Source organism: Centroberyx affinis, unplaced genomic scaffold (assembly GCF_046629955.1).
Source record: "Centroberyx affinis isolate AG114_WGS23_722 - 3 ecotype Tasmania unplaced genomic scaffold, CSIRO-AGI_Caff_v1 ptg004766l_1, whole genome shotgun sequence".
In the NCBI taxonomy this organism is placed as follows: Eukaryota; Metazoa; Chordata; class Actinopteri; order Beryciformes; family Berycidae; genus Centroberyx; species Centroberyx affinis.
In genome coordinates this window covers 1-50,548 of record NW_027282311.1, presented here as the reverse complement: position 1 = coordinate 50,548, position 50,548 = coordinate 1, and the positions used below count along the sequence as shown (strand labels likewise).

The 50,548-nt window shown below is 42.7% G+C and overlaps 3 protein-coding genes across 3 annotated transcripts; 2 read left to right on the top strand and 1 right to left on the bottom strand.

The window, feature by feature from the left end:
* Positions 1-487: 487 nt before the first annotated feature.
* On the bottom strand, positions 488-22,134 carry LOC139666014 (ankyrin repeat and SOCS box protein 14-like; the record flags this gene model as incomplete). Its single annotated transcript, XM_071545082.1, has 9 exons — positions 21,998-22,134; positions 20,117-20,169; positions 16,557-16,694; positions 14,360-14,518; positions 12,951-13,196; positions 11,022-11,193; positions 9,812-9,917; positions 6,752-6,931; positions 488-616 (listed from the first exon to the last, which is right to left on the bottom strand). Coding segments are annotated over exons 1-9 (1,320 nt in total), but the record flags the coding sequence as incomplete, so codon positions are not given.
* Positions 22,135-29,257: 7,123 nt separating this feature from the next.
* On the top strand, positions 29,258-35,858 carry LOC139666016 (small ribosomal subunit protein uS12). The gene is made up of 4 exons (XM_071545083.1): positions 29,258-29,312; positions 31,473-31,632; positions 34,278-34,398; positions 35,665-35,858. Exons 1-4 carry the CDS (start codon positions 29,309-29,311, stop codon positions 35,809-35,811), a joined length of 432 nt encoding a protein of 143 aa, XP_071401184.1. The 5' UTR covers positions 29,258-29,308; the 3' UTR covers positions 35,812-35,858.
* A 7,322-nt stretch (positions 35,859-43,180) lies between these two features.
* Positions 43,181-44,578, top strand: LOC139666017 (nuclear factor 7, ovary-like). The gene has a single exon (XM_071545084.1). The coding sequence runs from the start codon at positions 43,181-43,183 to the stop codon at positions 44,576-44,578; it is 1,398 nt and encodes a 465-aa protein (XP_071401185.1).
* Positions 44,579-50,548: the final 5,970 nt, after the last annotated feature.

Sequence of the window (50,548 nt, the reverse complement as noted above, 5' to 3'; positions counted from 1 at the left end):
TCAACTAATAAATTATGATATATTCTATAGGTTAAGCTACCCAGCAGTATATAAAGTAATTAAAATTAGCTCCACCTTTACCAGCTGCAACATTAAAGTGATGAACACATTAATGCATCAATAATTATAGTCCAATAACATGATATATATGATTCTGAAATGGGCCATTCTGCATAATGACTTCTTTTACTTTTGCTACTTTAAGTATATTTTGATGCTAATACTTTTGTACTTTGACTTAAGTAATATTTTGAATGCAGGAACTTTACTTGTAACAAAGTATTTTTACACTGTGGTATTACTACTTTTACTTAAGTAAAATATTTTTTAGCTGGTTAAAGCTTGGAGCTGCTGTCACTTTTTTCTAAAAAAAAAAATGATTTTGAGTGCTTTGTTAACAAACCCTCTGTATACTACTACTATTACTACTACTTCTACTACATACTACTACTACTACTACTACTAATAATAATAAGTTACAGTTTACCTCGTCTTTGAGAGCGTACTGCAGGGCGGAGGGGAAGTGTGTTGTGTTCACTCTGGAGTAGTAGTTGACATTGGCTCCAAACCTCAATAACAGGTTGATCAACTCATAGTTGCCGAAACGCAGCGCCACCTACAGGTAGGACAGGGTCAGTAGATCAGCAACAGGGTCAACAGTCTGGGCTTCCTGGCCTGGGGAGGAGACTCAACAGCTTCTCTCTCTCCACTGTTTCTCACTTGGCCAGACCTTTCTCTTTTTTCCTCTTTTTCTCTGTGCCAGAGCAGGAGAAAGGTCTGGCAGAACAACGCTCTGGGTTGTTTGAATCTCTTAAACCGATCACACTCATCTGGGGCGGGGCTTAGGCCAAGGGGGTGTGACCATGCCCTTTCAAAATCATGCCTGGGGGAGGAACTGTATTGTTGGAGGAACATGCGTTAAAGACCCTGTAGACAACTTGTTTGCTTATCATTATGAAGTAAATGTTGATTGCACAGTGTAATGTCTATAGAATAATGACACCATCGGCGTTTAGATTGGTTCCTATAAGCCTCGCTTTCACTATGCAGCTCTGTCTGCCACCGGGTTCGATCTCCCGGGAGAATGAAGGCTCCGTTTACGGCACAAAGGAAGTGCGTCATCCATTGCGCAACCAAAAGAGGAATAGGATAGGTTTTCCCCGGTAGCTATCGGTAGCTACCGGGGAAAATACACAACCTGCCTACTTATTAATACTACCGGATGTTTTACTCTGGCTTTATCATAGCACTGAGATCGGGGTTTCTAGTTCAAATTGGGATTCTTACGGTTGTTTCTTGCTTTGGACAGTAGCCAGGCTGCTGGCTACTGCTGGCTTTCTAAAATGAGCAGTGGTGAAAGTTACTGTATTGTGTGATGATCAAGGAGTTGATAAGCAGACAGATGGTTTGTTCTGTTGCACGGAGCTAGATTCTAACGGAAAGCGGTTCGGTTGTCTTTGTGACAGCGGCTCAAACCACAATACCACTTGGAAACACTAGGGGGGGACAACGGGGGGAAAGTTGAAAAGTTGTCTGTATCCACTTTAAAGTCGAGATGAAATGAAAAATGCATTTTTAACCCTTTTAGATCACATCCCCGGTCATATTGTGCATCCATTTAACAATATATGCAAAAAAAAAAAAATACAAAAAATCAATTTCTTTGTATTCTTATATCAAAATCCAATCATGTTTTCTTCCTGTAAAACAAAATATGCCGTGTGCTTACGTAAGCATGAACCGACCAATTTCAACCAATAATATCATGACATCCACCCATCAATCATTCTTCAGCCTGGTGTGTGTGGAGCCAACAGTCCTCTGTAGCTCCGTTTCTCTCTGTAGCTCCGCATCGCGTTAAACTCTAAGCCCCGCCCACTGTTTAGCGGTCCAATCAAATGCGAAGGATTTGATTTAAATCCCTCTTGTAACTGTACACCGCTCAAATATTCTGTTTCACTGGGAAATACGTCACAGGACAGAAGCTGAAGACGCTCTAACTTCCGTTTCAGTGGGACTTTAAGTGAGAGGTGAGCAGACAAACCACCGTCAAATAACTGAAAGAAAGGTACAGATGTATGTCCTCTATGTGAGTTTTAATGATAAACTCAGCATGTGATCATTAAAGCCCAACTACACTTTGGCTGTAGAGACGCTCACTGGATCTGTTGGGACCAGAACACAGAACGTCAACCTGCTGTGTCAAAGTAAACTAAGTCAAATATCTAGTTTTATCATTTACTCATTATGTTCTGATTTACCTTTAACCTATATTGTGAAGTAAAGGGATCCCAGTAGAGACATTTAAGTGGAACCAGATGTTGAGGCTCTGTCCTGTAACATGACTGCATGTATGACACACACATGTGGTAGACGCGTGATCAGGGGGACGCCCTCTCTCATGGCTTTGTGCCAATTGGTTGAAAGTATTTAAGAAAATATTCATTGACCAACCACAGATCATTTCTTTGTCTCTTAGAAAAATATATAAGATCAAGTATTCTGTTTTTTAGCTGAGACAGACTGATGTAAGCTTTGGGTGTGATCTTATGTCTCCTTATTATTGACTCAGTAATAATCTCATTAATCTTCAGATCAGTAAGTGGCTTGTGTCTTTACTTTGTGTATGAGTCCAGTGTTTTTGACAGATTTCCACGACAGCAGAACTGACGTCCAGGTCACTGGAGCTGCTGCTGCCACAATTAAACAAGCAAACAGTAAGCATGTTGTCCCCAGTGGTGTAGTGCAGGTATACACAGGTATACCTACTTATCTTTCAGTCGGCATTGCGTATACCCACTTCTAAATCCCCTCTGACGCGCATCATTCAGTAGTGTGCTGCAAAGAGCGAGCGAGAGACAGAGAGAGAGACAGAGGGAGAGAGAGAGAGAGAGACAGAGAGAGAGAGAGAGACAGAGGGAGAGCGCAAGAGACAGAGAGAGAGACAGAGGGAGAGAGACAGAGAGAGAGACAGAGAGAGAGACAGAGACAGAGAGCGAGACAGAGAGAGACAGAGGGAGAGAGAGAGGAGACAGAGAGAGAGAGACAGAGAGAGAGAGACAGAGACAGAAAGCGAGACAGAGAGAGACAGAGGAGACAGAGAGAGAGAGACAGAGAGAGACAGAGGAGACAGAGAGAGAGAGACAGAGAGAGACAGAGGAGACAGAGAGAGAGAGACAGAGGGAGAGAGACAGAGAGAGAGAGACAGAGGGAGAGAGACAGAGGGAGAGAGACAGAGGGAGAGAGACAGACCACACAAACAGACTACTTCTGTGTGCATCTCTTCCCAACTCGTCTCTCCCTAACATTTTCGTCTCGTTTTTATTCGTTGTATTCATAGTTTTTGTCATCATAAATTATTTTTTATTTAGTTATCTCATTTTCATCAATGAAAAAATGTTGACGAAAACTATGACGAAAATTATTCGTCAACTAAATTAACATTTGCAAACTGCCCCTTGACAAATAATGTTAATTTTATAATGGTGGCCCACACTATCTGCTGCACATCAGCTGTTCCAAGAGACAGTTCACAAAAGAATCTACTGGCCCATAGACTACTTGCAAGGTGAGAGAATAGTTGTCCAATTTTCATGTGTGGATGGACTAAGGAATAAGGAATAGTTCACTCAAAATGCATAATTATGTAGTTGTCTCACCCTATAGTCTGTGGGCCAGTATTGATTGCAAAATCTGCACCTCTTCTGTGGCTAATGTTCATTTCATAATGATCCTTACTAACTGAAGTCAAGCAGCAGAACTTAAGTGACGATGTGCAAATACTACTGGCCCATTTTTGGGTGAACTAAATATGCAGAGTAGTCTTACATGTCACTGTTTATAACACAGGGCGTTTATCCTTTGCTGGACTAACAAACAAACAAACGGAGACCGATCCATAGTCCCCCCCTTTGGTGGGGGACAACTATGTGCTAACGCTAACACCCAGCTGGCTGTGGCTAGCTTGCTAAAGTGGCTTCAGACAGACAGGCATGAAAAGAGCAGCAGACTGGAAATGGAAGGAGAGGAGCATTCTGCCCACAACTGGTGGAAGCCTTATGCCACGTTCACATCATATGGGAGTTACTGTAATTACTAGCTTCCGGAAAAAAAAAAATGTTTACGAGTATGAGTAGGAAGTGTGGGAACTTTCTGAAGGCTCCGATATCTCCGACCTGACGGTAAAAAAGACGGAGGTGTGTCAAACACGGCTTGTCGGTCGGCCACAATACAATTTACAATATCAGTTTAAATTTAAAAATTACTGTTTTCGTTTCCTTTACTCCTCCCAGTCATTCAGAAGAAGGCAGTAGTACCAGTAAACAAAAAGAGTAGGAAACGCAACAAAGACGACCACTGGCTGCCCCCGAAGGGATCCGGCTGCAGACCTCCACTGTCAGGGCAGCTCCATACCCAGGACTTCTTCTTCTGTCATTTTATTGATGCAGCCCAACGTTCCTCAGTCGTGCAAAGGACAGGCACACTCGTGAATCATGGAAAACGGTTTCTTTAACTAGCCTTATCTACTATGATTTATCGAGAGCTAACTGAAGCTGTGATGCACTACAGGACGCCAACAGCCTTGACTACTACTACTTGTTTGCTGGCGCTATCTGCTTGTAATCAGACTTTATTCTTCTTCTTGGAAACTGCAAAATAACATAAAATCCCATCGACCGTGTCTTCAGGTTGCACTCTTATCTCTGAAAATGTGAGAAATGTCCTCAGCTACGACTGTTTACGCATTAAACTGCGGCCAATATTCCGTTTCCGGTCCTGGGAGTCGAAAATAACCGATGAAGAGTCCTGGCGTACGGACTTGGTCCTTCTTGGACTTCCTGAAGCTGAAGCTCTCAGTCTCTCAGTGAAAAGTTGCTCTGAGGCCTGAAGTCTTCTGATGCTCAAAGAAGTTTCCATCAAGCCTGTTGTCCTCAGCTCCTCGTGGAGAAGCTGTGTGACACATGAGTCAGTATATGTACTCTCATCATCATCATCATCATCATCAAAATCATCTAATTTTTCTTTTTTTTAACATCTCTGTCCAGTTTGGCTAAATGTAACGCCTTCCCATGTCTCATTTATGGGAACAAGGGCCCTTTTTTTCTGTCGTTCGGTCATTTCCACGCAAAGCTCGCCATTTCTCAGTTTGGACGTGAGCGGAGCTACGATCAAATCTCACGTCAAGTCTCAACTCCTGTAGCAGGTTCTGGACTCAGCTGGACTTGGTGCAGCAGAGTAAATCTGCTGAGTCGGAGAACTGTTAGGATTAGACCATATAGTATTCTGACTGGCATCTAAGCGTATGCAGCCACATATTCATCACTTAAAAATATGTAGCCTATGGCAAAATATTATATTTTGTAAAGGCCTACATCGACTATGTGTCATACAGCCTATCCCTAACATAAATATGTATTTTCAAATTGTTTGCAATTAACGGGGTTAACAGTTTTCTGATGTAAGATTCATTTCTCTTTCATTTTGAGATAGCCTACTTGTTTGAGGTCTGACCATTTTTTCTTCACCTAAATGTAAAGAATTGCGATGCAAGCTATTTTATTAGGCTACTATTATATATATTTAGGCTATACATATCACGGATTAAAATTAAATATTCAAACCTCAGCTGGAGTTCGATTGTTGATCTCTGTTGACCGCAGCAGTGATTTCTTTCCATGCTGCATTTTTCCGACTTCCTTTGATGACTTTTCAGGCCAAACAGAACTAACTGGTTCAGTTGGACTTCAGACGTTAGAGTTTCTATTTGGAGGTCGGAGGAGTTTCTCTTCTTGGACGTATTACGCCTCTCCGTGTCGTAAACTCTGGGGGCGTGGCCTCTGAACCGAGAATATTTAGGGGCGTGATATTTAAATGAGGATTGTTTTCAGCCTCCACATTTATCAACGCCCGATCATTCTTACGCTGGGATTGGAGAGATACGAACGTTTCATGAATCACACGTGAACCCTGTAAGATGATTTCTGCACTCGGATCTGAGCTGGTTTCTACGTTGGATTGATAAATGAGGGCCAAGGGGTCTCCCTGCTGCTAGCTGGCTGTACGTTGTGCTGATCTGATGTTTGAACCTTCCTCACCCTCTTCACTATTGTCACGGCTGTTAAAAGACATCGGATCCCCTTCTGAAACAAAAAAAACTGTCACAGCTTTACTTCAGTGAATTTCATTTTTTTGTTAGCATTGAAACAACATTCCTCTTTTATTAACTTGGGAACCAGAGAAACCTTATTAACCAGAGAAAACCTGGTGGAGGGCTGGGTGTCATTTCCAGGAGAGGGTGCACCCTTCCCCTTGTCCTTTAGGGCAGTGGTTCTCAATGTGGGGTCCGGGGACCAACAGGGGTCCTTGAAGGGGTTCCAGGGGGTCCCCAACAAATTGATGAATTGTTAAACTTCACCATTATTTCATTTACAAGAAGTTAACACCATTAGAGAATGTAGAAGAATGACTGTTTTGATCATAGTTTCTCTGTTATCTCTCTACAGATAGTCATGGAATTCTGGACAAAATCATCTCTAACAATAAAAATATTCTCAGATTTGGGTCCGAGAGACAAAATCTCATCAAATGTGGGTCTGTGGTTCTAATGTGGACTAAATTAGGGGTTCTCGATATAAAAAAGAATCACTGCTTTTGGGAACCTTCACCCAGAACCTGGTTTCAATCAGGGTAACAGTCTCAAATTCAACACACACACACACACACACACACACACACACACACACACACCTACCTGCAGACATTTGATCGGGTCTTGGTTGGCCATGGCTCCGGCCTCCAGCAGCAGTTTGACTGATGGGACGTCGTTATTGGACACGGCAAAGAACAGCGCAGACCTCCTCTCGTCGTCATAGCTACGGCGAACGCAGGGGTGGAGCATGTAGTTGGGGTCATAACCCGCATCCAGCAAGGCCTGATGGGAAGAAGGGCGTTGGCCGTGAGAGTGGGTGCATCCCAAGTCTCTTAAATTGCATCCACGTTTCCCTCACTTGCGTCTTTTCCTTGCGTCTTAGTCCCTCCCACCGAGGACGCATGGAGAGACGCAAGGAAACCGTGCGAGGAGAGAGGAAACAAGGAAACCATGCGAGGAGAGAGGAAACAAGGAAACCATGCGAGGAGAGAGGAAACAAGGAAACCATGCGAGGAGAGAGGAAACAAGGAAATATGTTTTTAGAGAAATGAGACGTTCTTTCCTCTGAAGCGTCATGTGAAGAGACGTCTGTCTCTGCAGACAAAACGGGTTGTGGATGAAATAAACATAATTTAGGTTCCCATGTTCTTTCATTAACATTATATATCAAAAAGCATAAAATAACATTTACACTTTGTTCTGTTTCTCTGCATCTCGTTCAAATTCACCAGATGTAGAGGAGGAGAACTGACGTCATGGAGTTCAGCTGAAAGTCTTCCGGGAAGGCTGCTCTGTGTCTCCTCGCTCAGCTCCTCAGAGATCCCTCCTCCCTCCTCCCTCTCTCCCTCCTCTCTCCTCCCTCCTCGCTCCTCGCTCCTCCCTCCTCGCTCTCTCCCTCCTCCCTCCTCACTCCTCGCTCCTCCCTCCTCCCTCTCTCCCTCCTCCCTCCTCGCTCCTCCCTCCTTCCTCCTCACTCTCTCCCTCCTCCCTCTCTCCCTCCTCCCTCCTCCCTCCTCGCTCCTCCCTCCTCGCTCTCTCCCTCCTCCCTCCTCCCTCTCTCCCTCCTCACTCCTCGCTCCTCCCTCCTCCCTCTCTCGCTCCTCCCTCCTCGCTCTCTCCCTCCTCCCTCTCTCCCTCCTCACTCCTCGCTCCTCGCTCTCTCCCTCCTCACTCCTCGCTCCTCGCTCTCTCCCTCCTCGCTCCTCCCTCCTCCCTCTCTCCCTCCTCCCTCCTCCCTCCTCCCTCTCTCCCTCCTCCCTCCTCGCTCTCTCCCTCCTCCCTCCTCCCTCTCTCCCTCCTCCCTCCTCACTCCTCGCTCCTCCCTCCTCGCTCTCTCCCTCCTCCCTCCTCCCTCTCTCCCTCCTCCCTCCTCACTCCTCGCTCCTCCCTCCTCGCTCTCTCCCTCCTCCCTCCTCCCTCTCTCCCTCCTCCCTCCTCACTCCTCGCTCCTCCCTCCTCGCTCTCTCCCTCCTCCCTCCTCGCTCCTCCCTCCTCCCTCTCTCCCTCCTCCCTCCTCACTCCTCGCTCTCTCCCTCCTCCCTCCTCCCTCTCTCCCTCCTCCCTCCTCACTCCTCGCTCCTCCCTCCTCGCTCTCTCCCTCCTCCCTCCTCGCTCCTCCCTCCTCCCTCTCTCCCTCCTCCCTCCTCGCTCCTCCCTCCTCGCTCTCTCCCTCCTCCCTCTCTCCCTCCTCCCTCCTCACTCCTCGCTCCTCCCTCCTCCCTCTCTCCCTCCTCCCTCCTCGCTCCTCCCTCCTCCCTCTCTCCCTCTCTCCCTCCTCCCTCCTCCCTCTCTCCCTCCTCACTCCTCCCTCCTCGCTCTCTCCCTCCTCCCTCCTCCCTCTCTCCCTCCTCCCTCCTCACTCCTCGCTCCTCCCTCCTCGCTCTCTCCCTCTCTCCCTCCTCCCTCTCTCCCTCCTCACTCCTCGCTCCTCCCTCCTCGCTCTCTCCCTCCTCCCTCTCTCCCTCCTCCCTCCTCGCTCCTCCCTCCTCCCTCTCTCCCTCCTCCCTCCTCGCTCCTCAGAGCAGAAATAAGAGCTTTTGGGACGACCTTCAAAATGGCGGACCCAGTGTGTCCTCCTGCTTAAACACTGAGCTCAGCTGGTAACAGAGCACCAAGTCTGACATGCAGATTGTGCTGTGGACGCAAATGATGTGAAAATGACATTCCTCCACCGTGAACTGGATTCTGTGACACAAACAGGACTTGGACGTTTTCAGCTAAAGGTCGGCGAACGGTTAAATTTAGGCAGCTAAAACGTCTCGGTTAAGGTTTGAAAGGCTTTGGTCGGTTAAATAAGAAAAACTTCAGCTAAAACTGAAAACTTAGACTCAGTGGAAATCTGTTTCGCAGAAGCTGGGGATCGGACTCGGGTCGTCGTCCACCCTGAGCCGGGTCAACGTCAGACTACTTCCTGTTTACAGTCACGCCTCCTTCACATAACCATTGCATGCTGGGAACAAGTATTTCTCTAACTTTTTGCGCACGAGGCACGTATTTGCATTTTAAAACTTATTTCACAGAATGTAATGAGATCAGGATGTAACGGAGAGAGCAAGAGTTCAAAGCACACAAGCAGCATTACATCAGTCTGGTTGCCATGCAACGGTCTAATTGGTGTTAGCTAGCTAACCTAAAGTAAGTTCATCGATTAGTTGTCAACTATTAAATTAATCGCCAACTATTTTGATAATCGATTAATCGGTTTGAGTAATTTTTTAAAGAAAAATAAGTCAAAATTCTCTGATTCCAGCTTCTTAAATGTGAATATTTCCTGGTTTCTTTCCTCCTCTATGACAGTAAACTGAATATCTTTGGGTTGTGGACAAAACAAGACATTTGAGGACGTCATCTTGGGCTTTGGGAAACACTGATCCACATTTTTTACCATTTTCTGACATTTTATAGACCAAACAACTGATCGATTAATCGAGAAAATAATCGACAGATTAATCGACAATGAAAATAATCGTTAGTTGCAGCTCTAGAAGGGGATAACGCTGTTGAAAGAAGGAATGAGGAATCTGTTCTGTACGGAGGATGCTCACTGGGAAAACATATCGATCAAACCATTAAAGATAACTGGAAAAAAGGGGTCTAACAGTGTTTAACATTTACACACACACACACACACACACACACACACACACACACACACACACAGACCTGTATGCAGTGTGTGTGTCCTCCTGCAGCAGCAGAGTGTAGAGGACTCATCCCACTGTCGTCCACCGCCTCCAGAGATGTTACTGGAATCAGCAGCTCCAGAGCCCTGAAGGACACACACACACACACACACACACACACACACACATATTCCATCACTTTATACTGTATGTAATCCCAATCTCTGTATTGCCCTGATCTTAACATCAACTACTGAATGCCTAACCTGAACTCTAATTGTAAATCTTACTCATTAATGTAACTCATTCCTGATGAGAAACACACACACACACACACACACACACACACACACACACACACACAGTCTTACTTATGTCACTTTTGGGGTATTTACATAGACTTACATTCATTTCCTGGAGACTTACCCTAACCCTAACCCTAACCATAACCACTGACCCAAAAATCTGCTTTTTACCAGTTGGGGACACGGCTTTTGTCCCCAACTGCACAAGCCGTCCCCAATCAACTGGTCCTAAGTCTGGCGTGTGTCCCTGAAAGTGACTTAAGTCATACCCACACACACACACACACACACACACACACACACACAGCGTATAGCGAAGGACTTATCAAACCATTTTTCACCCTCAGTGAGAATGTACAAGCATTCCTGTGTCAAACCCTCCATGTTTCATCTCTGTAACAGTAACCCAGGCTCTTTTTCACATCTGTCTGCCAATACACCAGATGTTGTAGTGGTTAATGAAAAGTCCAAAGAAGTGTTTGTTTTAGAGGCAGCCTGCACCTTTGACTCCAGCCTAGAGGAAGCCTTTATGACCAAGGTCATTAAATACCAACCACTCCTAAACACCATCTTAGAGCTAGGTTATAGGTGCAGACTACTTGTTTTCATATTTAGCAGCCTAGGACACACTCACAGGTCGGTTGTAAGAGGGCTTCAACAACTTGGGATGCCCAGAAAGGCTAAACGGCTTGCAGAGTACTGAGCTGTCTCTGCTATTATTGGCAGCCGCCAGATATGGTGGAGACACTGCTACTGATACCATGAGAACTGAGTATTATGTTTTTTATTGTGAAGATCTGTGATGCCACTGGGCCGTGATTTTCTGAATGTACTTTACTGCACCTTCAATATTTGTGTCCTTGTACGTTTTCTTCTATGTGGACATAAATAAATTGTTAAAATGTGTGTGTGTGTGTGTGTGTGTGTGTGTGTGTGTGTGTGTACTGCGGGTGTCCGTGGTGCGCGGCGCGGTGGATCGGCAGGTGTCCCGTGTGTTTGGCGGCGTTGGCGTCGGCTCCGTGTTGCAGCAGCAGCTCGATCACGGCCGGATCTCCGGACGAACACGCCTCGTACAAGATGGACGCCTCGTCCTGCGCCTGGGACCGGACGTCCACGCCTGCAGAGCACACGGCAACACGCTAACAACACGCTACAGCACACACGCCACATTCTAACAACACACTGACAACACGTTATAACTCCGTAAAGCACACAAGATGCTAACAACATGCTAACAACACCCTATACCATGCTATAGCCTATAGATATCAGGGAAGTATTTTTAAAAGAAAGCTAAAAACGTATCTCTTCCCTTTAGCCTTTAACTAGCTACGACGTTCCTGATACAGCCATAAAAAATTATTTATTTATTTATTTTTTTACACTTTGCTTCGCACTTATGCACTGCTGCACTTCTTTTAAGTTCACAAGGTCCTATGTTCCCAGGGTCCTAAGTTCACAAGGTCCTATGTAGGGCTGCAACTAACGATTATTTTCATTGTCGATTAATCTGTCGATTATTTTCTCGATTAATCGATTAGTTGTTTGCTCTATAAAATGTCAGAAAATGGTGAAAAATGTGGATCAGTGTTTCCCAAAGCCCAAGATGACGTCCTCAAATGTCTTGTTTTGTCCACAACCCAAAGATATTCAGTTTACTGTCATAGAGGAGGAAAGAAACCAGAAAATATTCACATTTAAGAAGCTGGAATCAGATAATTTTGACTTATTTTTCTTAAAGAATTACTCAAACCGATTAATCGATTATCAAAATAGTTGGCGATTAATTTAATAGTTGACAACTAATCGATTAACCGATTAATCGTTGCAGCTCTAGTCCTATGTTCCCAGGGTCCTACGTTCCCAAGGTCCGACGTTCCCAGGGTCCTATGTTCCCAGGATTCTACGTTCCCAGGGTCCTATGTTCCCGGGGTCCTATGTTCCCAAGGTCCTAAGTTCCCAATGTCCTATGTTCCCAGGGTCCTACGTTCCCAAGGTCCTAAGTTCCCAAGGTGCTATGTTCCCCAGTTCAATATTCTGTAAACACACATTAACCCTCCTATTTCAAGTTAAAATATTTCATAAATATTATCTAGTTAGGCTTCAAAACAGCTATATAAACACAACAAAACCAATGGTTATCATTTTATTTGATTTTAAAGGTCTCTAACCCTAAACCCTAGAACTGGGGAACATAGGACCCTGGGAACATAGGAATGACTCCCATCCCACATCGTATCATAAATTAGATCTATTCCTGTGTGATCGATCAATAGGCTGTTATGGCTTGATTCTGTGTTTCCTTTAGGGGGTAAAAATATCTTTCTATTTTACCTGATTTGATTCTTTTAATGCAATGTATTGATTTCCTTTTGAAAGGAAGAATTGAGGGAGTTCACTCTCTTAAAATGTTATAGCGCTATATATATTTTTGTCCGGTGAGGCCGACAAAAGGTCTTTTAAGTTGTGATTATCTTTGGAGAGGTAAGGCTATCTCAATACCAAGAAGTAAAGCCGCTTGATTCTGTGTTTCCTTTAGGGGGTAAAAATATCTTTCTATTTTACTTGATTTGATTCTTTTGTTCTTTTATATAAATTTTATCTTTTTATCTGTCTTTTATCTGCCTTCTATTGATGTAAAGCACTTTGAGCTGCATGCTGTGTATGAAAGGTGCTATACAAATAAAGGTTATCATTATTATTATTATTATTATTAATAATATAAAGCGGTGCGTAACGATACTGTGGCTGCTTTGGCCGCAACGAGACTCTTCTCTTTGCTCATCTCCTGGCGTTTTGATGGATTTGATGGCTGTTTTTTTTTCTTTTTAAAGGATTTGATGGCTGGTTTTTGTAAAACTCTCTCTCTCTCACGTCTCCTCAGCAACGTCTCCACCACCTGCAGGTGTCCTCCCTGTGCGGCCAGTGCCAGCGGCGTGAGGCCGTAGTGGCTGCGGGGGTCGGGCGCGGCTCCGGCCTCCAGCAGCAGGGCGGCCAGCGGCGTCCTGCCCAGCCGCGAGGCCTCGTGGAGGGGCCGCCGCCCGTTCAGACCCTCCTGGTTCACCCTGGAGCCCCGAGACAGCAGCAGCTTCACCAGGTCACTGCGGTCTGAGCGGATGGCTGCAGAGGGGAGGAGGCAGACAGACAGACAGGCAGACAGACAGGCAGGCAGAGAGACAGACAGACAGACAGGCAGACAGACAGACAGGCAGACAGACAGACAGACAGTCAGACAGTCAGACAGACAGACAGACAGACAGACAGACAGACAGACAGACAGACAGACAGGCAGACAGACAGAGAGACAGGCAGACAGACAGAGAGACAGGCAGACAGACAGTTGGTCATCCTACAGCAGTGGCTCTCAACATGGGGTCCGGAGACCACCAGGGGTCCTTGAGGGGGTTCCAGGGGGTCCCCAGCAAATTGATAAACTTCACCATTACTTAATTTACAAGAATTAGAGAATGTAGAAGAATGACTATTTTGATCATAGTTTCTCTGTTATCTCTCTACCTACAATACAGATAGTCATGGAATTCTGGACAAAATCATATCGAACAATAAAAATACTGTCAGATTTGGGTCCGAGAAACAAAATCTCATCACATGGGGGTCCGTGGCCCTAATGTGGACTAAATTAGGGGTCCTTGATATGAAAAAGGTTGAGAATCACTGTCCTACAGTACCTAATAATCTTCAAAATAAAAGCCCCAACCAAAATAACATATACTAAAAAAAACTTTAAAAAAACACCAACCAAAACAACTATAACAAAAGCCTCAACCAAAATGTAATGAAATGAAATAAAAGCATCATCCAAAGTGACATCTCAACTAAAAGCACCAACCAAAATGAATGTCTTCATGCCATCATTACCAGAAGTATAGGTTGAGTGGGGTCTTCTAAATCACTTCCAAAATCCTCAGTTAAAGTCACAATGAAATGAAAACGACTTTTATTTTCTTCTATTTTCATATCAAAATCACATTATCTTTACTTCCTGGAAAGCAGTGTATTTTTAATGGTGACCTCATGCTGAACCAATAGGTGTAAATAAAAACTACAACCAATAAAACAAAGCAGATTTTTTTGAACAGTCCCGCCCCTCCGCCCCTCCCTTTCTCTCCCCAACAGTTGAATAACCCCTCCCCCTGTGTTATGTAAGAATAAAAATAACAATAACATATAATAGAAAATAGGCAAACAACGGGAAAACCTCTCATATCTTCAACATATTTTCTGTCAAACTTAAGCTTGGAGGAGAAGGTTGGTCAGCCTACCTACAACCAGCGGTGAGTCCTGGTCTTGGTCCTGGCTGTCAGGCTGGGCTCCATGTTGCAGGAGGAAGGAAGCGTTTTCTATCAGACCCTGTTCCACCGCCAGGAACAGAGGAGTCCTGCCGCCAAGAGTACGACACTCAACAGAGCCTTTACCTGAGGCTGGAGGAGTTTAGTTTAGTTTAGTTTAGTTTAGTTTAGTTTAGTTTAGTTAGGTCTGGTTTAATTTAGTTTAGTTTAGTTTAGTTTAGTTAGGTCTGGTTTGGTTTAGTTTAGTTTAGTTTAGTTTAGTTTAGTTTAGTTTAGTTTAGTTTAGTTTAGTTTGGTTTAGTTTAGTTTAGTTAGGTCTGGTTTAGTTTAGTTTAGTTAGGTCTGGTTTAGGTTAGTTTAGTTTAGTTTAGTTTAGTTAGGTCTGGTTTAGTTTAGTTTGGTTTAGTTTAGTTTAGTTAGGTCTGGTTTAGTTTAGTTTAGTTTAGTTTAGTTAGGTCTGGTTTGGTTTAGTTTAGTTTAGTTTAGTTTAGTTTAGTTTAGTTTGGTTTAGTTTAGTTTAGTTAGGTCTGGTTTAGGTTAGTTTAGTTTAGTTTAGTTAGGTCTGGTTTAGTTAAGTTTGGTTTAGTTTAGTTTAGTTTAGTTTAGTTTAGTTTAGTTTAGTTTAGTTTAGGTTAGGTTTAGTTTAGTTTACCGTATTTCCTCTAATATTGGCCCGGGCCTTTATTTCCCTCAGCTGCAGAGGGTACCAGGCCTTTATTGGAAGCAGGCTTATATTAGCAGGCCTTTATTTCTAATTCCCTCTGTGTGATAAGTATATTTGCTCATATTTTAGTACGAAGCCTCCTTGTTTTCTGATCTGCTTCTGTTGGGGTTCGTTAGGTATCCGTTTTTTTGTTACTGCGACGCATTACCGTTAATTACGGTAATCGACGACGGCACGCTCCAGAGACTTCCGTGGCATACTGCCATCTGGTGGCACTTGTATGTTACTACAAACTACAGTTACATTATAGGACAGGCACCAGGAGTTTACCGCTATCCACCGTTGTTTTTTCCTTTGTTTTTTTCCCCGGCCTGTATTTGGGGCCGGCCTTTATTTGTTCGTGTCGACCACGGCCCCGGACATTATCGGAGACCCAGCTTTTAATTCACTACCGGCCACTATTAGAGGAAATACGGTAGTTTAGTTTAGTTTAGTTTAGTTTAGATTAGGTTAGTTTTAGTTTAGCTACTTCACCTAAGGAGGTTTGGTTTCACTAAGCCTTGAACCAAGGAACAATTGATTGGATTTTGGTGGTGATCCGGATCTGGGATTTCCGCCATTAGACCATTATGAAAAATATGAAACTGTGAAACTAATAAAGATTGAGACTTTATTCCAAATCCAATGAGGGGGTTTGCAGGGTCAAGAAATCAATTTAACTTAAAATCGAAGTCATAGGAAATAAAATTATGTGTTTAGGTTTAACAGCCAGTTGTTCAGTGTTGGCGGAGGTTTGCACTCTCCAAGTTCCCTCTAGTTTAGTTTAGTTTAGTTTAGTTTAGTTTAGTTTAGTTTAGTTGAGTTTAGTTTGCTCTGATTTGGTGTAATTTTCAAGTCATGTTTGTTAAGGCAGAGCAGTGTGCTCAGCAATGGAAAATTGAGGATAAAATGACAAGATACAATACTCACATTTCACTCATTTATTGGGGCACACATATGAAACGCCACCAACAAGAAATGCCTTCATCAGAGCATTAAAAACATAAGTGCAAGGTTGGCTTATATAGGCAAGGTAAAGGCAGGTCCAGCTAAATAATATGAATTGTGTGGAGCCAATCACAACCCAACATAACAAAACATGTAAACAGTAAATGTGTCATCCCCCACAAATGATGCAGAGGTGTAGTGGGACAAGTACAAAATATATAATGTTACGGATGTTAAGGATTGGCCCAGACGGACTTCATCATTTGTGGGGGACAAGACGTTTACTGTTGCCTTGTTGTAAAGCTGGTACAGACTTGTTTAATGAGGTTTACCTCATTGTTAAACTGGTCCAGACTTAGTTAATGTGGTTTACATCAGTGTAAAGGTGGTACAGACCTGTTTAATGTGGTTTACCTCATTGTAAAGGTGGTACAGACCTGTTTAATGTGGTTTACCTCATTGTAAAGGTGGTAAAGACCTGTTTAATGTGGTTTACCTCATTTTGAAGCTGGTACAAACCTTTGTATGTGAGCTCCAGGATGGTTTGGTTGCTCTGAACTGCAGCTTCGTGGAGAGGAATCCAACCTCTGCTATCTGTCTCTAAAAACATGTCTTTCTGTTGTTTTTCACACAGCTCCCTCAGGACCTTCTCATTACCTGGACACACAAACAGACAGACAGACAGACAGCGTGGTAACAGCTTGAGACAGAAGACAGCTCGAAAAAAGGGCCACTGGGACGGAAAGGATTGGCAACCCAATCTGTATCCTCTGTGCAGACCCAAAGCAAGCTACAAACTCTCGGAGACAAACCTGCCTGAGAGCAGGTAGTCAAGTCAAGTCAAGTCAAGTTTATTTATATAGCCCTTTGTCACAAGCATGTCTCAGAGGACTTTACAGAGAGTGTGTCTAGCTAGGTCTAACTAAACACAATCAATGGTGAACAAAGTTATGTAAGACAAACATAGCAAAAAAAACAAAGAAAAAACACAGGTAGGCAAGAGCAGATTTAGCAAGACAAAACAAACTACCTATTCTACATAGCCTAACCTACCCGGCACCCCAGCCTTAGACCCTAAATGCACACAAGGAAAAACTCCCAAAACTCTTCCAAAACTTGGAAGAAACCTTGGGCGGGCTGAGGCAAATAGGGAACCCCCCCCCCGGGACGGCTTATCGTGCAATAGGTGCCGGGCAAAACATTGACAGAGTCATGGGCAACAATAATGACAGAAGCAAAACAGAGAGAAACCAAAAGACGGAGAAGTGAAAGGGGGGGGGGGGTGGAGGCCAGCGCTAGAAAATTCAGTGAAACAAGGGCAGCAGTCGTAATTCAGCGTCCAGGTGACAACGAAGAACCAGGGCAGCACCCGTCACTGCCAGGTAGAACACTGCACTGGAGTCAGAGAGAGGAGAGAGAGAGAGAGAGAGAGAGAGGACACGAGGCCGCGTACACACACACACAACACACCCAGACACACACACACACATACAGAGGAAGGGGAGAAAACAGCTGCACACAGAACACACAGGGTCAGAGACACGATAGGTGGGAGCAGCATCAGGGATGGCACCGAGGCAGCGGCGACGACCACCGAACTGCACCGGAGTCTGAGAAAGGGGGGGGGAGAGAGACAGGTGCACACAAAGACAACAAACACACAGAGAGAGAGACATCCAGGTGGGAGCAGCATCAGGGATGGGACTAAGGCCAGCACCGAGGACATCAGAGCCGGGGCAGTACCCGTTTGCTGACAGCTAGAACACTGCACAGGAATCTGAGAAAGGGTGGAGAAAACCAGCCATACACACACACACACACAGAGCTGTGAAGAAGCAGCACAAAACCCAGACATATTTGGGCACAGACACGCTCATACAGACAACAGATAGAAAGTCATTAGACACAGTGTAACCAGGAGGCAGTCCTATACTATGTTCCCAACGGCAAATTTCTATATAAATACTGTCTAGGCGAGGGTAAGAGAACAGACTGTGTCGAGCCCAAGCCAACGGTTCTAAGGTAGGTCGTATGATTGCGAGAATAAATAGGTTTTGAGTCTAGATTTGAAGATTTCTACAGAATTAGCTTCCCTGACCGTAAGGGGTAGCTGGTTCCAGAGATAGGGAGCTCGGTAGGAGAACGCTCTACTGCCTGCTGATTTTTTCTTGATTTTTTTCTAGGGACAATAAGGTAGCCAGCATCCTGCGATCAGAGGGCACAAGGGGGAATATAAGGGATGATGAGGTCGGATAGATATGATGGTGCAAGCCCATGTAACGATTTATAAGCTAACAGAAGCACCTAAAGTCAGATCTGGCTTGAATTGGGAGCCAATGAGGTTAGGATTGGAGTAATGTGGTCAAATTTTCTAGTTCTGGTTAGTATTCTGGCGGCAGCATTTTGCACTAGTTGTAGTTTTTTAATACTGCAGTTTGGTAGGCCAGAGAGTAAGACATTACAATAATCGAGTCTTGATGAAACAAAAGCGTGTATTAAAGTTTCAGCATCCGTCGTATTTAACAGGGAGAGAATTTTCGAGATATTGCGAAGGTGGAAAAATGCTATCTTAGTGATTTCCTTAATGTGAGCATCAAATGAGAAAGCTGAGTCGAAAGTAACACCAAGGTTTTTAACTGTGGGTAATTAAGCAGTCCCCAAAGTTAAGAGTAAGGTCTGCAACAAGAGGCAGTTGAGGTTTTTGGTCCAACAACTAGCATCTCAGTTTTGTTGGCGTTTAGTCGCAAGAAGTTTTCTGACATCCAATTTGTTACAGTGATTAGGCATAGTTCTAGATTTGTAAGTTGTGAACGGTCGTCAGGTCTGATTGGTATGTAAATTTGAGTATCGTCCGCGTAACAATGAAATTTAAAACCGTAGCTGCGGAAAATGTCACCAAGAGGTAGCATGTAAATGGAGAAAAGCAGAGGCCCCAGCACAGAGCCCTGCGGTACGCCGAAGTTAACTTTAGAGTATTCAGATATAGTATTTTTATGTGAGACACAATGCATTCTATCAGATAGGTATGAATTTAGCCAGGAAAGCACAGAGTTGCGGATGCCAACGTAGCTCGCTAGGCGGTTAAAGAGGATATTATGATCGCCTGTATCGAATGGCGCACTTAAATCAAGTAAGATAAGAACAGAAGAAGAGTCGGAATCTGAGGCGAGGAGTAGGTCATTTACCACTTTTGCGAAAGCAGTCGCAGTGCTATGGAGAGGCCTAAAGCTAGATTGAAAGGGTTCGAAAAGACTATTACACGAGAGGTAGTCGGTTAGTTGGGTAGAAACGATTCTTTCCAAGACTTTCGAGAGGAAGGGGAGATTGGAGATCGGTCTAAAGTTATTAAGAACATCAGGATCAAGGTTAGGTTTTTTCAGCAGAGGTTTAATTACGGCTGATTTGAAGGACGAGGGCACAACGCCAGAGGAGAGAGAGGTGTTAATGATGTTGAGTAGGGAAGGGCCTAATATTGGAAGAAGTTCCTTAACCAATTTAGCGGGAAGAGGGTCAGATAAGCTGGTTGTGGATTTAGAGGAAAGTACTAATTTAGAGAGGTAGAATGAAGACCCCAGCAGGATGGTCATAAGGTCAGCAGCTCAAGGCAATGGACAAACGACCACAGCAAAGGAATCCATATGAGGCAATGTCTGTAAGAATGAGAGCAGTCTGGAGATCCACCACTGAAAATGAGAGGAAGCAGCAGCAGGTGGATCAAGTGGCCAGCGGCCAGCATGACATCATCGTGGCACAAGTCAAACAATGATGTGGATGGGATGCTGGAGGTATGGCGACAGTCACAGTTGGTCTGGCATTGGAAAGGTTTGAGCAGAGCAGAGGAGCCTGAAGTTGCCAAGCACAGTATTCAAGGTAGGGTTGCCACCGTGGGCGGAGTTACCGGTGGCATACGGTCTTGGAGTCCACACCGGTGTTATTAGCCCCACACCAGGAATACTGTTATTTTGTATTTTGTAAAATAAAAGCACATATTCAGAGAAAATGAACTAAAACTTGATCTAAATACTAAACCACTACAGTAACATTCACCTTGACAGAAGCCCACTGTTCTCCCACCTCACCTTGTCTTATAGCAGTGACGATCTTGCTGCTGTCTGCAGTGTTATGGCCAAGGCTGTAAGGAAAGAGAGACACTGACATGGTTAAACATACCAAACTAAACTCTCACCATTTTAAACCCTCCTTTTAAACTAAACCCTCACTGATTATTTGTCCACCGTCAGGATGACAGACCTGTGTTTAAATACAGAGGGAGAAGGATGGTGGGAGGAGGAGAAAGAAAGAAAGAAAACAAAGGGAAGGAGGTAGGAATAGTGATAGAGTTTTAGAAGAAAGCATGTTAAAGTCACAATGACAATTTTTTTTTACTTTGTTATAGCTAATTTTCCATATTGTAAAAGACACCTATTTAACAATAAATCCCCAAAAATGTACAAAATTTTCATTTTCTTGTATTTTTATATCAAAACTGCATTTCTTTACATCCTCGAAAGCTGTGTATTTTTAGTAATTACTTCACAGTGTACCAGTAGGTAAAACTTAACTTAAATACAACTGGTCACAGATTTTTTAACAATCCTACCCCTTCACCCCTCCCATCAAATAAAGGAAACCCTAACAGATACTGATATCCCATTGGTTTACATCATCGGCCAGTTTTGAATGACTCCGCCCCTCGTTATGTCCCGCCCCAACATCCTGTTTCAACCAGATACACGCCAAATTACAGCAGCAAGATGAGGATGTAGGGAGTAGAAAAGGAATACAAGAGAGCGTGAGGCACAGAAGAAGTGTTTTTTTCCAAAATACAAAACATAAGCATAGTGTAATGTAATACATGTATAATAATAGTAACAATAATAATAATAATAACACATAATTAATATCTATAATAATATCTATATAAATTATTAATAATAATAATACATTTTCTCTTCAGAACAGATGCTGAACGCTCACTGAAGCTATCACATAATGGCAGGACGATAGGAAACATTTCACTCCAAGATGAGATATCCACCGTTTGAATCCTACTCTTTGCATGAGAGTAAAGCACATTATTCGTTGCTATTATGGTTGTGAATTTTCTGAAGACCCTTTGCTTACAAAATACTACTGTTTTTGAGGATAGAATAATTTGTGGTTTTGAAATCTTGGCTGATGAATATCTGTATGTAATATTACAAATGTTTGCAAGACAAGAAGAAACCTACAAATGATGATCCCCGTCTGGGCCAATCAGTATCAAACATGTCACCTTGGTTTGAGCTGTAACTGTAGTCCAAATCAGATCAGTAGTGCCTTCTGTAGCCTGATCAGTGTCACTTTGAAAATGTGAGAAAGTAGCGGTGAGATGCGTCATTCCCCCAAGTTTCGGCAAAATCCAACAAGTAAACAAACATTGTAGAGCCCCCATTAGGCCAATCAGTGCAGTTTTTAAAATGCCATGAGCATTGAGATGCATTATTACCAGTGGCGTCTGAGATATTGCGTGTGACGGACAGACAGACTGGGCCGATCCACACTCCCTCCTCTGATTTCATCGTGGGGGACAACAAGAACTGTGACTTTCTATTTTCTACATATTTTTCTATATATTTTTCTCTTTGTGATAGGCCTATAAAGTTACTATAAGAAGAAGAATAGTAGTAACTAGAAGGCACTCTGTAGAGCGCAAACAAAGCTGAGCAACCCTCTACCCAGTATCTTCTAGTTATTTTTATTATTTTGCCTTCCTCTTGGTGAACTCCAGTAGGGGCAGAAAATGGTGAAGACAAAACTGTATTTTTCATCAAGTCAATTTAATGATGAAGCACTTTTAACAGTGACATGTTCATCACAAAGTGCTTTACAGGAGACAAATACAGGGGAAAACAAGAGATATTAAACCAAAACAGACCAAGCACATGAGGAAAAATATGTTTTCAACCTGCTGGACCGACCTGCTGTCTCCTGTTCTGGCGTCTCGTTCGGTTTTCCTCTGTTTGTTGCTCTCCAGCAGACTCTGTTCTATCATGTACTGAGTAGCTGCATCTTCCTCCTCGTCCTCCTCCTCTGTCCCAAACCGCTCAAACTCCATGTGCTCTGGACAAAGGGCTCTGGTCCTGTTCAACATGGGGGAAAGTCAGTCAAGACGTTTTTCTCTGATCCCATGAATCCTGTGTGTGTGAGCAATAGATAAGTGTGTGTGTGTATTAGGCAAAAAGAGTCAGTATTCTGATGCAGATCAGGCCGGCAGACAGTGAAATCATCAGTAGACAGTTTTCAGGTGATGTAATCCCCCCTCTGGCGGCCATCTTGGAGGTCCTCAGGTCTGAACAGCTGACTGTGTTTCTGTCGTCTCAACAGAATTCTGTCTGTTTCTGACTGAACTGATCATTTCATCACTGATCCATCTGATTGATTTAGTGTTTAGATAATGTCAGCTTGTTAGCTAGCTAACCATAGCATCTGGTCAGCTAACCATCACTGTCTTGTTGTTAACACATCTGGTTAGCACACTAGCTAACGTAGCTAGTAGCAGCTAGCGTTAGCATGTTGACCTAAATACTAAACCACTACAGTGTGTTTGCTGGCTAGTTTGTTCAGGTGAACTGAGCTGACTCTTCTCAAGCTCCAACTCTTCATGTTTTGGAGTAGAGACTAGGGCTAAAGACAAGACAGTTTACTGTGTCACAGTAACCTACATTTGGAAACAAATCCACCTTATCACACTATTCACTTTAACTGAGAACGTTACTGAATGGATCTACAGCCACACCACAACAAGCTGACTCAGCTGCTCTCTGCTGACAGCTGCTTCATACACATTTACACTTTATTCACTAACACACAGTTCTACAGTGTTCCTCCATCATGGAGACAGAGGTCAATTTTTCATTCCTTTTGTGTATGCTCTGTTATTCTGCACACTCTCATAATCAATTTTTTCATGTTTAATTCATATAAACTTAACAGCAGCCCGACAGACTGCAGCAGAGCTAAACTACACGAGAAGCAGCTGTTTCTCCATACTGTTCACAATACAATGAGGCCATATTAAGCATGTGTGTGTGTGTGTGTGTGTGTGTGTGTGTGTGTGTGTGGCTGTTGCCTAACGTCCATAGATTAAAACTTAAACTTTATTAGTCCAGTTCATTATAATATCCTCTAAGGGTGGAAGTAACTAATTACATTTACTCCAGTTACTGTAATTGAGTAGCTTTATCATGTATTTGTACTTTTTTGAGTATTTTTTAAAGTCACTAATTTTACTTTTACCTAAGTCCATCTCTCCTGCAGTTTTGTCCTTCAGTCCATTTTAAATCCATCCATCACAGAACAGATTGTGTCTCTCCATCAGCAACAGAAACTGGATCAACGTAAACTGACAAACTGTGGATCCATTCACAGTGAGAAGAGGAATCTGACTTTACTTTGTTTCTGCACTTTATTTTCTTGTTTCTAATGTTTCCAGTGAAAAGAATCCAGTGTGAACTCTGTCCTCTCTCCTGTTAGAACCACATGGAAAAGATCACAGCTGACAACGTTCTCTGTTCTAAAGAGGAACTCAGGAACTTTTACTCACATTTTAAATCAGAAACTTTTTACTTTTACTGAAGGTGAGTACTAAAATAAGTAAAATATCAGTATACTTCTACTTGAGTAGGACATTCTAGTACTCTTTCCACAGCTGATATTCTCAGAAAGCTTAAAAGAAAGCTTAAAGAAATTTAAAAGTATCTTCAAAGAGTGGGGAGGGGGGTTCCTCTACTATAATCTGAGATGTTGGGAATAGCAGTGGTGGAATGTAACTAAGTATATTTACTCAAGTACTGTACTTAAGTACAATTTAGAGGTACTTGTACTTTACTTGAGTATTTCCATTTGATGCTACTTTATACTTCCACTCTACTACATTTCAGAGGGAAATATTGTAGCCTACTTTTTACTCCACTACATTTATTTGATAGCTTTAGTTAGTAGTTACTTTGCAGATTTAGATTATTAATACAAATTATAAATCAACTAATAAATTATGATATATTTTTAGCTGGACCGCAACAGCGGGGCCAGCCCTACAAACGCGAATGTCTGTCACTGACTGACTGACTGACTGAAGTTACACCATTGGTCGGCCGTGGCACGTGGCACATCATAGGATCACAGAGCCAAGTTAAGTTTCGTTTTCTCCGCCATCTTGTTTCTCCGCTGAGATCGGGAGCCCGTTCCTCCCACACAGTCAGCAGGCTGACCAATATCATGCATGTAAGCTGAAGCTAAAGTAGAATCTATACAATTATATCATATCGCCATTTATTTCAATGCATATGCGCGAGCTCAGTCCACCTGAAGCCCTCTGTTCTGTCGGTGGAGAGAGAGACACAAACAAGCATGGAGGTTTCGGCGCTGAGGGCTTATTTCCGACCTTTCAGGGGCCACGGTGCCGGCTGGTGCCTATAGCCAGGCATCGATTTGTTCCTGGTGATCTGGCAGAGATTTTGCCGCCGACGCGTCACCGGGTGTCCGGTGAACGGCGTTTTCGGCCGTAGTCCAATAACATGATATATATGATTCTGAAATGAGCCATTCTGCATAATGACTACTTTTACTTTTGCTACTTTAAGTACATTTTGATTCTAATACTTTTGTACTTTGACTTAAGTAAGATTTTGAATGCAGGACCTTTACTTGTAACAAAGTATTTTTACACTGTGGTATTGCTACTTTTACTTAAGTCAAAGATCTTAATACTTCTGGGGAATAGTCTAATATCAAATAGAATTGCTGAATGAACGTTTTATATTTCCCACTCAAATCATCAGGCAGCTGGAGTCTGGAAATTAAAGAATGGCATGCAGTCAGATTTATACAGACAGTGTGGTAACAACATGTCCCGGCAGTGTTTCCTGCAGCTCTCTGTGCTCCAGACAGATGAGGTAGAGGAGACACAGAAGACCAAGCAGGTTTTCTTCCTGTTTTACCTTCTGGTTTCGTTTGCGGTTGCTGGTTTGATTCCCCTCTGCTTGGCTGTAGAGTCCCTCCAGGTTTATAGGGGATTTGTAGCGTCTGTTGTTGTCTTAAGGGTGTGTGTGTGTGTGTGTGTGTGTGTGTGTGTGTGGTGGGGGGTGTTTAGCTGGAAGGCTCTGGCTGTTTTGCCCTGTTACTATTTTTACCCCCTGCAGCTAAGTATAGACAGACGCTGGGACACTGCAGGCCACACAGAGGGAGAGAGAGAGACAGACAGACAGACAGGTAGACAGCCAGACAGACAGACAGACAGGTAGACAGACAGGTAAAGAGAGGGGAGAACAAGCAGACAGACCCCAACATAAGGTTTGACCGACAGATTATTTGGAGATCGATACAAATATTTTTATAACAAAGCTTTCATTTTGTGCAGATATTCTGTATCTTTAAATTTGACCACTTTCATGCCAAAATTAAGTGTTTCCCCCAGAATTGTCTTTTTGGGATGAGAAGCCTCTGAAACATTTAGAGCATCTTGGGACACTAAAACTCTCCACTGACACCAGGATAATAATAATTAGAGGAAACAGACATGAAGAAACTAAGAAAGAGATCAAACAATATATAAGGCATAACGGTGTACAGACACTTAATGAAAACTCAATGAAAACTATAGTAGTTGTAGTATTGCAATGTAATACCACCAGATCACAGAGATCATAGAGATAAACAGTTTCACAGGAAACATTAAACAAACCGCCTGAATTCATTTTGACGGGCAGTTCTGAGCACAAACAGCAGGGGGCGACATGACTTTCCCTCCCATAGTGGGCCAAATGATTCACCTTAAACCTGCAGTGAGCGATTTCAGACCCTGTAACCAGTCCTGAAGCTAGCGTGTGCTGCGTGATGTAAACAAACAGCCACACAGCAGCAGCTTGTTGTTGTTTTCTCCTCTTTCCTAAAGCTCGGCGTCACAGTCGGCCCGAGTCATGACGAATGGATGAAGCGAGCGAGTAAACGATTTTCAACTAGTGACCTTGCTGCCTGCCTCTTCACTTGTCACTGTGGGGCATGTGACCTTCAGCGGGAGAAAAATCTGGCAAAGTGAGACTGGTGACCGGAGATATTTCTCTGTAGGTACGTTCCATAAGAAATCTCGGTGTCACTATGGACCAGGCTCTGATTCGCTCTTGTTTTTTTCCAGCTGAGAAACATTGCAAAGCTCAGGCCCATCGTGTCTCAAGCGGAGATGGAAATGTTAATTCATGCTTTTATATCGCCCCGTCTTGATTACTGTAACTCCCTCTTCACCTGCCAGCGAAACATCCCTGGATCGTTTACAAGCGGTCCAAAATGCTGCTGCTAAACTCCTGACCAGGTCCTCCAAAAGGTCTCATGTGATGTGACACCGATTCTGATCGCTCTTCACTGGCTCCCCCATCAAATTCAGAATCCAATTCAAAGTCCTTGTGATCTCCTATAGAGCTCTGCATGGTCAGGCACTGGTCTACATTAGAGACCTACTGCAGCCCGATGTCTCCAGCAGGTCTCTAAGGTCCTCTGATCAGGGTTTCTTGGCTGTTCCTCGATCGAGGCTAAAAACTAAAGCAGGCTGAGCTTTTGAGGAACTTTGGAACTTCCTCCCTCTGGACTAAAAGATCTGTGGACACATGTGGACTCCTTTAAAAAGCAGCTCAAGACTCATTTGTTTAGACTTGTCTTTGTGTAATTTTCTATTATTATTGTTTTATTGTGTTTTATGTTTGTATGTATGTTTATGCTTATGTTTATAATTCCTCTGTGAAGCAGTTTGTGGCGTCTCTGCTCTTGAAAGGTGCTATATAAACAGCCTAAAGTTACTTACTTACTTACTTACTTTAGTTTAGCCATTAGCCTTCATGCACGGTTTGTCCTTAAGGGCTTCTGTCACTGTGTGTGTTTACAAATTGTGTTGTGGTTTCTGTCTCCCTCTAGTGGTCAGAAAAAAAATCGCTTAGTGTATCTTTAAAATGGGAATTTATATCCTTCCAAATTCTTCATATCCATTCGTTTATTATGGTTTTCAGCTGGGAATCTGTAAATAGCTCTATGACAGAAGTTGGCATATGCATGGGCGTCACACCCGTGGGGGATGGGGGTGTTGCAACACCCCCACTTTTACAACAAGGTGATTTCATCCCCCCCACTTTTTCCTAAGGTATTAAACCGTTTGCCCGCCCTCGCGGTGTACCAGCGTACTGAAATGGAGCGCACCTCAGTTCCCCATACATGAAAACCCATTGGTCAAGTTAGATTGATTGACAGCCATCCAGCCAGTCACAGCCATTTGACCAAACCCACTAGTCCCGGCCGCCCGGGAAAGTAAACAGTTACATGCTAACACGGAGCTGCCGTCACTCGCTGCCGCAGACAGCGAACAGAGCAGAGGTATGAAACGGTTATTTAACTAGTTAATTATGTCGAATCTTGTCTGTAAATAACTAAACTATGTCTTGCTTTGTGGCATGTCAGCTAATATTAAGCAAGCCAGGTGGCAAATAAAGTTAATGCAAGCCAGGTAAAGTTAATGGTAACTGACACATCCATTGATTTTGATATTATTCAACATTATCATTATTCTTTTTGTTAGGAATGCCAAAAAGGAAGAGGCAGCAGAAGATTGACTTCTTTTTCAAGTCAAGTTGTCATGTAGGCTAAGTGGAGTTATGTGACAGGAGGGAAACAGAAAGCTAGCTCCATAAATGCACTAATTCAATTTTATAGTAGTACATTCATATTCTTGCATTAATGCCATGTGGGTGTTCATTTACGTAACTTAAAGCTATTTGTTGGAGCTTAAAACCTTCTTTTCAATGAAGAAAATCTCCTACATCAATTCATCTCTGTTACTGCTCTCAGAAACTAGAAAATAATAGAAATGAAGACAATGGAATCCAATAAAACTATTAAGTACAATAAAGTACAATAAAGGCTAGGATGAAACAGATTAGAACAACAAAATATATGCAAAATAATTAATAAAAAGCAGATAAAAGAACAACAAAAGAAAGGAATGTTTCCTAATCAAAATCAAGGCTGTAGAGGTTTGTTCTAAGTTTACATAAAATATTTCAACACTTCCATGTTCAGGAATATTAACATTGAGTTCTTTATGTAGGATGTTTATGAGGAAGGGAAGTCCAGGAGTCAGGACAAAGGAGAGCATGGAGAAGATGAGGGAGAGAACAGGAGAGAAGATGAGGGAGAGAACACAAGAGAAGAGAGAGAACACTAGAGAAGAGAGAGAGAACACAAGAGAAGAAGAAGGGGAGAACATGAGAGGAGAGGGAGATAACAGAAGAGGGAGAGAAGACAAGAGGGAGAGAAGACAAGAGAAGAGGGGGAGAACACAAAAGAAGAAGAAGGGGAGAACATGAGAGGAGAGGGAGATAACAGAAGAGGGAGAGAACACAAGAGGGAGACAAGACAAGAGGGAGAGAACACAAGAGAAGAGGGGGAGAACACAAAAGAAGGAGAAGGGGAGAACATGAGAGGAGAGAGATAACAGAAGAGGGAGAGAAGACAAGAGGGAGAGAAGACAGTGTTCTTGCCAATTTCACTCACTCACATTTGTTCTTTAATAAAACAAATGAATTGCTTAATACCATGGTATGTGATTGCTTGTGAATATATAATATCTTGGGTTAAAGAGCGTTGTGCTATAATGTACATTTTGAATGCAATATTATTTGCATATCCTAGTGAAGAAAATATAGAAATGCATTGCATTCGTTTTGGAGACTGAAACAGGGGCCAAAGGTGGTTGCGGTGCTCATGTGCTACCCCTAGAACCCCCCCACATTTAAAATTGCTGCTCCACCCCTGGGCATATGACAAATACAAATATAATATACTGGATATACACATATAAACATATAAACTAGGTATACCTTGAAGTTAATGAGTCTGATGTAAATCTTAATTTAAGACATAAATCTGCTGTCTTTTGTATCGGTTTCACATCTCGTCCTCATGAAATATTGAGAATATGGATTTTAAAATCTGTAAGCATACATTTATGAATATGAAAATTATATATCAGACTAATTAAATATATTTGATTGCCGTTGCTTCAGTGATGCACAAACAAAACCAGAAACATTTTCCATACCAGGATAAACACCAATCGGTATTTTATGAGAGAAGCATAATTACAGACAGGCATTTTCTGTAGCCACTCCTCTCCCGGGGTCCTCAGACTAGACAGTGCCGTGGTGCATGCCGGGTCCTTCCTTTTCAGCCCAGGCTCGCTATCTGCAAACATGGGTACGGCACTGATTCCACTCCTAACACCACTATTTCCACTTATTTCACCGCTTTTCCTCATCGATGTTGCATATGAGTGTCTTATATTGTGTTTTTGGCTGTGTCGGAGGCAGAAAAATGCGACTGTAAGCTATAAAATGACTCGTTTTTTTTTACAGTCCGTGATCTCCGCAACGTGGAGCGGCCATAACGCGCCTCAGTAGACGGACGGAGTGTTAGCATTGTTAGCTTAGCATAGCGCCCCGTCTCGCTTTTTAGCAGCCGGTCCTGTTAAAGCAAAACATTGCGGGCGTCATTTTTTATCATGAGAGAATATCTAACCCTTGACCAGGATGGAGTAACATGTATCTATAGCTCTTATAACATCGGTTATGAAGCGTTACAGCATAACGGGACGTTAGCATGGTTAGCTTAGCGCTGCCTGCACTGCGGTGAAATCATCCAGAGGAACCGTAATGTTGAGCAAAATGGAGCCAGAACACTGATCTGAGCGGGGCGTGTGTCTTGGTAAAATGTGTTTCTGTGTTCAGGCTGGTGCACAGATCTCAGGTCAGTTTGCTCCTGATGAAGGCTGGACTGTGTTCAGCTCTGTTGACACTGAGCCGGGTCACAACAGCTCGGCGAAAACCCCGACTGGGATGAGTGTATACTCTGGTCCAAGACGGTGATTCGCAACCTTTCCCATATGAAGGACCCCTGACGTAGTCCACATTAGGGCTATGGACCCCCAGATTGATGAGTTTTTGTCTCGGACCCAAATCTGAGAGTATTTTTATTGTCAGATATGATTTTGTCCAGAATCCCATGACAATCTGTATTGTAGGAAGAGAGATAACAGAGGAACTATGATCAAAATAGTCTATATTTGTTCTACATTATCTAATTGTGCTTATTGTAAATGAGTTTAACACTTCATAAATTTCCTGGGGACCCCGTGGAACTACCTCAAGGACCCCTGGTGGTCTCCGGACCCCACGTTGAGAAACACTGGTCTAAGCTACAAATACAAACTGGTTGATATTAGCGATGGACGATCTGCTTCTCTCACGATTCGATCTGTGCTTCAGCACTGAATCCAACCAGGATACGATGCAATTAACAGTTCAGTTACAACAAAGTCTGACTGTGCAGAATTCTGTTTATTTCTGAGACTCAAATCTTTCCAGCGATGCCATTGGCTGCTGGAATGTAAACAACAATTTAAAAATGTCATTACAAAGTGACAATAATATCATTTGGATGGAGAGCTTGTGAAACTGTGATGGTCAAGAGTCTCATTAGTGATTACTACAGCAGAATAACATGGAGCTGATATCACCATTCATGTTCCTGACAGCAGAACAACATGGAGCTGATATCACCATTCATGTTCCTGACAGCAGAATAACATGGAGCTGATATCACCATTCATGTTCCTGACACAGCAGAATAACATGGAGCTGATATCACCATTCATGTTCCTGACAGCAGAATAACATGGAGCTGATATCACCATTCATGTTCCTGACAGCAGAACAACATGGAGCTGATATCACCATTCATGTTCCTGACAGCAGAATAACATGGAGCTGATATCACCATTCATGTTCCTGACACAGCAGAATAACATGGAGCTGATATCACCATTCATGTTCCTGACAGCAGAATAACATGGAGCTAGGGCTGCAACGAACGATTATTTTCATTGTCGATCAATCTGTGGATTATTTTCTCGATTAATCGATTAGTTGTTTGGTCTATAAAATGTCAGAAAATGGTGAAAAATGTGGATCAGTGTTTCCCAAAGCCCAAGATGACGTCCTCAAATGTCTTGTTTTGTCCACAACCCAAAGATATTCAGTTTACTGTCATAGAGGAGGAAAGAAACCAGGAAATATTCACATTTAAGAAGCTGGAATCAGAGAATTTTGACTTGTTTTTCTTTTAAAAAAATGACTCAAACCGATTAATCGATTATCAAAATAGTTGGCGATTAATTTAATAGTTGACAACTAATCGATTAATCGTTGCAGCTCTATTTCATACCCAGAGTCTTAGTATGTTATCTTTAAATAAAATCCACATCCTAAACGTAAAGCCTGAACGGAGCCCGGACCTGTCGTGGATGTTGTCGTTAACCCGGACCGTAACAGAGCTTTTTGTGGGTTTTTTCCCCCCCAGGAAAGTGTCGCGGTCTGCGTACAGCCAGGAAGCTCCGGAACCACCGCCGAGAGCAGAAGTGGCACGATAAGCAGTACAAGAAGGCCCATCTGGGCACGGCGCTGAAGGCCAACCCCTTCGGAGGAGCCTCGCACGCCAAGGGCATCGTCCTCGAGAAAGTGTGAGTACCTTCAACGTTACTGCTGGAGGGCTGTCCACGAATACCATTTTTTGGGCTTCGGGGGGTTCGGGAGTAATCGACAGCGAATATTTGAAGCTTTGGCCACAGCGGCGGCGGGGGGGGGGGGGGGGGGCGGGGTCGTGTTAAAGTCCCACTGAAACGGAAGTTAGAGCGTCTTCAGCTTCTGTCCTGTGACGTATTTCCCAGTGAAACGGAATATTTGAGCGGTGTACAGTTACAAGAGGGATTTAAATCAAATCCTTCGCATTTGATTGGACCGCTAAACGGTGGGCGGGGCTTAGAGTTTAGCGCGATGCGGAGCTACAGAGAGAAACGGAGCTACAGAGGACTGTTGGCTCCACACACCAGGCTGAAGAATGATTGATGGGTGGATGTCATGATATTATTGGTTGAAATCGGTCGGTTCATGCTTACGTAAGCACACGGCACATTTTGTTTTACAGGAAGAAAACATGATTGGATTTTGATATAAGAATACAAAGAAATTGATTTTTTGTATTTTTTTTGGCATATATTGTTAAATAGGTGCACGATATCACCAGGGATGTGATCTAAAAGGGTAAAAAATGCATTTTTCATTTCATCTCGACTTTAAGGGTCACGCACCTTCAAACTGCTTGGCTTTCCACACACGGGCAACAGTTCACCCGACAAAGTTCACACACAGTCACAGTTCCTCCTCACAAAAATACAGCGCTGAAAACATACTTAACATACATATAACTTCAATTAATAGCCAGAGAGAAAGAGAGAGAGATGGTCGAGCGAGCTAGAAAGTGAATGAAGAGAGGGAGCGGTAGTAGCGAGAAAGCCGGTGAATCAGAGAAATGAAACGTTATTTTCTGATTGTTTCACAGCGGTTACTTTCGAGAGAGAGAGAGAGAAAAAGAAAAAACATTTAAAAAAAAAAAAAAAGATCAGTGGAGAAATGTCTTGCTGCTGCTTCTCCTGAGTTTTGTTCAGCAAATTTGAAGCTGACAGCTTGAATTTCAGGTCGTACTTTTTTCTCTGTCGCCATGGAGATCAGCAAATGTGACTGATGTTTGAATGCAAGTAAAAAAAAAAAAGAAGAAACTGCTTTGCATCGTCAATGGCACCCGGCTTACAGATTACATATAAAATTACATTTAAAAAAACGAATATCCGAATCCCAAAATTGAAAACCGAATACATACCCAACGAATGAATATCCGAATAGTCCAATATTCGGGTCCAGCCCTACTGTCCTGCGGGTTATCTTAGGGCTGGAATATAAATAAATAATAAATAAATAATAAATATTATCGTTTATCGTCTTTCAGTGGAATCATATCGTGATGATATGAAGATATTTTAATATCGTGACACATTTCTGCTGTCTGAATTGATGATGACAAGCAAATTTTACTTAAAAACTCTGATAAAATGAGGTATGGTAGGAATATTATTTTAATATCTCTGTTTTGTTTGACATCACACCTAACATCACCATTCGGTTCAATGAGATGAACATTAATTTGATTATTTAACGTGATTTTGCATACATGAACCATATCGTGATATATATTGATATCGAGAAAAATCCTTATGATTATCATGGTATTGATTTCAACCATATCGCCCAGCCCTAGGTTATCTCCTCTTCCCCAAAACTGTAACACAAAAGAAACGGTTGATGTTAAAAAAAAACAAAAAACAACCTAAATCTCGATGAACTTCTGCAGTTTCCAAATCTCAAGAGTCTGCAGTTAATTTCTTCAGAGAGAGTTTGGAGTTTTAGAATCAAAACCTTTCATCAGACTCACGTTTAGTTTTTAACAGAATCTTTTCTTTAAACGGGTTTAAAGTTCTAAAAAAGCTGTGGCAAGAAAAACCTGTGATGATATGAATCGCAGTTTAAATAGCAATTGTAATATTCTTTCAAATATTCGCAATTTTATTGTTGGGTGTCTCGTGGCTGACATGTTGCCTCTCTCTCCCTCCCTCCCTCTCCCTCCCTCCCTCCCTCCCTCCCTCTCTCTCTGTCTCTCTCTCCCTCCCTCCCTCCCTCCCTCTCTCTCTGTCTCTCTCTCCCTCCCTCTCTCTCCCTCCCTCTCTCTCCCTCCCCATCCCTCTCCATCCCTCCCTCTCCCTCCCTCCCTCTCCCTCCCTCCCTCTCCATCCCTCCCTCTCCATCCCTCTCTCTCTCTCGCTCCCTCTCTGTCCCTCCCTCTCTGTCTCTCTCCCTCCCTCCCTCTCTCCCCCTCCCTCCCTCTCTCCCCCTCCCTCCCTCCCTCTCTCCCCCTCCCTCCCTCTCTCTCCCCCTCCCTCTGTCTCTCTCTCTCCCCCTCCTTCCTCCCTCTCTCGCTCCCCCTCCCCCTTCTCTCCCTCCTCCCTCTCTCTCTCCCTCCCTCTCCATCCCTTCCTCTCCCTCTCTCCCCCTCCCTCTCTCTGTCTCTCTCCCTCCCTCTCTCTGTCTCTCTCCCTCCCTCTCTCTCCCTCTCTCTCCCTCTGTGTCTCTCCCCCTCCCTCCCTCTCTCCCTCCGTCTCTCTCCCTCTCTCTCTCTCTCTCCCTCTCTCCCCCTCCCTCCCCCTCCCTCTGTCTCTCTCCCCCTCCCTCCTCCCTCCCTCTCTCTCTCCCCCTCCCTCCTCCCCTCCCCCTGCAGTGGTGTGGAGGCCAAGCAGCCCAACTCTGCCATCAGGAAGTGTGTGAGGGTTCAGCTCATCAAGAACGGCAAGAAGATCACCGCCTTCGTCCCCAACGACGGCTGCCTCAACTTCATCGAGGTAAACCATGAATTATTATTCATCCTCCTCAAATTATTTCTGTGTTAACCCGGAAGCTTCGACCGCATATATTACAATCCGATAGACATAATTGAGATATGTGAAATGGGACACCCTGATAAGCTATCTGAAGCTTGAGAACAGGCCCAGACACTAAGCAGATAGTATTTAAAATATATGTTTACTAACACGTCTAGATTTGAAAAGGTGCATGTATTATACAGTAACACTTACAACCTACAAAACACCTAAGACTAACCTAAGACCCTAAAAAGTACGACTGAATGGTCCTAAGGCATTTATTCCACCAGTCTAAACATTGATTAAATAGGTAAGATATAATAAATAGAGACATATGGCAAGTGGAAATAACAAAACACTTACAGGATCAACTGTTTCATTGGATCAAAACACGCAGTGAAAACTAACAGTTTTCAGTCAAATAAAAGAAACATAATGATAAAATGGGAAATGAGCAGAAAGTTCATCTTCAATCTTTTTTTTTTTAATGTAAAACACTTTGAACTGCATCGTTTGTATGAAAAGTGCTCTATTAATAAAGTTTATTATTATTGATCATCTCTCCATCTCTCCCTTTTGCCCTCCCTGCCTCCTCCGCTAACCTCCCTCTCTCCCTTCACTCCTCCTAACCTCCACCTCTCCCTTCACTCCTCCTCCTCTAACCTCCCTCTCTCCCTTCACTCCTCCTCTAACCTCCACCTCTCCCTTCACTCCTCCTCCTCTAACCTCCCTCTCTCCCTTCACTCCTCCTCTAACCTCCACCTCTCCCTTCACTCCTCCTCCTCTAACCTCCCTCTCTCCCATCACTCCTCCTCTAACCTTCCTCTCTCCCTTCACTCCTCCTCCTCTAACCTCCCTCTCTCCCTTCACTCCTCCTCTAACCTCCACCTCTCCCATCACTCCTCCTCCTCTAACCTATCTCTCCCATCACTCCTCCTCTAACCTCCATCTCTCCCTTCACTCCTCCTCCTCTAACCTCCATCTCTCCTCCTCCTCTAACCTCCCCCTCTCCCTTCACTCCTCCTCCTCTAACCTCCATCTCTTCCTTCACTCCTCCTCCTCTAACCTCCATCTCTTCCTTCACTCCTCCTCCTCTAACCTCCATCTCTCCCATCACTCCTCCTCCTCTAACCTCCCTCTCTCCCTTCACTCCTCCTCTAACCTCCATCTCTCCCTTCACTCCTCCTCCTCTAACCTCCCTCTCTCCCTTCACTCCTCCTCCTCCTCCCCCCCCTCCCCCTGCAGGAGAACGATGAGGTTCTGGTGGCAGGTTTTGGGCGTAAAGGTCACGCTGTGGGCGACATCCCTGGAGTTCGCTTCAAGGTGGTGAAGGTGGCCAACGTCTCCCTGCTGGCTCTGTACAAAGGCAAGAAGGAGAGACCGAGGTCATAAACACTCAAGGAACCCAGAAAATACAATAAAATGCTTTTTCACTTCCAGTCTGGTTGTTTTGGGTTTTTTTTTCCTGGTGTTAAAACAGACTTTGTTTTTAGCTTGGGTTGTAGATCGGCGGAGAAAAAAAAGTGGGAGACAGGACTTTGACAAAACAGATTTTACCAATATATAAACAAGTTTATCACTTTTTTCTGCTGATCAACAGTTATTGGTAAACATTCTGTATTCTTCGTTCCGTCGGTATAAGTTTCCTCTGACTGGATTTCGGTGTTACGCTTGTTCAGACTTGTTCAATATCAGAGACGTGGGGCTCCAGATGTGATGTGGTTTCACGCCTGCCCCTCCCCCTCCCCCCCCGTGACATTACAGTGGACCTTAACACACTCCAAACTTTATCTTATTTATTTATTTAAAAGGGACAATATACAGTCCAAACATAAATGTCACCATTTGATGCACCGTACCAGATTATAGCTGCAAGCTCATTCCCATCTGTCGTCCCCTGGCAGCTCAGAGCAAAGAAACAGCACAGTAACAAACAGGACAGAGTAAACACAACATACAAAGTTATAGAAGAAAGAACACACAAGACATGAAATACAAAAGTACATCACAAATGTATGCTTGTCATAAAAAAAAAAATCAAGTCATTAAGACCATAAGGTAGAATATCAAAGTCAGCGAGTACAGAGCTACGGAAGCCGAGAACGGCCGCGCTTACAATCATTTTTTAATGCCGTTATCTCGAGATCACGAGTTAATTATCTCGAGAAAACGAGCTTTGTTATCTCGAGATAACGAGATAATCAACCCGTTATCACGAGAAAACAAAATGTCGTTTCCTCCTGTCTAATGTTCCTCAGAGATCAGGAGCCGTGCAGCATGCAGAGCGTCTGGAGCAACTGCAGCAAACAAAACTCCACATTTCTGCTTCCTGTTCAGTTCTGAATCCTCCTGACAGTCAGGACAGAGATCTGAAGGCTGAAATCAGCTGTGATCAAATGACCCAGACTCTCTTTCCAGTTCTCCATAATTATCCCGTGATCTGGAGAAAACAAAAGTCGTTTTCTCGCGATAAATTATCTTGTTATCGAGATAAAAAAGCTCGTTTTCTCGAGTAATAATCATAATAATAAAATAATAATAATAATTAACACGCGATCTCGGCTTCCGTACAGAGCTGAGCAGCTTTTAACAGAGTTTTTAAGCTGCAGCTCCTCACATGGTCAGGCAGGCTGTTCCACTGATTTGTGGCTTTTACAGAGAAAGCTGATTTCCCAAATGCAGTGTGGTGAAATGGTTTGGTACAATCTGGTATAGAGGATATTCTGGAGGATTTAATAGAATCCACTGAGAGAGTATACACAAAGTCCCGTAGCGGAGGAGGGGCCGAACCTTTTAAAAATGTTATCGCTGCACTCGGTCACATAGGCTCGTTATCAATATGTACAGTTAGGCCCAGAAATATTTGGACAGTGACACAAGTTTTGTTATTTTAGCTGTTTACGAAAACATATTCAGGATGCAGTTATATAATCAATATGGGCTTAAAGTGCAGACTCTCAGCTGTAATTTGAGAGTATTCACATCCAAATTGGAGGAAGGGTTTAGGAATTACAGCTCTTTAATATGTAGCCGCCTCTTTTTCAAGGGACCAAAAGTAATTGGACAAATGACTCAGAAGGCTGAGCTGTAATTCCTAAACCCTTCCTCCAATTTGGATGTGAATACTCTCAAATTACAGCTGAGAGTCTGCACTTTAAGCCCATATTGATTATATAACTGCATCCTGAATATGTTTTCGTAAATAGCTAAAATAACAAAACTTGTGTCGCTGTCCAAATATTTCTGGGCCTAACTGTACGTTTCTGTGCATTCTTGTGACTTTTACATAATGTTTAACCACCGAAGCGCGACTCCCAAAACACGAGGATGGAGGCGGGAGAAAGATCCGGGAAGTTAACGGGCCGGTGGAGGATGAGCCGGGCGGAGCCTCGACCGACGAGAGCGGCTGGAAGACGAACAGCTGTGCGTCTTGACTGTCACACTGCATGCTGGGACGGCTCGAGATGCGAGGTGGGGGAAGAAGTTGAGCTCAAGTCAATAAAATGCAAATGAGTGCCGATATTTACACTCACGACAAACCAGTCAAATCTGGGGGAAGAGCCAGACAGCAGGGACCGGATTCACCAATGTGTTCTTAAGATGGAGCTAAAGAAATGACAGAAGAGGAAATTTTAGGAAGTTCTTAAGAAGGCTCTTAAACTGAAATTCCTCAATATTTTCTTAGTAACAGTCTCATTTCTTATGAATTTCTTTAATTTTCTACTTAAGAACTTCTCAAAATAGGGCCTGAATTAATTCTGGTTAATAAACTTTAGGCTTACTGCCATTGAGGCTAGGAGACAAGGCTAGGAGGCTAGGAGACAAGGCTAGGAGGCTAGGAGACAAGGCTAGGAGGCAACCCAAAGTGCTTCCATCTACAAAACAATTGGGTAAAAACCTACTTAGAGCAACTAGAGCAAAGATTTAAACATCGGTTGCTGTTGGTAACTGTAAAATTTGCAGCTTATTTCCAACAGCAAATAAAGCTTTACAATAAATGTTCATCTTAATGTTAGGTGTAGGGGAACCTATGAAGACTTTGAACTATAACCTACTTGTCTAAAATGTGTTTAAATATATGATATTAGAGGCTTACCTTTTCACTGTAGGAGTTTTAAGACAGGTGAAGGGCCGTCTGAAAGTTAAGAACAAAATCAAGAACAAATTTGACAACTTTCATTTCAAGAATACCATTTATTCCTAAGTTTTTTCTTAGGAAGAAACATAAGAAGAAAGTTAAGAAAATATATAAGAATTTTTTCCTATTTTTTTTTTCTTAAGACTAAAGTTAAGAAAAAAATGGCACTTGAGAAGATTTCTTTTCTTAAGAGAGTTTTGTGAATCCGGCCCCAGGGACCGGGCTGATTGACTACGTTTACATGGACTGCAATAATCTGACTATTGGCCTTATTCTAAATAAGACAATATTTTTATTAAGGCGTTTACATGAGTTGCTTATAGATTATTCCATTCAGACACACGCCCACATTAGGTCCCTACGTCCGAGTTTCCCTCTGGAATTTAACTGTTGGAAAATGCTGTTTACATGGCAGTTTCTTATTCAGATTATTGTCTTAATCGGGTTAATATCGGAATATTGCAGTCCATGTAAACGTGCTCATTGATAGTAACTGAATGGTCATGGTGGAGGAGAAAATGACGTTAATGTTAGATGTAAATGTCAAACACTTTCACAAAGACATTTAGACTTAAACCAGTGATACTCACAAGCCGCATGCGGTTCTTTTGTGACTTGTGGCTGTTTAAAGTCTCATTCCACATACTGTTCTTCCACCTTAGAATGAGAAGATAAAATTGCCTACTGTTATCGATTGTTTTTTGTCTGTTATTGTTTACAGCAATGGCCTGTTGTCTACAACCAGTGGTGGAAGAAGTACTCTGATCCTTTACTTTAGTAAAAGTACCAATACAGCAATGTAAAAATACTCCATTACAAGTAAAAGTCCTGCATGAAAAATCCTACTCAAGTAAAAGTACATAAGTATTAGCAGCAAAATGTAGTTAAAGTATTAAAGTAAAAGTAGTGGTTTGGTCCCTCTGACTGATATTTTATTATATATGACATCATTAGATTATTAATACTGAAGCATCAGTGTGTAAGCAGCATGTTACTGTTGTAGCTGCTGGAGGCGGAGCTAGTTTGAACTACTTTATATACAGTTAGCTAGTTTAGCCCGGTGGTTCCCAACCTAGGGGTCGGGCCCCTCCAAAGGGTCACCGGATAAATCTGAGGGGTCGTGAGATGATTAATGGGAGAGGAAAGAAGAAAAAACAAAGTTCTGATACACAAATCTGTTTTCAGTTTTTGGACTTTTTCTCTAATCTTTGATTTTTGGTGAAATATTGGATCATTTGAACATTTATTGAAATGAAACCATGTGAGGTTTAGAGGGAAAAATCACTATTTGGTGGAGCTGTTAACAACTCATAGACATCTGAAATGTGACCCGACTACACACTGCTTTCTGTAAGACGTCAAAAGCCAAAAAGGTTGGAAACCACTGGTTTCATCTTTAACAATGTGTTGTATTTTAAAAGCTTGTTATATTATCCATTGTGTCAAATCTCCATCTGAAAAGTAACTAAAGCTGTCAAATAAATGTAGTGGAGTAGAAAGTACAATATTTCCCTCTGAAATGTAGTGGAGTGGAAGTATAAAGTAGCATCAAATGGAAATACTCAAGTAAAGTACAAGTATCTCAAAATTGTACTTAAGTACAGTACTTGAGTAAATGTACTTAGTTACTTTCCACCACTGTCTACAACTAGGACGCTGATGGGGGACAGCAGGGGTATATCCCGAAATTCCCTGATCCTCGAAGGCCCCTTGAAGTCAAATGTAATAAAAAGCCATTGAATAATCACACAATAAGACTCCAGGGTTAATCTTCCCAATTATATTGGTTGTATGTCCCAAATATTTTTAGTTTGCCAAATAATATTTTTTTTTCCTTCTGGGCTAATCTAAACTTTATTACTTTTATTACTCCTAAACACTCCAAAATTAATGGATATAATCCTCTAGGGATTGTCTCCTCAATAATAAAAGGGTATGTAGGCCTACCTTAACTTTTTTTTTTTTTTTTTTTTTTTTAAATCTCAGTAACACAGTATGTCACGGGGTTAGCCCGTGCCCTATAAAGTAAGATGCACACACGCGGCATAGCCACTTCCATTAATAAGTAAATCCAGCCGGCTCGGAGGTGTCTGGGTCGTAGTGTTAGCGCAGCATGATTTTACATCGTCATCATTACTTGTCATGGTGTAACAAAGCACACAGAATGTATTTTTAAATAAGACACAAGGGCTAGTATCTGTATGGAACAAATAATGTTTTGCCAGGAAAACCAATTGTTTGTCACCTGTTTCTCCTCTGCTGTACTCTGTTTAGACCCGGAACTGCCAAAACCACACCGGAGGGTACCATTGGCTTTTAAAAGGGGGTTTCCGGGGGAAGGCGCCAAGTGTGCTAGAGTTGGAGGGGTGTTTTCTTTGTTAATGAGTAAATGCTATTTAAATTGCCTTTTGAGTAAGTACGGGCTTATAAATGTGTTTTAGTATGTTTTGTAATTCAATTGTAAACTGTTTGGACATTTGTGGACCAGGTGTTAATCTCCTGTAGGAGAACTGATTATCAATCACTAATCAATGTCTCTTAGTGGGACCCAGCTGATATAAGGGAGGAGGCTGGAGTTCCCGGGGGGGGGGGGGGCAGTTGATGGTCAGACGTCAAACAGAGCCAAGCCAGTGTGGAGAGCTGCGAGGGTCCAAGATGTAAATGGGCATTGCCTGGTGCAGAGCTGAGCTTATTCTTTGTTTACACAGTTTTTGCATTTAGTTATTTTTTCTTATTTTTGTATTGTTTTTCTTTAGTTATTTTTTGTTCGCCAGGCCTGCACTGTACATATTGCTGCACGGGATTGTCGGTATTCACGTGTAAATAAATACACCTGGACTGGTTTTTGTGCCTCAGCCAATCGGCCAACTTTACACAGTAAATGTAACTAATTAAATATAGCCGCTAGCGGTGATGGCTGGGTTCATGCCAGTACAGCAGCCAGAGCTGAAACTTGGAAGTTTGCATTAAGATTACTGTCAGTTTGTCATATTAGGCTGTTGAGCCATCAGGCCCCAAGCTGTCAAGTTCTGATACTGAACAATGTGATAGCAAGTTAAAAGGTTCAATATCCAACTTCGTATTGGCTTTACTGCACACTCAAAATGCTGCTGTTGGGCAAAATCTGGTCAGATCTGTATGGAAATTGGTGTGCATGTTCCACATAAAGGTAGGAACATGATTACCAAGTTTCATAGCGATTGGTGAAATCCTCTTTGAGTTATAAGCCAATATGTCATAGGCCACGCCCACTTTCACTAATGACAACCAAACTTTAGATTTTGATGAGGACATGGTCCTAGAGCATGTGTACCGAATTTCATGCAATTTCACCAATTGGATTAGGATATACAGTTTTCTGGCCTTTGTGGCGCCCCCTATTGGTCAATATTTGAATGGTTTTGCACACGTTATATGTGAACATGTTGCCCAAGAGTCATGATGATTGGACCATCTATCACAAAGTTATAAGAATTTAGCTTATAGGCCATGACTCCTTCACAACTTTAAGAGTTAATATCTTCAAAAGTACAGCAGATATCAACAATCAATGAACCAAATTTAAAGAGCGTAGGACCATAGATGCTACTGACCGATTTTGGTGGTAATCAGTCAAGCGGTGTAGGAGGAGATGCTAAAAATGTGTTTTTCAAATAATTCAAAATATCTAAAAAAAACTCCAGGCGAACCTTGAGGATCCTCATGGCAGATTTGTAGAGAACGGTTCGGTGGACATGTGTACCAAGGTGGACCAAGTTTCATGTAAATCAGACAAACGGTGTGGGAGATACAGCACTTTAAACTTTTTATTTCTGACTTTTGATTATAGCGCCACCATTCGGCCGATTATAATCATACACATATAAAAATCAAATCAGTTCTTCCTCTATGTCTCAATGTCCATACCAAGCTTGAAAAGATTCTTATAAAAACTGTTCAAGTTATCGCGTTCACACGAAGGATCTGCGGCGGACGCGGTGGCAGTGGGTGGGGTGAATCCATAATATCCCCAAAACTCATTTCGGGGATGAGCTGCTCTTCATATCTCTTGGGTACCTCATTTTGGATCCACACTTCAAATCCAAATGAAACACTAGTTGCCTGGTGGCTGAGTGTTTCACTGGACCCTCTATCAGTCTACAATACACAGTAAGCAATGACAGAGCAACGCTTTGCAGTGAAACCCATCTCTGGCTGACCATCCAGGACAGAGCAACATTTTGGAATGAAACTCAGCCCTGGTCTGACCAAGCTCCGCCCCTTGTCTGACTGAACTGAGACGAACCAGGAAAGAGAAGTTGTCACTTTTCCACTTCTCACTGAGAAGAGACACACACTGAGAGACAGACGATAAGATTCACCTTCAGACCAAACCCACGACTTCCACTGAGGGAGGACAGCTACAGGAGGGAATACTGGGAATACTGGGAATACTGAAAACTGGAATACTGACACTTCAACCTGCTGCTGACTCCTCAGACTGAACGGGACTTTTAGAAGAACCACGACTCAAAGTGAAAGAAACTTTCAGGGAACTTTCTAGAGCAAGGAGCAGCACTACAACTGATTGATTTTCTATTTGAGTTGTCTGACGGTGAGTTTTCAGCTTCACTCAGAGAGAAAATGGCTTCCAAATCAGAGGAGGATCTGTCCTGTCCCGTCTGCCATGACATCTTTAAAGATCCTGTCCTCCTGTCATGTAGCCACAGCTTCTGTAAAGCCTGTCTGCAGAAGTGGTGGAGAAGGAAACAAATATGTCAGTGTCCAGTTTGTAGGAGTACATCTTCAAAGAAAAAAACACCTTGTAACTTGGCGTTGAAGAACCTGTGTGAGGCTTTCTTACTGGAGAGAGATCAGAGAGCTTCAGCAGAGTCTGAGCCTCTCTGCAGTCTGCACTCTGAGAAACTCAAGCTCTTCTGTCTGGACCATCAGCAGCCAGTGTGTGTTGTCTGTCGAGATTCAGAAACACACACCAATCACAGATTCAGACCCATTGCTGAAGCTGTATGGGATCACAAGAGAAGACTCCAGAAATCACTGAAGTCCTTACAGGAGAAACTGAAGCTCTTTAATCAAGTTAAAGGAAACTGTGATCGAACAGCAGAACACATTAAGGTCCAGGCCCGACGCACAGAGAGGCAGATGAAGGAGGAGTTTAAGAAGCTTCACCAGTTTCTAAAAAAGGAAGAGAAGGCCAGGATCGCTGCACTGAGGGAGGAAGAGGAGCAGAAGAGTCAGACGATGAAGGAGAAGATTGAGGGTCTGAGCAGAGAGATAGCAGCTCTTTCAGACACAGTCAGAGCCATAGAGAAGGAGCTGAGAGCTGAAGACGTCTCGTTCCTGCAGAACTACAAGGCTACAGTGGAAAGAGTCCAGCGCCCCCTGCTGGAGGATCCACAGCTGGTCTCAGGAGCTCTGATAGACGAGGCCAAACACCTGGGCAACCTGAGCTTCACAGTCTGGGACAAGATGAAGGAGATGGTCTCCTACACTCCTGTGATTCTGGACCCGAACACTGCCCATCCAGAACTCATCCTGTCTGAGGATCTGACCAGTGTGAGACGTGGAGAGAGACAGAAGCTTCCTGAAAATCCAGAGAGGTTTGACTCCTGCCAGTCTGTCCTGGGATCTGAGGGTTTCAACTCAGGAACTCACAGCTGGGATGTTGAGGTTGGAGACAACACATACTGGGTACTGGGTGTGGCAGCAGAATCTGTCCGGAGGAAGAAAGACATACAGTCTGGATTATGGGTAATAGGGTTCAATAATAATAAATACACAGCACTCTCCCGATCAGATCAAGTCTCTGTTCTCCCAGTGAAGAAGAAGCTCCAGAGGATCAGACTGCATCTGGACTGGACCAGAGGAAGGCTGTCATTCTCTGATCCTGACACTAACACACACATACACACCTTCACACACACTTTCACTGACAGGCTGTTTCCATTCACTGACACTTGGAATAAACTCCCTCTGAAGATTTTACCAGTGAAGGTCTCTGTAACAGTGGAACAGCACTGACACAAAGAAGAAGATGATGATGATGCTCATAATGATGGAAATGATGAGGAATCATGTAAATAATCCATCTATTTCTGTGAAGGGAATACCACTCATTTTAAGATAAACATTTCTATTATTAATGTGCCCATATCCTGATGATGATGTCGCTGTCATGGTGAAGTGGATGACATCTATAGCAACAATAACAAAATATAGCTGCAGTCGATTAGTTATGTCCAATTTTGTGTCAAGTTTATAATTTAATTGCAATCATATTGTTCATGGTACTGTACATTGTTCAAGTTATTGACAATGGCAAAACCTTTTGGACCTGTTGGAAAATATGACCCTTGTGCTTGGCAGTTTGACTTTGGAAAAGGAAATCCTGCATTCGAATCCACAATCTTCTATCAAAAGGGAGAAGTATTGTGATACTGCAGCCTGTGCTAACCACTTAACCACATGCAACTTTACAGTGCTCTCCATTAATGAATAACTCAGTATCAATCAATATATCACATGGGCTAGAAAACTGCTGCTGCACTGCTCTCTATGGGTTGGAACATCTGGCCACACCCCAATCAGTGATGTCAAATCGGGTATTTCACCTTTGATAGATGATGCCAAAAACCTGCTTTGAGTTTTCTGCATTATGTTGATTAGTTTTGATTTACTTTTCATTAAACTTAAAAATAAGTGAACAAATAGACCAAAGGGATAATATTCAGAAAGAATATAGACATAATCTTGAGAGTACAGACATCATTTGACTTTAGTTTGATGAAGATTGATCAAACTATCATGTCACATCGTCAATTTATCAAACTATTTGCAGCTGGACATTTCAATCTACAGTACGCTCAGTTTTCAAGACAATATTTTGTGTGTTTACTAATTAAGGTATGACGATTTCAAAAATCATGGTTTTTTTTTCTGTAACTTACAGTTTAGGAGGACTGTGGGATCACAGTCAGTTTTTGCTATAAACAGAGGGGGGCAACTTCAGAATCGGGGATAGGTACCAATGTACGAAAGATTTATCTCACTTCAGCCGACATTTCTTGAAAATTTCAACTTTGTTGGACATACGGCTGATTTTTTACAAATATTTGAAGTTTGGATTTTAATCTTTGTTTGAAACAGATGAACGGCCTAGGAGTTGTGAAAAAAGTGATTTTTTTTTAAAAATTATAAATGCTGGAAAATCCAATATGGCAGATGTTGAAAGTGTGTTGGACTCAACATCTTCCAAAGACTCCAGTGACACAAAAAGTTTCAGTAACGCTTTATTTTACAGCCCGCTAATTATGGTGTAACCAGTTTGTATTTATGGGTTACTAATAAAATAACAAGGCTGTAGTTACAGTTAACAATTTTGTAATTATGAGAGATTTATAAGGTAGTTATGGTGTAACTATTTTCATAATTACTGCATACTAAAATAATTACAGGGTACAGTAACGTAATCAGGGGGCACAAAAGAAGTGTTATCAGTGCTTGTTCCCTGTAGTTATGCAGTAAGTACAAGATGTGTGGGCTGTAAAATAAGGCAGTGCTTGTTCCCCTCTTGTTCGCAGTAATTATAGGTTAAGTTCATTCTCAGTGCCGCTGGTGCGCTTGGCTGCCACTCAGGGGCGCCGGATTCATTTCAGAAGTGCAGGGGCCAAAAAGTGTGTGTGTGTGTGTGTGTGTGTGTGTGTGTGTGTGTTAGTGTGTGGCGGTATAATATATCTTAAGAGAGAGAGAAAGTTGCCTCTCCGCCATCGTCCAGTTTAGCACCGCGAACAGCACCGACTTTGATCGTAAGGGTTCTTGATTCTGTGTCAGTCTTAGGACATAGGACTTAGGTCTTAGGTCTTAGGTCTTAGGTCTTAGGTCTTAGGTCTTCGGACAGTCATACATTCCTATGAAGTCTTCGTGGACAACAGAGTCAGTTGATACTCATCGTACAGACAGAGACAACTGTTCATGCCCGGCACAATCGCGAGTTTCATCCACAGTAATTGCATAGTGTTTTGCATTGCTTTTTATTTCAGTTAAGAGAGTGGTGAGAGACTCCTGATACATCTCATGTATACGTTCATTGATTGTCTCGTGTGATGCATATTTCCCAGTGAGCATAAAGCTTTTCAGAGGGGGGTTTTTCTCAGCTACGAGTTCGACTAGCTTTCGAAAATGTCTCTCCTTATCGGTGTGCCCTCTGATCGCCAGCTCCTGTCGGGTTAGTTAGTTGCTCCATCATTCCATCCCTTCTTTTCTCCTGCTCTTTCTGCACTTTTGTTTGACAAGCTGAATATTGACTGGTGTTAGGCTGAAGTGAGCGCACTTTTTTTTTGGACACACTCTTTGTGAAAGTGAGACTTTTCACGGCTGTCTAGGAGGCTTGGGCACTTTTTCCAGTTTACTAATTCCGGACTTTACAAAGCCGTCATCTCCACATTTGGCACAGAAAAAGAAAGAAGATGAATTCCAGCAAATTCAGTTGGGTTCCAGCATCTCCGGTGCTCGGATCCTTAATAACAACAAATAACAATATAAAAATGTCTATAAAAATGACAGTATATTTCTTTTGAACTTTTGGTTAAAAGGAAATCTGAAAGTGCTAACAAGGTCATTACTAATAATTAACACACAGCAACAAAGAAAAACAAATATTAAATGATGTTAAACAAAAAGAATTTAACAAAATACAATGAATACATATGTGATATTTAAATAAATAAAAATTGTTTTGCATCACCACAACTTAGACAAGCTCTGCTTTGTTAAAACTGAATTTTCTCTATATTTACACTCCAGGTAAAACTTCATCCTGACTTATTTGGTTCTTCATCTTAATACTTAATACTTTAATTGAATTTAATCGTCCTTTCTTGCAAGTTCTCAGAGTCTCTAAAAAGTACCATCATTTTAATTCTGCACTATCAATTTTGTCAGAGCAGAGATTTCATTTTGGATTCAGACTTTATGTAATGTTGACGATTTAGGAAATGAAACTTTCTCTACCGTTGCACTCATTGTATGTCACTCTACATAAGAAAAACAGCTAAATGATCAATATGTAAAATGTAAGTTACTGATTATGATAGCACTGTAATACGTAACCTACTGTGATTATTTTCAACTACTTTTGATAACTTTGCTTCTAAAAAACAATAAAGAATGAAGTTAACTGGGCAGTTTGTTCAGATTTAACAAATGTCAACTGTTGTTTTCTTTCTCACTTTTTTTTTGTCATTTTCTTTCCCATTTTTCTCCACAAAAAGTACACTACTGTTGGTTTCCCCATGTGCATGGCTCTCATAACGTACAACACTCTCTCCCTCACTAGATGGCTCTGTGGCTTTAAACCATAAAAGCTGCATGTAAATCCAACTCCGATCACTGGCTGTTTGCTGCTGACCCATAGGAAGACAGACCTAGATGACTACCTCTAATCCAATGTCACTAACCCTAAGCCCCGTGCCATCACAGCTGATAAGAGAAAAATTTGTTCAATAACGACTTCAAGCTGAGATCTCTGTGTTCTTTCAATAAAGGTTCTTTATTGGCATGTGGCATGGAGAGAAGTGCACAGCACAGAGGCAAATGCAGTTCTGAATAGTGAAGTGGAAAAAAAGGATATAAGTAGGATTTCAGCACAAAGACAAGGAGTACATAAGGGAGGATTGAAAGTTGGGGTATTATGTGTGAGTTTCACATGTCCTTCACTGTCTGATAAAGACAGGAACAGAGCACAAAGATCTGGTAAACAAGTTGCATGAAGGATTCAGTACTTTTCCACTCTGCAAACAGATACACACTAAAGAAAGACTGATATACTTAATGCATAGAAATGATTAATTAATGATTAATCTCAGTTGTTGTTTTGTTTTTTTTTGTTTTTTAACATTTCCTGCTCCCCTGCAATACTGAGATGTGTTAACACCTTTTTGAGTGTCAGTCCATTTAATTTTTTTTTTAACAGGAGTGGAGTTCATTTTCCCCTCACACAGAGGATGAGGGCTTGCAGGTTACACACTCCTGAAATGATATTCAGTTTATGTTCAATCTGCAACTTTTCTTCTTGAGACAGGAAATGTATTGTTAGCCCCGCCCTCTTCCCACCTAGTTGGTCAAGTTCCTGACCCAAGACTTGATGATGTCATCTAGTCTGAGGCTGAGGTAACTGGCACCGTAAAGCCGTCACAGGTGTTGAAGAAGTAGACAGAGAACGCAGACAATCTGCAATTTAAAAAAAAAAGTAAAAGCTCATGTTTCTGATAGTTTAACTTTGCTGTTCTTTCTTTTCCTCCATTGTTGTTGTGACTTCCTGCTCAGTGGCCGCTAGCCTCACCTTGATAGCCACAACCGGCTCACCGCTGGCCACGGTCATACGATACGCCCACAGGAAGTGGTACACACCCTAAAACGACCCAACATCATTGAAAAGACAATTTCAGGCAGATAGGGGGATTTAGGCCTGAACACACAGACTGATAATGTAAAATATATCCTACTTGGCCCAGGCATCCTGACCGCATGCCTGTGCCAAGTGGATTGTGGGTTCTGGGGCCCCCTGAGTCCCGGCCCGTAGGCTGAGGCCGGCTGGGGACAGCTTCCCTCCTTGTGATGGAGCGTTCAGCCGTATCCAAGACATCATGAGAGCCTGGGTGGAAGACTTGACCAGGCACCACTAGCAAACTGGGAAGAGGGGATTGGGCCAGCCATATCTGTCTGCGGCAGGATGGCTGAGGACATAACCTCACCCACATCTCATGTGAGCTGCGAGTGGGCTGATCCTGATGGCCGTCAAGGGAATCCATCGGAAAAAAGCGGCAGCGCTGTGAGGCCATGATTCTGCCTGAGCAGAAATGGCCGGCAAAGTATCCCACTGAAATAGAAAATGGCCATCAGCAGTACGTGAATGTATTTAGCAGGACCAATACTTAGCCCTACGCTAACCACGCACAGTGGTATAGGGTATCCTAAAGGCTTGCAGTACTCACCTAAATAATTAATTGCCAATAACAGTATGCTAACACACTTATTGGGATCAAATAATAGGCACCACCACCTGCAAACACGGTGTATATGTGTGCCTTCAGCCAATTAGTAAACCTGGAAAGAAGCAGAGATTAACAGAAACAGTTCCCAGGTAGCAGATAGCTTCAAGCAAGCTAACAATTAGCATTACAGAATAGCAACAAGCTAGCAATTAGCAACAGCTGGCTAGCTGCCACAAGCAGCCAAGTGGTTTTCTTCCAGCTAGAAGAGGGACCACAAGTAACTAACATGATTCTATGATAAGCCACCACAAGTCACAGGGACACAAGGTACCTGCACCGTACGTGTGATGAACTGAAAGGTGAAAACTCACGTTCTCGTCCTCCCTGGAAGAGGAGCCGGAACTTAACCCCGTTTTTATACAGTGGGAGGTGCTGCCTCCGAGGGTCATGGGCATGACATCATTACCTCCGCCAGTCATGTTTTCAGTGCCGTTTGTCTGTTAGCAGGATTACAGTAACTTAGTAGTACACTACTGGCCCGATTTTCATGAAACTTGGTGGAAGGGTGTAGCATGGGCCAAGGAAGAACCCATTCAATTTTGGAGCGGATCCGGATCCGACTCACGAACAAGCAATAATAGCACGAACCTTGACGGAGGTCTGCGCTCTCAGAGTGCCTTCTAGATATATATGGTCTCGAAGATAGGTGGAACAAAGGCTATCATCCAATTTAAGTCTGCAGTGACTGTCAGAATGAGGTCGAAACAGATGGGGAGTATCCTAGAGAGCAGAACCTGTACTGCCAAATACAACTGTATAACCATTAGTACAATAATGGTTTTAACTTCATGATGAGTGCAAAGATATGCCGGTCAGGTGAATTGAAGACCCTAAACCTCACGAGTGTGTTTGTGTGTAGTATGGTATATGATGTATAAAATCTAGTAAAATTATGTATATGACATAGTATGTATAGTATGTACGTATATGATGTAGTTAA

What these genes read in the sequence shown, in the direction of transcription:
- LOC139666017 (XM_071545084.1), top strand. Translation starts at nt 43,181, where the DNA reads ATGGCTTCCAAATCAGAGGAGGATCTGTCCTGTCCCGTCTGCCATGAC.
- LOC139666016 (XM_071545083.1), top strand. An exon ending in GGCATCGTCCTCGAGAAAGT is followed by an intron (nt 31,633 to 34,277) that starts GTGAGTACCTTC and finishes CTCCCCCTGCAG; the next exon opens with TGGTGTGGAGGCCAAGCAGC. An exon ending in GCTGCCTCAACTTCATCGAG is followed by an intron (nt 34,399 to 35,664) that starts GTAAACCATGAA and finishes CTCCCCCTGCAG; the next exon opens with GAGAACGATGAGGTTCTGGT.